The sequence below is a fragment of the Rhinatrema bivittatum genome, chromosome 1 (assembly GCF_901001135.1).
Source record: "Rhinatrema bivittatum chromosome 1, aRhiBiv1.1, whole genome shotgun sequence".
NCBI lineage: Eukaryota > Metazoa > Chordata > Amphibia > Gymnophiona > Rhinatrematidae > Rhinatrema > Rhinatrema bivittatum.
In genome coordinates this window covers 781,373,482-781,444,433 of record NC_042615.1, presented here as the reverse complement: position 1 = coordinate 781,444,433, position 70,952 = coordinate 781,373,482, and the positions used below count along the sequence as shown (strand labels likewise).

The window sequence follows — 70,952 nt, the reverse complement described above, 5'->3', positions numbered from 1 at the left end:
CAAAATGGTCCATCTAGTCTGCCCAGCAAGCTTCCCAAGGTAGTAACTGCTGCGCCATGCAGGTAATCAAGTTTGATTGGATTAAAGAAAATAAATTCTCCATTGCAAAGCTTGGTCCAGAATATTTTCCACTGAAAATGCTAAATATTTTATTGTTCAATCTAGATTAAAATTTTTGCATTGGATACCACCTGCATACCCCAAAACCACTCTGGGAAACACTTGAGCCACCGTAGCAAGGAGAGTCGTCATCACACTGGTTGCCTCTAGGTGGGGCGTTACAGTAGAAATAAAGACAACTGAGAGCTGCTAGTGAACAGATGCCATGTTGTATTATCCAGCAAGCAACACACAAGGTTAAAGTAACAACAGAGACAGGAAGTAGAAAAACAGTGAAATATAACAATCAGCCACAAGGTGGCAGCAGCCTACACGTTAACATCTGTAACAGCCTCCTGTAACAGGTCCTTTAGATAAGATGCACTATTGCTTTTTAAAGGTGAGGCACAACGTGTTGTGAGAATACAAACTGTTGTATGTATATAGGGAAAGATCTACATTTTTTTGTTTTTTACCCTGACTTCCCTTTGGACTGCTTTTGTTGGTAACATCCTGAAAATTCAACTAACTGGCTGTGAGGTCACCAGGACAAGTTTGGGAAGCCCTGATGTGGAAATCAAAATGGTGTCAGGCAGAGCCCATAGCCCTAGGGGACCAAACTTATTACATCCTCCAGTTGACAAGCAAAGTAATTTATCCTGACCCCTTTGTGTCCTTTCCTGGAGCCAGCCAGCACACCAGATAACAATTTTCCTCTTTATTCTTGCTTTATCTACTGCATTTTGTTCAGCAGTTTCCTGTGTGGCACAATATCAAATGCTTTACTGAACTCTAGATGGATGATATTCATTTCTTTCATGAGTCAGATAAAATTATTGATTTAGTTTGGCTTGGACTTTCTTCTCCGAAGCCATGTTGGCTTATCTCTGTTAGTTCAAACTGTTCTAGGCATCCTAACCTGTATTATGTTTTTCCACTGCCTTGCTGAATACATTGGTGAGACTTTACTGCTCTGTTTGAGTCCATAAAATCCTGGAGATTCTTTGTTTGATGGCATGTGCATTAGTTTATAGACTTTTGTTATTTTTTCTGCCCCTAAAGGTTTGTTAAAAGCTAATATATGACATTTTTCCAGTTCTGTCAGTTGCTCACTTTGTAGTCTTAGATGTAGCCTGTCTGGTCCCTGAGAATATGATTCGGTTAAGCTCATGAAGAGTTTTCTGAAATGCTTTCTTTATCTGCCATGTGGCCTGATCATTACAGTGATGCTCATTTTCCATTTCCGTCCGTTGCAAAGTGTAGAAATGTCCAATTTTCAGATGTCCAGAACCTAAAGATCAAACTAATTTCCTTCTCTTCTCTTCCTCTTCTTCAGCCTTTGATCTCCATTCCCTAAATATTATTTTCCACCATGCCTCTGAATCCACAGTGTCTGTTACTTGCCAATGTGGCTGCTTCCAGAAATAACTACAATCTCAGTTCATGTCATTTGTTCCTTTGTGAATCATCATTGCTGATTTTGCAGCAGCAGCTCCTCTCAGAAGCCCGTCAGTTCATTTCCTGACCCTATACCGTGAACCTGAGAATGAAGTCTCCAACTACTGGCGAGTCTCTGCTGCCATCCTTTCTGGCATTTGCAGGGGGTGCAATCTAAGGAATCTCAAATTCTAACAGGGCACAGTCTCAATGTCTCTGGCAGTCACCATGAGCAAACAATCTTATTTCGATTCAGTTTTGCCAACTTTGATACCTCGGAAAATGTGAAGGCCTCTTAGCTCAACCATCTAAAGTTCAAATGTTAAAACAAAAGTGGGAATAAAGGGCATCTCTGATATGTCCTTATTAAGCACACAATTTTGGGATAAATGTCATTGCCCAGAGGTCATTTCACAGTCATTTAATCCAAGTGATCATATTGTTCTTTATTCAATATTTGCTAAAATCCCGAAGCATTAAAAACCAAGGCTATACTATCAAATGTCTTTTACAGAAAGCCAGGCTAGCCCGAAAATCTCTATTTTTATCCCTCCCAAATGCCTGGACCACTCTATTTTCTAGTATTTAAAACAGAGTGCCTACCAGCTATGAACCCCGTTTCTGAACATGCATGTAAACGTCTAAATAAGTACAGCGGTAAAAGCTAAGGGCCGGACTTTAATTCACTTACACGCATGAAACACGGGGGTTTCTGCGCGTGGCTGGGCCTTAACGCGCGCCGGGCCGATTTCAAGGCGCGCACAACTTGCTCCTGCTCAGAAACAGGAGCAAAAGGTAAGATAAAGATTTTGGGGGGATTTAGGATAGGGGGAGGGGGAGTTCCCTCTCAGTCTGCTCCTTAATTGGAGTAGACTGGGAGAGAACTGGGGAAGGCCCCGATGTGTCGCAGCGTGTAACTGCATATATCTTCCCCCCCTTGCGTGCGCTGGCTTGGCAGTTTATAACATGCGCATGCCAGTGCACGCGTGTTATAAAATCACATGTCCATGTGTGCGCGCCAGGTAGCACGTGCACATGGACACGTGCGGACAATTTTTTAAAAATCTACCCCTAAACGTATGAGCCCATTCAGCTGAGATCTCTTCTGGATGAATATGTCTACTGGTGTAGTTTTAAAAAGATCATTGTAGTCTGACATAACAATTACTTGAGATATCTACATATGATAGGCAGGTCAGCTGTTACTTTTACCTTTATTGAAATGGCTCCTCCCATGTTTTTTTAACTCTTTATTTATAATTTAACAATTTTTAATGAGCATATACATCTTGCATAGATAAGAACATAAGAACATAAGAAGATGCCATACTGGGTCAGACCAAGGGTCCATAAAGTCTAGCATCCTGTTTCCAACAGTAGCCAATCCAGGCTAGAAGTACCCAAATACTAAGAAGATCCCATGCTACTGATAACAGTAATAGCAGAGGCCATTCCCTAAGTCAACTTGATTAATAGCAGTTAATGGACTTCTCATCCCAGAACTTATCCAAACCTTTTTTAAACCCAGCTGCACTAACTGCACTAACCACATCCTCTGGCAACAAATTCCAGAGTTTAATTGTGCGTTGAGTGAAAAAAAATTTTTCTCCGATTAGTCTTAAATGTGCTACTTGCTAACTTCATGGAGTGCCCCCTAGTCCTTCTATTATCCGAAAGTGTAAAAAACCGATTGACATCTATTCATTCAAGACCTCTCATGATTTTAAAGACCTCTATTATATCCCCCCTCAGCCGTCTCTTTTCCAAGCTGAAAAGTCCTAACCTCTTTAGTCTTTCCTCATAGGGGAGCTGTTCCATTCCCCTTATCATTTTGGTAGCCCTTCTCTGTACCTTCTCCATCGCAATTATATCTTTTTTGAGATGCGACCAAATTGTACACAGTTTTCAAGGTGCGGTCTCACCATGGAGGGATACAGAGGCATTATGAGATTTTCCCTTTTTATTAACCATTCCCTTTCTAATAATTCCTAACATTCTATTTGCTTTTTTGACTGCTGCAGCATACTGAGCTGACGATTTCAAAGTATTATCCACCTTGATGCCTAGATCTTTTTCCTGGGTGGTAGCTCCTAATATGGAACCTAACATGGTGTAACCACAACAAGGGTTATTTTTCCCTATATGCAACACCTTGAATTTGTCCAAATTTCATCTGCCATTTGTATGCCCAGACTTCCAGTCTCGCAAGGTCCTCCTGCAATTTATCACAATCCACTTGTGATTTAACTACACTGAATAATTTTGTATCATTTGCAAATTTGATTACCTCACTCGTCGTATTCCTTTCCAGATCATTTATAAATTTATTGAAAAGCACTGCTCCAAGTACAGATCCTTGAGGCACTCCACTGTTTACCCTTTTCCACTGAGAAAACTGACCATTTAATTCTACTCTCTGTTTCCTGTCTTTGTAATCCATGAGAGGACATCGTCTCCTATCCTATTCCTCTAGACAAAGCACTAATATCCTTTGATAAGGTTCTGTTGCTGGGAGAAAAACTAAGAGGTGTAGACATGCATTGGGGCCTAGATGTTTGGATAGATAGTGATAAAAAAGAAAACCCATATCACAACCCCAGCAAGCATCATGCTGAGAAAGATGTAATTTAACCTGAGACTTCTCAACTTCTGCTGCGACTATACATGATGAATTCTTCGTAGGTCCGGCGGCAACTGTGATACACAAACCATGTGCTAACAACTGGAAGAATTGACATAGAAAGATGCGTGTGAGCTGTACTGTGTATGTAAACTCTCTCTGCCTGTCTAAGAAACACACAATAAAATAAAATAAACCCCAGGCTCTCCAGAGCCGTGCTAATCTCTCCTCCAGGGCCAGTGGACTATAAAACGTAGCTGTTGCAATAAAGTGGAGTTTGTTCACTAACATGCGCCATTGGTACTGGTATGGAGTCCACACTGATTTCCACCGGAGGCGAAAACATCACTCTATCTTTTTTTTTTTTTTATTTATTTTTCCAGTGGCAGAGCTTCCTCTCCGATCTCTTTTCTAGTGGACTATATAAGAGAACTGGGCTTATGAATAATTTTCTCTGGATTTCTGCTGTGATAATTGTCTTTATTTCACTCTGCATGCTTCATTTTGGTTTTTGTTTTTTTTTAATTTCGAGTTATTGCAAAAAAAAAAAAGAAATGTTTGAAGAAAAAAACAGCAGCAGCAGCAGCAGCAGCAGTAGCTGCTGTTTCTGGCTGTGAAATTACAGCCCGGTATCAGCCTACCTTTCTGAAAACCAATGAGCCACCGAACGGAGATGAGCGAGGAAAGTCTTGGCTCTGACAGGACTTAGGAGCTGGAGGTGTATCTCACTCTTTCCAAGCTGCCCTCTGAGTCCAGAAGTGCAGCAGTGGCTCCAGAAACTTTTGTATCGGGAGGAGGGGAGGGCATACAGGGGCCACAGTGAATTTCAGGGGCCTTTCCCTCCAATCAATCAAAGTGGTCCAGCCAGATTGGGGGGGTGGGGGGGGCAAGCTCCTTGTCTGAGGGGGGCTCCCCCCCCTGCAGAAATACCATTAAGTTACTTTCCAAAATGAATTTATAAAGAAAGGTCAACGGATTAATTTTAGATGATTACAGGTATATGGAGGCAAAAAATATTATTTATAGTTGTCATAAAAAAGTTCAGCAATTTTTTAAATTATCTGTATTGATTTTTGTCTGCAATGTGTTAACGTGATTTATTATATGATGATGTCTGTTTAAAAAATTGTACCCAATTATTGGGTTTTTATGAATACTGTACACTGTTTTGACCAGATAAAGTATCTATATGTAACAGCGATGTATATGATTTTAAAGAGCAAGCCACTGGATTTTTCAGCTGGAGAACTCTTTTAAAACAAACACTGTCCTGCAGAGAGAGCCATCTGCTGGGAATTGACTAGCATTCACATGCAGGTTCAGGGGCTGCTGCTTTCTCCAAGGACAGCGTGGCTCGCTCTTCTGAAAAACCAGCAGGAGCAATAGTGAAAAGCAAGCATACCGCATCTCTTGTCTATTTTCTAGAAAACGAGAGAACATTGCTTTGAAAACAGTCATTCAATCCTCTGTACCCTTCAGATCCTGGATTTCTTCTACACAATCACGCATCCAGGGACGGATTGCAGGAAAATATCAGCCCGGGGGATTTTTTTTCAAAACTGGCCCATGGGGTACCTGAATCCCTTATAGACTTTCCTTGCAGCGCATACTTCAACAGCTGACCCTTTAGAAAGACATCATGTGACCTGGAGCCTGGCAGAACTGAGCCAAAAAATCTCCAAAATAAAATTTTACATTTTTCCTAAATAAGACGTAGAGGACACCCTTGAACAGGGATGAGCAAACAGAGCTCTACTCCCCCCTTCCATCCATTCAATTTGTTGGGTAAAAAGCAGGCTATCATTTAAGTGAACTGCAGCAGAGAAAAAAAGAGGACAATGCAGCTGTGTCACATGAGCCACCAGCCCAGGAAACCTAGAATAAGATTGAAAAGGTTGCCAGACCCCTTTCTGTGAAGGTGTTTAAATGACCATTGAATAGATGAATCAGAAACTCAGGTAGGGGATATGCATGTCACAGCCCCCTGGACTACTGTTGGTAACTTGCAGTGAAATATCACTTTTAATCAAAGGATCATAGCACATACCTAAATTACAGAACTATGACTGGAAAAGTCCCACATTGGAGAATTCTGAATTAGAGAGGGATTTATGAGAGAAATGTACTGAAAAAATAGTCTTAGGAAGAAAACAGATTTTCACCCTAACAAGGGGAGTCAGAACCTTGGGTACTTAGTTCTCAGATAACAGAAAAAAAAAAAAAAACCAGGCAAGATGGAAGGATGTACATATATTCTCTTCCCATGGTCCTGCCTGTGTCTTGGCCTTTTGACTAAGAGAAGGTGACCTATCCAGACTGAGTAACAGCGAATAACTGGCCATGAGCTTAGCAGAGTTAAAATCACTAAAAGCTGAGATTGCAGAGGGCCTAAATCACTGAACACTAAACAAGCCATATGCCTAGTGGAGCTGTAAACCCAAGCCAGGAAAAGTCCTCCTACCAAGGAAGAGGAACTGAAGCACAGCAGCAGATCCGGAGATCAAGTGGTCCCCCAGGAGGAAGGGGACCCTAGCAGCAGGCCGATCGGGAAGTGACTTCAGCAAGAGGATCCCAGTGGCAGATCAAGTGGTCCTCCAGTAAGGCATGAACCCCAGCGGCAGATTGAATAGTCCCCAAGGAGGGCATGGACCCCAGAGGTATATCGGGAGGTAAACCTGGGTCCCCCTTGAGCAAGGGGTCCCCAGTGGCAGATCAATCATTTCCTATGGAAGGTGTGGACCCCAGCGGCAAATCGAGTGGTCCTCCAGGAGGACGTGGTCCCCAGCATTAACACGGACCTTTCAGTAAAGTGGAAGCGGCACCGAGGAGATGGCAGTGGTTTAGATACAATGGACCCCCCATGCCAACAGTGCCCACCAGCCTAGTTGATTCTTTTCACATGGGTGAGAATTGGGAAAAAGCGGGAAATCAAGAGGTCCCTTCTATTCTATATGGTGGTATACTGTGGGGGCCAACAACCCCAAATTGCCAAATATTAAATGTTCTTGCTATCTTGTAGAAATGTATATAGTGTGTGGCCTGAGACTATTAACCACACGTATACAAGTGTGCTGTTTGACATCCTATTAGGAATGTATATAGTCATGTAGAAATGTATATACTTATGTAGTCTAATAAACCTATATATATTTGTACATACTGCCAGCCTTGTTCACTGTCCCATTTGTTTTCCTGGGGTGAAGGGAGGAAAATCCCACCCACTAACACCTTCTTCCCCAGGTGGAGGCACCAAGAACGTGAGGACATTCCATGAAGTTAGCAAGTAGCACATTTAAGACTAATCAGAGAAAATTATTTTTCACTCAACGCACAATAAAGCTCTGGAATTTGTTGCCAGAGGAAGTGGTTAGTGCAGTTAGTGTAGCTGGGTTCAAAAAAGGTTTGGATAAGTTCTTGGAGGAGAAGTCCATTAACGGCTATTAATCAAGTTTACTTGGGGAATAGCCACTGCTATTAATTGCATCAGTAGCATGGATCTTCTTAGTGTTTGGGTAATTGCCAGGTTCTTGTGGCCTGGTTTGGCCTCTGTTGGAAACAGGATGCTGGGCTTGATGGACCCTTGGTCTGACCCAGCATGGCAATTTCTTATGTTCTTATGACCGATGGAGTCTTCCCTAGGGGGGCTCCTGCCAGGTCGGTCCTGAATCCAGGAACCGAGGTAAGCGGTCAAGGGGGAGTTACACAAGTGATGATCCTTTTGTATTTCCACAGATATTAAACAGTAGTGAAATCAGCTACCAAAAGCCAAAATATTTCCTCACTTGGTGGAGGACACAATTGGCCCTCTTATGCAGCAGAACTGGAATAAGGGATGAATAGAGATCTTAGTTTTTCAGTTTTATTTTATTTTTTCCTGGGAATCTATCAGTCTTTATTACAACAAGAATAAAAAATATTTACCTGTAAAAAAAAAAGAAAGTAATTTCTTTCCACTGATTTCTCCTGTTTATGTACCTGTTGTAGAAAAGACTGATAAATTCCTGTGAAAAATAAAATAAAAATGAAAAAGGAAGTCCCCAGGACTTCCTAGTCTAGTCACAAAATTCCTTTGCGGAGGCAGAAAAATGTTTAACAGCTTCCCAGGAGATTTCATTGGTCATGAACTGTGATCATTCTAGAAAGGTTGGTTGATTTATTTATTTATGTATTTATTTATTTAAAGACTTTTCTATACCGGTATTAGTGGGAACATCATACCGGTTCACATTTGAACAGTAGGTTTGAAATTACATATTTAACAGGGAGAATGAAACTGGGGAGGAGATCACACAAGTGCAGAGTAGAAATATAGCGTAACAACAAGCGGAAAACAACTCCATAATATAGAAAACTGATGACGTCAATATAGGATACAATATAACATCATAGTAATATGTACATAGGTAACCAATTTTTGACTGATAAACATTTTGATTACATGGTCAGAAGTACATGGGGAGGAGACAGGTTAGTTAGCGGGAGTGAATAAGGTGAGGCAGACTAATCTGGATATGCTCGTTTAAACAGCCATGTTTTTAACTTCTTTTTAAATTTGATGGAGCATTGTTCGAGGCATAGGCTTGGGGGCAAGGAGTTCCATAGTGAAGGGCCAGCAATTGAGAGGGCACGGTCTCGTGTGGAGGAGAGGTGTGCTATTTTAAGCGAGGGTACTAGTAGGGTACCTTTGTTAGCAGTTCTAGTGGGCCGAGAAGATTGGTGGTCGCTAAAAGGAATATCAAGCCAATTGGAATTATGAGAGTGAGTCGATTTATGAACAATGGACAGTGTTTTGTAGAGAATTCATGAAGGGATAGGGAGCCAGTGCAGATCTCTGAGGATGGGGGTGATATGGTCTGATTTGCGGACATTTGAGATGATTCTAGCAGTGGCATTTTGTAGCATTTTTAGTGGTTTTATCGTGGCGTGGGGAGCCCTAAGAGGAGTGCATTACAGTAGTCTAATTTAGAGGAGATGGTGGCTTGGATCACTGTACGGAAGTCTTGGGTGTATAGTAGTGGTTTAAGTTTTTTTAGGACATTGAGTTTGTAGAATCCTTCTTTAAGTATGGAGCTAACATATTTCTTCATGCTTAGCTGCTGATCGATGAGAACTCCAAGGTCCTTTACAAAGGGTTGAGCTGTGGTGTGGTTAAAGTTGGGGTTGTTAGACAAAGAAGGGTATGGGGGGGAGTTTTGGGAAATGAGCAGGAGTTCGGTTTTGTTAGTATTGAGTGCGAGGTGGAGGTTGGTGAGTAGGGAGTTGATTGCTGCGAGGCAGTTTTCCCAATGTTTCAGGGCATCGGAAATAGAATTATGAATAGGTATGATGATCTGGACATCATCTGTGTATAGATAGAGCTTAAGGTTGAGATCAGAGAGAAGATGGCAAAGTGGAGTGAGGTAGACGTTGAAGAGGATGGAAGAGAGTGACGAGCCTTGTAGGACTCCTTGCTGTAGGGGGTGGGGGGCGGATATGGCATTACCTATTTTAACAGAGAACTTTCTGTTCAAGAGATAGGATTTGAACCAGGCGAGGGCTAGGCCTGATATACCAATGCCTTCTAGGCGGGCAAGGAGGTGATTATGGCAGATGGTGTCGAAAGCCGCAGAGATATCAAGGAGGGCAAGAAGGTAACTGTGACCCTGGCCCATTCCTCTGAGGATGTGGTCAGATAGGGTGAGAAGTAGCGATTCCATATTGAAGTGTTTCCGGAAGCCGAATTGTGAGGTATGGAGGATCTTGTGATTTTCGAGGTAGTCCATGAGTTGTAGGTTAACAACTCTTTCCATTATCTTGGCAATAAATGGGAGGTTGGAGATGGGGCGGAAATTGGCGGGGTCTTTCGGGTCTAAGTATGTTTAAGTATGTCTGGGACTGTCCCATGGGAGAGCGAGAAGTTGATGATATCTGCTATGGCTCTGGCTATAGAGTTAGGGACAGCCAGGAGAGCTTTTGGGGGATGGTGTCGTTGGGATGGGAGGCGGGTTTGAGTTTTTTGAGGATGGATTTGACTTCTTTGGTGGAGGTATAGTCAAGAGTAGACATTGTGGGCAGAGAGGGTGCAGAGGGGGTAGAGGGAACAGTAGGTGGGGAGCTTGGGGAGAGGGGGAATCTAGAGAGGAGGTTTGTTATTTTGCTCAGGAAGTAGAGAGCAAGTTCTTCACATTTGGAAGCTACGTCAGAGTCAGGTATACTGGGAGGGATAGCTTTGGTGAGGCTTGAGACATAGGAGAATAGAGCTTTGGGGTTGAATCTGTAATCGTGGATTTTCGTAGCATAGAAGTCCTGTTTGTTTTTCAGAGTTGTGGTTCTGTAGCAGTGTAGAGCAGTTTTGTAACTGGCGGAATGCTGAGCGGTTGGGACCTTGCGCCATTTTCTCTCTTTTTGTCTGAGTTTATTTTTCAATGTTTTTAGCTCGGGGGAGTACCATGGATTCGAATGTTTAGAGGCGGTGTTTATGACACATTTGGAAATAGGGCAGAGTTTATTGGCGATGTCCGCTGTCAGGTTGCTCCAGGACGCTAGCGCTGAGTCAGGGTCAGAACAAACTAAGTTGGGTAAGGCAGTCGATAATGCAGCAACTAGTTCATCACTGGGGAAGGACTTTCTGGAGATTATAGTGGTGCATTGGGCGTTGTTGCTAGGGGAGGAACCATTGATGGAGAAGAGGTTTTCTATTAGATAGTGGTCAGACCAGGGGACTGGTGTGCAGATAGGAGTGGTGGTGGTGAGGATGCTAGAATTGATGAACATCAGATCTAAAGTGTGCCCTGCTTTGTGGGTGGGAGATGCAATGATTTGTTGAAATCCCATAGCGTGGAGGGACTTGATGAAAGCGTCGCATGATGATGAGAGCGGTAGGGAGTCTACGTGGAGATTAAAGTCTCCGAGGATAATGGTGGGGATATCGGTGTTGAACCAGTCAGCGATGAATTCAATGAAAGGTAAGGGGTTGGATTCAAGGAAGGCAGGGGGGGAGTAAACTAGATAGACTTGTAGTTCGGCTGACCTGAAAAGGCCTATTTCCAGCTTAAGCGGGGTGACTATGTGGATGAATTTGAGGTTTAGAGCTTTCCTGGCTGCAAAGAGGAGGCCTCCTCCTCTTTTCTTGGGTCTAGGGATGGAAAAAATATCATAGGAGGAAGGGAGTTGGTTAATGAGAACAACATCTGTGTCTTTGAGCCACGTCTCTGTGACAGCCCAGATGTCCGGTTTGCAGTCGATTAGCAGGTCGTTGAGGATGGGTGTCTTTTTTGAGAGAGATTGTGCGTTGAATAATATTACAGAGAGGGTGGTGAGGCCTAAGAGTTCCGTCAATGGGGAGGTGAGGATAGGGATTAGGGATTTATGCAAGGGTGAGGGATATTGGGCAGGGGAGGGAGGGAGTCTGGAGAGGGGAAGGTGGATGCGAGGGATGGGATAGGTTGCCATTTCAGGATGCATGTAGTAAGAGCAAGGCAGACAAAGGAGGAGGTCTCTGAGGGGGGTGGCTGAGCAAGATTGTGGAGGTTACAGGGCAAGCTAAGCAGGGAGGCAGGAGGGGCCTTCGCTCTTACTTCAAGGTTGATCCAGGCCTAAACATTTAGGCCTAGATTAGCAGCAGAAGGAAATATCCATTGTGAACTGTATCATGCTCTCAGCCATCTTTTTCTTATTCCTGTTCATCTTCACAAAACCTGAAATGAGAAAAAAATTCTAAGGGAAAAAAAACTTTGGGATCTTTTGCCTGAATCACTCATGGGCTACATGTTGCCTGCTGTCATTTGCACCCCCACACTCTCACAGACTGTCTCACTAGAAACATATGATCTGGGGGGGCTCTAATGGTATTTTGTACATTTATTGTCCGTGGACAATGCCATTCTATAATTAACAGTAGGTTACAGAAGCAGTTTTGCACAGAGAAGAACTACCAAAATGGACCCAGACTTGGAAAGCAAACATTGCATAGTGAGCATTAAGGAACTCAAAATGCACTAAGAACACAGACAAGAAAGGGACAGAAACATTAACATTTCTAGTAGGCAAGTACAAGAAGATGAGGTTTACCATAAAAGAGAAATTCAAGGTCAAATCGATGGGAGGAAGGTTCAGAGGAAATATGAGGAAATACTTCCTAATGGGAATAGCATGCCAGCACTGCTGGTGGAAACCAAAACTGTGCCAGAATTCAAGTATGCTTGGTACAGATCCAGAGGCCAGGAGCAAGATGAGGTGGGGGTAGAATCAGTGCTCCTTGGGTCAGATCCAGAGGCTGGGGTAAGATGAGACATGGGCGGGAAAAGTGCTACCTTGGGACAGATCCAGAGGCCAGGAGTAAAATGAGGTGGGGGTAGAACCAGTGCTCCTTGGGACTGGTCCAGAGGCCGGGGTAAGATGAAGTGTGAGCAGGACCAGCGCTTCCAGTTTTGCCATCCTGTGCAAATGATTACTGCACTGTCCACTCTGGCAGTAAATGGTGGCCATCAGCAGAAGTCACAAGGCGCAGGGCCAGTGAGCCAGGATGCATTCTCAGTCTCCGCTGTAGCTTTTAGGGTAGCCACCGATGCAGCCCAGTAAAACAGGCCATCTCCTTGGTTAAAAGCCACACCAAACATCACCATGGTAGAAACTATCATAAAGAAAAAATTGCTGAACATATATATAAGCATAGCTTAATGGGACAAAGTCAACATGGATTTAGCTGAGGAAAGTCTTGCCTCACAAATTTCCTACATTTTTTTGAATGCATAAATAAACATGTGGATAAAGGTGAACCAGTTGATATAGTGCATCTAGATTTCCAGAAAGCGTTTGACAAAGATCCTCATGAGAGACTTTGTAGTAAATTAGAAAGTCATGGGATAGGTAGCAGTGTCCTATTGTGGATTGCCAACTGGATAAAAGATAGAAAACATAGAGTAGGACTAAATGGTAAATTTTCCCAATGGAAAAAGGTGAATAGTGGAGTGTCCCAGGGATCTGTTCTAGGACCGATGCTTTTTAATATATTTATAAATGATCTTGAAATGGGAATAACAAGTGCGGTGATCAAATTTTCAGATGACACAAAATTATTCAAAGTTGTTAAATCACAAGAGGATTGTGAGGAATTGCAAGAAGACATTGCAAAACTGGGAGTTTGGGCATGCAAATGAAAATTAATGTAGACAAGTGCAAAGTGATGCACTTAGGGAAGGATAACCCAAATTATAGCTCCAGAATACAAGGTTCCACATTAAGAGTCAACACTCAGGAAAGGATCTAGGTTTCATCGTTGAAAATATGTTGAAATTTTCTGCTCAATGTGTGGCAGCAGCCAAGAACTTAAATAGAATGCTAGTGATTATTAGAAAGGGAGAATAAAACAGAGAATATCATAATGCTTCTGTATCACTCCATGGTGCGACCTCATCTTCAGTATCATGTTCAGTTCTGATCACCACATCTCAAGAAAGATATAGCAGAATTAGGAAATGTACAGAGAAGGGCGACCAAGATGATAAAGGGGATGGAACAATTGCTGTATGAAGAAATGCTAAAGAAGTTAGGGCCCTTCAGCTAGGAGAAGAGACGGCTACGGGGAGATATGATAGAGGTCTATAAAATAATGAGTGGAATAGAACAAGTAAACCTTAATCAGCAGCAGCTGCAAAGGTTAAAAGTGTTGAACAGGCATGGACATTGTTTAAAAATACAATCCTAGACGCGCAGTCCAGGGTTATTCCATGCATTAAGAAAGGTGGAAAGAAGGCAAAACAATTACCGTCATGGCTAAAAGGTGAGGTGAAAGAAGCTATTTTAGCCAAAAAAACAACCTTCAAAAATTGGAAAAAGGATCCATCTGAAGAAAATAGGATAAAACATAAGCATTGTCAAGTTAAGTGTAAAACATTGATAAGACAGGCGAAGAGAGAATTTGAAATGAAGTTGGACATAGAGGCAAAAACTCATAATAAAAACTTTTTTAAATATATCCGAAGCAAGAAACCTGTGAGGGAGTCGGTTGGACCATTAGTTGATGGAGGGGTTAAAGGGGCTCTTAGGGAAGATAAGGCCATTGCAGAAAGACTAAATTAATTCTTTGCTTCTGTGTTTACTAATGAGGATTTTGGGGAGATACCAGTTCCGGAGATGGTTTTCAAGGGTGATGAGAGAGACGAACTGAACCAAATCACTGTGAACCTGGAAGATGTAGTAGGCCAGATTGACAAACTAAAGAGTAGCAAATCACCTTGACCAGATGGTATGCATCCTACAGGAACTAAAAAATGAAATTTCTGATCTATTAGTTAAAATTTGTAACTTCTCATTAAAATTATCTATTGTACCTGAAGACTGGAGAGTTGCCAATGTAACCCCAATATTTAAAAAGGGGAAATCCGGGAAACTATATATCAGTGAGCCTGACTTCGATGCCGGGAAAAATAGTGAAACTATTCTAAAGATCAAAATCACAGAACATATAGAAAGACAAGGTTTAATGGAACACAATCAACATGGATTTACTCAAGGGAAGTCTTGCCTAACAAATCTGCTTCATTTTTTTGAAGGGGTTAATAAACATGTGGATAAAGGTGAACCGATAGATGTAGTGTATTTGGATTTTCAGAAGGCGTTTGACAAAGTCCCTCATGAGAGGCTTCTAAGAAAACTAAAAAGTTATGGGATAGGAGGTGATGTCCTTTTGTGGATTACAAACTGGTTAAAAGACAGGAAACAGAGAGTAGGATTAAATGGTCAATTTTCTCAGTGGAAAAGGGTAAACAGTGGAATGCCTCAGGGATCTGTACTTGGACCGGTGCTTTTCAATATATTTATAAATGATCTGGAAAGGAATATGACGAGTGAGGTTATCAAACTTGCAGATGATACAAAATTATTCAGAGTAGTTAAATCACAAGAGAATTGTGATACATTACAGGAGGAACTTGCAAAGCTGGAAGATTGGGCATCCAAATGGCAGATTAAATTTAATGTGGACAAGTGCAAGGTGTTGCATATAGGGAAAAATAACCCTTGCTGTAGTTACATGATGTTAGGTTCCATACTAGAAGCTACCACCCAGGAGAAAGATCTAGGCGTCATAGTGGATAATAATTTGAAATCATCAGCTCAGTGTGCTGCAGCAGTCAAAAAAACAAACAGAATGTTAGGAATTATTAGGACGGGATGGTTAATAAAATGGAAAATGTCATAATGCCTCTGTATCACTCCATGGTGAGACCGCACCTTGAATACTGTGTACAACCTCAAAAAAGATATAGTTGAGACGGAGAAAGTATAGAGAAGGGCAACCAAAATGATAAAGGGAATGGAACAGCTCCCCTGAGAGGAAAGGCTGAAGAAGTTGGGGCTGTTCAGCTTGGAGAAGAGACAGCTGAGGGGGGATATGATAGAAGTTTTTAAGATCCTGAGAAGTCTTGAATGAGTAGATGTGAATCGGTTATTTATACTTTCAGATAATAGAAGGACCAGGGGGCATTCCATGAAATTAGCAAGTAGTACATTTAAGACTAATCGGAGAAAATTATTTTTTACTCAACGCACAATTAAGCTCTGGAATTTGTTGCCAGAGGACATGGTTAGTGCAGTTAGTGTAACTGGGTTAAAAAATGTTTTAGATAAGTTCTTGCAGGAGAAGTCCATTAACTGCTATTAATCAAGTTTACTTAGCTAATAGCCACTGCTATTAATTGCATCAGTAGCATGGGATCTTCTTGGTGTTTGGGTACTTGCCAGGTTCTTCTGACCTGGTTTGGCCTCTGTTGGAAACAGGATGCTGAGCTTGATGGACCCTTGGTCTGACCCAGCATGGCAATTTCTTATGTTCTTATGTTTACTCTTTCAAAAAGTTGGGGACACACAATGAAGTTACTAAGTAATACATTTAAAACTAATAAGAGAACATTTTTTTTACTCAACACATAATTAAGCTCTGGAATTTGTTGCGTTTAAAAAAGGTTTGGGCAAATTCCTGGAGGAGAAGTCCATTATTAAGAGAGAGTTGCAGAAATCCACTGCTTATTCATGGGATAAGCAGCTTGGAATCTGTCTGCCCCTTGGGATCCTGCCAGGTACTTGTGATCTGGCTTGGCCATTGTTGGAAACAGGATATTGGGCTTGATAGAACCTCGGGCTGACGCAGTATGAGAAGCCTTATGTTCTTATAGAGTCATTCATCAAAATGCATTATGGCGTTAACGTCATAATGCATGCAATTATAATGCTAGTGCAAATTTTGAGAAGGGGCGGGATTTATGAAAATGAAGGGCAATATCGCACTGAGCGATGGCATAACGCATGCTATCACACGGTTTTAATGCCAGAAATGACTACACCTTTTTTCCTGGTGTTAAGCTGTGTGATATGCCCAAAATGGCCGTAATGCAATTTTTTGAATTGCATTTGGCCATTTCTGGGCTTCGGAGGCAAGGGGGAGAAAGTGGAGTGAAGGAGAGGAGAGAGAGCCCTTGCGGAGGCCCTCACAGTATGCAACTATTTATATGCCCATAGGAAGGGCATCTAAAAGCTTGAGGTGAGGTGTTGGTGGTAGTTTAGGTTTTAGGGGCCAGTTTTTCATGCAGAGTGAGACGTACGAACAGCACAGTACACCTCAGTGAAGCTTTGACGTCATTTGGAGTGAGGAAAGTCTCGCAAAGATGACATTTTGAACTATGTTATCTTGCCCTAATGACGTCAAAGCTTCACCGAGGTGTTCTATGCTGTTCGTACGTCTCATTCTGCAGGAAAAGCTGGCCCCTAAACCCTAATCCACCACCAACACCTCACCTCGAGCTATTAGATGGCCCTCCTATAGAGAAATAAATACTTCACTACTATAAAGGCCTTATAGATAGTCTCTCATCACATTTTGATGAATCTCGGGGTTATTTTGCTGCATGCATCTCGTCTGACATGGCTCATAGAAGAATGATTGAAGGAGGATCTGAGTAGTTTGCTCTGGAACCAGGGATGGAGGAGGAAGATACAGCAGACAAAGGGATACATGGAGCAGGAACCATATGACCAATTTATCCTGCTAATTGTAAAAATGTAATAATTTGTCACAGTTCCTTGGTTTCTAGATCTAGGTCTTAAGTGGAGTTGCTTAAGGAATATACATGGCAGCAGGTTTAATAATAAAGCTACTGGAATTTGGCTATGGTTCTGCTCTGTGGTCTTACATAGCTATAATAAAGTGTTGAGGTCACATTTGGTTTCAACTCTCCCCACTTTTATTCAATCTATATGGAATGTATAATCTTGACCAATATTGGATATGGCAGTGGTGGCATCTAAGAAAGATGATCTACAAGAAATGATAGATTATGCATAATCTGTAAGGTCTATGCAATAAGCCTGAACACCAAGAAAATTAAAATTCTGATACTCATCAAAAAAAAAAAAAAAAGCATCATTTTTTCAGTCCCTCTCCTGCTGTTTATCATGGACTTGGATTTTGCTGTATTTTTATTTATTTTTCCTTCTTGGATGTGTTGTATCATTTTATCTAGAATTGCTCTGTTATATATCTTTATTTGAATAATTGTTGAAATATTAATACAAAATTAAAAAAAATAAAACCAAAAAAAGTTGCTGATGGAACAAAACCAGAGCACATTAACAAAAAATCCAATCTAGAGCCTGTGTGGATACAGCACAAAAATGTATTTTAAATTTATTTATGAATTGTTTATTAACTTTGTAAGCTAGTTTGAGGAATCCTTTAGTCTAAAATGGCAGGATATAAATGTAAAGATTATATCTGTATTTATCTATCTAGTTAGCTGGATAACAGAAAATGGAAGATAGCTAGTAAAAAAAACAAAACATTGGTAATGCAAACCATGACTTTTGGGACTGTGAATAGTTTCTTAGAAGGTTCTTAGATCTAAAGTTAAAAGACAAGGCTACCACTTCTATACATCTTCTCTGTAGTGAGATACAAAACGTAAAATATGGACTTACAGTAAAGGGATCATGACTGAATAGATTGAAATGTACCCTACTGAGATAAGAATCCAATTGGTGAAAACGTAAAACCCCTAACTGCCTTGAAAGATATAATTTCAACTTCACTCAGTACATAAATGCGGTGAATATGGCAAAGAAAAAGTATTTCACCCAATGTATTAGAGCATCTTGGAACAACCCCAGAGGCCCGAACTATTGTTTAACACAGTTAACTATCTCATTAAATCTTCTGCAACAAGCCTAGATACCCAAATCTTCCCCCAGTCTGTCAATATATGACTCCTTTGCAAGCTATCTGAACTGCAAAATAACGTTATCTGCCTTTTTCCCCACAGTTTACACCACCTTCAGCCCAAATCATGCAACCTTATCATCAATGGGACAATTCTGAATACTTATCCAGCACTGAAATTGTACAAATCATCTTCAAATTCAATCCATACTCCACACCACTCTTGAAAATAGCATGCAACAAAATTGCCCCTTCAATCATTAAATTGGTCAACTTCTCACTAGAGACTGGCCAGCTTCTATCTCATCCGTTCATCCAATCCTTAAAAAACAAAACAAAACAAAAAAAAAAAAAACAGTTCTGACTTTTCAAAATTATCACTCTATATTTTCTCTTCACTTTCTATCCAAAATTATTGAAGCAACTGAACTCAAGCAACTTACATATCATCTAGAAGGCAACACAATTTTGGACCACTGCCACTTTGGTTTCAGGCAAAACTACAGTATCAAGACACGGCTAATCTCAACTGCTACTATATTATTCACCATGGCTTTATTGCCGGCACATCTGCTATTTATATTTATGCAACTTGATATTTTGTTTTAGATTTAACTTTTTATAATTTATTTAAATTTTCCTCTTTTATGTAGTTTTTAGCTGTTATTATTTTTAACAAAACAATGTATTTCCTGTGTGTTTTAACTTGTAAACCGTTGCAAAGGCATGTCTGATGTAACGGTCTAGAAATGCTAATAAACTAAACATCTTACATACTCAACTTTACTAGATCTGACTGCTACCTTTGATACCATGACACCACCTATCCACAATAACAACTAGGAGAGGTTTACGTCCTCTCCTCGTTTAGATCATATTTGTAAGACAGAAGTCAACTCCAGATTGATAACAACATATCTACATGGGCCCCCATAGGGCTCAGTGCTTTCATCAGTCCTATTCAACATTTACCTGACTTTCCCCTGCTCCCTTCTCTAAACTCTGGGGGCCGGATTTTAAAAGGGTTACGTGCATAAGTTATGCGCGTAACCCTTAAAAAAGCCCCTTGCGTGCGCCGAGCCTATTTTGCATAGGCGGTGTGTGCAAGTCCCGGGGCTTCGCAAAGGGGGCGTGTCGGGTTGGCGGCACGAATTTCAGGGTGGGGCGGGAGGTGTGCCGGGGGCGTGACACCGGCCCGGGGGCATGGTCAAGGCCTCCGGACCAGCCCCCGGGTCGGGTGATGGCGCGCCAGCAGCCCGCAGGCAGGCGTAACTCTGCCGACAACGGTAGGGGTGGGGTTTAGATAGGGCCAGGGTGGTGGAAAGAAAGTTCTCTCCGAGGCCGCTCCAATTTCGGAGCGGCCTCGGAATGAACGGGCAGCGCACGTAGGGCTCGGCCCGCGCAAGGTGCACCCCCTTGCGCGTGCCGACCCCGCATTTTATAAGCTACACGCGTCTCTTATAAAATCCGGCGTACTTTTGTTTGCGCTTGGTGCGCGAACAAAAGTGCGTGCAAGTTTATAAAATCTACCCCTGGGTGTCTCATACTGACTCTATGGAGCCGATTTTCAATGTTTCTTGCCCCTGGCAAGGCACCTCATGTTTCATGTCAATATGCCTATCCACAATAAAAGCCTTGCTCTCACACAACAAACTCACTCTGAATCTTAACGAAACAAAGTCTTAGTCATTCTCTAGTGGAGGCTAGGGAGACAGCATTAAAAAAAGTTGAGATCTGGAACTATGGGTAAAACAAAGAGGAAAGCTGAGCACTGATGCACTACTATTAACCTTAGAATTGATAAGCTTAAGCAGGGAAGTGGGTGGTTGGAATGAGAAGAAGAAAGATCTATCCCAATTGAGCAGCACAATAGTTTCAAAAGAGTTTATATACAGGTAATAAAATTAAGCAATGACAACAGCTATATCTGGAAAGAGTGGGAAAGGGGACAGGGGATTATGTACCAGCCAGGTTCCTCTGCATGTCTGCACACTGATAGTGAGCTAGCCCAAGTTTTATTTTATTTTTAACGCAGGATACAAGGATTTTAATCACCAAACCTGAACCTGACTGAATTTAATCCCAGAGTGCTCACATTTTAAAATGTGATACTGAAAATGAAGTAATAGGAAAACTTTTATTCAACAGCAAACATGTTACACATTGTAAATCTCTATTTATCTCACCAGCCAAATATACCTAAAGATGTTTCTATTACTTTCTGAGAATTTACAAGTGAAGAAATAGAGAACATGGAATGGGAGAGAAATGCAGAATAAATAGATTTGTTAGGCATCCCTTTTTTCAACATTTTAAGCAGAAATATGCTAAACCCCTATCTTCAATTGGAGGGGAGCCTGTAAAATAATCACAACGTATTTTCACTCTCAGAGCAGCAATATTAGTCATGGAGGGAGCAGTCTTTCAATCTATTCTTGGAAGTGTGAGAAATCTGCTTAATTGGTCTTTTTGTCCAAAACTTCTGCAGGTCCATTTCTAGCACTTTCATGAGCTGGTTCAGTACTTTCAAGCTGAAAGAGAAACACACACATCAGTAAAACACCACTCTTTAAAGTAGCAGTATTAGCTAAGTTTCTCCGTATTGCCTTGCTCATTTCTTGGCTATATCATGTTGTCAGTGCTCTTTCACAAATTTGCTTTTTTTTTTTTTTTTTGCATTAAATTTCTTTTTACAGTCATGTCCCCATTTTAAAGACTCTCCTGGGTCACTTTTCAGCCATCTATGCTGTATTTTCACTTTATCTATAGCAACATAACATCTGCATGGGGCTCTGATGATGGTTTGCTCTTCAGCTATCGGTGCTGCATTCACACTTTGTAGCAGTTTAATACCTACCCTGGGCTCTGATCAAGGGCCTCACGAATGATCCCCAACCTAATTGGACTCATAAAAGCAGTAGTGACTTAGAGATGCTTTCAAAAGCTTTTATTTTGGCCCTGGCATTTTCCTCCTGCGTTTTTGGGCTTCCAGCTCAATTGGAACTGGACACTATCGGCGATATGATTAAATGAATAAATTTCTAACACTAAATTTCATAAGAGTTTTCTGCTTCTGTGGTTTTCAGTGCTTTATGATGTATTTTGTTTGTTTTATTGTTGTCCAATATTACTGATGTTACATTGTATCTCTCCAAGAGTACCTTTGGACAAAATATTAAATAAATAAATGATACATGGATTGTGGCACTAATCCTCAGTAACAATCAAGGCTGCTTCTTAGCTTCCATTGGAAAAATTTCTGGGCCCATCTTTCATGCCACACTCCTATGAACTATGGGAGAAAACTGCAAACCCCAGCTGCCAATCTGCATGTTTTGTCCATAATGTACTCCAAGCCTCTAGCATTCTATGTCCTTTGTGGAAAAGAGCATCTTTACCTTGTAAGTTCCATTACAATCCCCTTTGTCTTGGTTGTGATTCTGTTGAACATTTTGAACAGCTTTCCTGGGCCATATGCGGTTGATTAATGGACCAATGAAGGGGTAGAGATATGGTTCCAGGAATTTCTTATACACCCAGAGCACAATTGGAATGACGATGCAAGGAATGCACACCATGATGGCAAGATTAGAACTGATGAAGTCTGCATTCACAAAGAAACAAAATACTCCATGACAAAATGTGTTCAAACTACAGGAAAAAAAAATTGGCTTCTTGTGCATTAATACTTTTCAGGTATTTATTTATAACTTTTTTTTTTTTTATACCGAAGTTCAAGTGACAGGGTTACTTATCATTCCGGTTTACATTACAACAAGTAGAAAATAATGACAACAGTGTCTTACAATGAACAAGGAGATGAACAACTTGGAGAACATAACTAGGAAAAAGAACAATGTGTGCAGTTACAACGAATTGGAGTTAAAGGGTAACAAGCTAAAATAGGAGGGTAATTAACTAATGGAGGGAGGAAGGGGGGAGGGGAAGAAGTTACTGTAGCTAAGTAACCATAAACTTAGGTCATGGATAGCGATAGTCTGTGACAGTCTGTGGAGGCAATAGTCTGTGACAGTTTGTGGATGTTATGGGTGACTCAAGAAGTTATGGGAATGCTTGACCGAACAACCAAGTCTTGAGTCTTTTCTTGAACTGGTAGGGCAATGAATCAGTCTGAGCTCAGGAGGAAGCAAGTTCCATTGTTTGGGGCCTGCAGTGGGTAGAGCTCTTTTCCTTAAAGATGATTTAATGGGAGGAGCTTGCAGAGTGCCTTTTTGTGCTAATCTTAGCGGGCGGGATGAAGTGTGAAGTTGAAAATATAAAATAAGAGAAAAACAGACAAGCACATTAGATCATGAGAAAGCCATTTTGAAATATTAATTTTTCAATTTTTTATTAAAAAGATTATAATCTGTGATCTCCAGGATTTTCTGGTACTGTGAGAGGTATACTTCTGCAGTGAAGTTTTTCTTATGTTCAAAACATGGAAATGGTCTTGTGACAGGATATATTGATATATTTAAATATCTCTATCATCTCCCCCTCACCCCATCTTGCTTCTCTTTTGGGGAATACAAATATAGGTCCTGATTTCTTTTAATTTAGACCTCCTTAATTCAATAGTTAATTAACATGGTTCCTCACACTGAGGAACCATGTTAATGTTACCGTTATTTCTCTTCTACTTCTTGTTACCCTCCTCCCAGTTTGATTCCCCTATTAAAATGTAATTTCCAAGTTTAACCAGTTTTGCTGTAAACCGGCATGATGTCCACAACTAATGTCGGTATATAAAAATGTTTAAATAAATAAATAGAAGGGACGTTGAAGGACCACATATCAAGATATAAAGCTCCAAGGGGACAGATTCAAGAGTAACACGTATTATGGCTTTAATGTGTGCAAATCTAATCACATGCATATCCATTACAGGTATCCTGAAAACCAAATTGGTCAGGTGTCTCTCTCTAGTACTGGGCTAGGAACCCACTACCTAAAAAGATACAACTTCAACGAACATGACACCAAACTAATAAAACAAAACATGTCATTTCGGATGAAAAGTCCTCACATCTGCCGCTGGAGAAAGAACTTTGCATAAGAACAAGAAAAATTAGGTAAATTATTTTGGGTTACAGCTATCTATTTATTTACAAGGACGACGATACTCAGAAATGCCTTGTTGCCGTAGACCAAATTAAATGTTGCATCGAATTCAACGTTTGAAGTTACACGTACCACACTTGTTCAATTTCTAAAGTTAATTTTCTGATGGGTCTTGGAAGAAAGTGGGAACAGGGAGAAAGCGGGATGTCTCTCTTCACTAGATGTAACGAGGAAGACAGGATCTCTTCTTCTTCGCAACAGTGAAAAGGGGTATCCTGTCTCAAGATACCTTCTCTTGCTTATCACTTCGGACTCAAGGAAACGACAAACGAGGACTCCTCTCTCCTTCGATTATCTGACTATCCTGTTGTCCCGCAGCACTTCCTATTTAATGTTTTGTCAGAAAGCCGCTTCCGCCCATGTTACCGGAAGTCGGTTATTTCTTCCGGAACAATGGCTGCTCTCGCGCAGGTCGGTAGGAGCCGGGGCATCGCGAGAACTGCCGGCACTGATCCCGCTCCCAGAATGCTCTGGGGTCCCTCTTTCCTGCGCGGCCTGAGGTGAGTCTGGTATGGTGTCCTACGTCTGACACTCAATCCGAGGAATATTTCCGGCATCACGCAATTAAGAGGTTCAAACGAGGAAGAAGCAGCGGGACGGATGCCTTAAAACACCGCAAAGTGCAGATATGGAGTGGGATTCGGCATCGTTGCAGTCAATAAGGCAAAACGGGGCGGAGATTGAGCAGTGACTGTACTAGGTGGCCGCAGGGCCGGGGCTTTAGTGATCGGCGAGAGAGAGGAAACCCGGTGCTGGGTCGGACTGCGTTATCCGCCCTGGGAGGGGGCCGCGGTGGATAAATCCCGTCGGTCTGTGCCGGATTTAGGCAGAGATGGAGAGTCTGAGGTTGTGTAGGCCGTACCTGGAATCCGACTTTAATCCTCGCACTTTCCTCCACCAGTTGGGCTGTGGTTTCTTTTTGATCATTCTCACCATCGAGGCTTTACAAGCTCCGGGCTGGTCTGTAGATTTCTGTTGTTAAAGCTTTGCGGTGTTTCATAGAGATACAGGACAACGGTGATCGTGATAGATAAAATGGAATATCGTACTTTTTGCTGCTTGATTTTTTTGTGTGCAAGCTCTTTGCAAGTTGCATGCAGGCCAGATGGGCCTCGTTGTCGTCCTGTACCGTCGTATTTTACATCCTGAGCAGGTATTAGAGCTCGAGGTGGCAAGGCGATCTTGAGTGGTTCAGGGCATGTATACAGCAGCCATGGTCCCTTGTAGACTTGGCATGTCCGAAGAGCACATTTTGCATGACAGTTACTAGTTTTCTTCTTGTTTTAGAGGCTTGTACTTTTATTTGACTCATAAATATGTTTTGTTAGATGTTCTACACAGAATTAATATGGAAGCTTTTGAGAGAGTGTTTTGTGGCTGCAGTGATGACTTGCTTAGGACACCTTTGGATTAATCATGAAAACAAATTGAATTCTGAGCAGCTACTTCTTCATTGGAGGATGACTAGTAGAAGAAATGTATGGTTGTCTAGTTCAGTATTTTGAAAGGTCAGGGGTTGGGAAAAGTTTATTGAATATGAGAAGCTCTCATATTAAATTGTGCAAGTCAGATTTTTTTTTAATTTATCTGGTATTCTAATTGTTTTGTTCATTTTTGAATAGTTACATTTTTTACTTCCCACAGTTAATCTCCAAAAATGGTCCGCTACTCGCTTGACCCAGAGAACCCTACCAAATGTAAGTAGAGGCAACATTCCCAGTATGCTTCTATACTAATTTACAGTGAGTGTGAGAATTGGGGCAACCTAACCTTACTGTTGTTTATATTGACAGCATGCAAAGCAAGGGGTTCCAACCTTCGAGTCCACTTCAAGGTATGTCCTGTTTGGCTTTTTTTTTTTTTTTGTTCTAAAAATTGAAAAGCTTGTATCAGTAGATATTATTATATAGCATACAAGAAATCGGTCCTACCCACACCAATCTTCCATAGCATTTTTTCCCCCAACATTTCAGTTTGAAGATTTCAATAGTTTTATTGGCCTAGAATAAACTGGAGTCTTTGTAGGTTATACTTTTTTAAAGGGCCAAGAAAAACTGTTATCTGAAATTTCAAGACCTCCGGTAAGCACTATTTTTAGTGGTCTTTCAGTCCCTAGTCTAGGACTTCCCAAATCTTTCCTGGTGACCTCACAGCCAATCAGGTTTTCAGAACATCCACAGAGAATGCACATGACATGCATATTCATTGTGGATGACCTGAAAACCAGACTGGCTAATGGGCACTTCAGGGCCAGCTTAAGAAAGACTGGTTTAATTTATCTGAGGTCTTGAAACCTCAGGTAAATATAGCTTTTTTTTTTTGTTGGTTGGTCTTTTAAAAGATATCACATCTTACAAAGATGATAGTTTAGAGAGAGAAATTACTACTTAGAATGAATGGAGGTTTTTCTGATTCAACACACTTTTAAGATAGGAATTTAAAATAAGTAAAGGTTAAGTGCCCCAAAACCTTCCTGAGGAAAGTGGGTTTTCTTAAAATTTTAAGGTTTAAAAAGTGGCTCTGTAGGTGAAACAGCACTTTGTGGTTGCAATGATGACTTGCTTAGGACACCTTTGGATTAATAATGAAAATACTCTGAATTCTGAGCAACCACATCTCCAGCAGTGCCAAATATGTTTAGCAAATACAGATTGCCACTGAGATGAGTAGTGGAGCTTGATTGAACTCAAGGTAGATACTTCCCCCATCAGTTACTAAAGCAAGGTAGCATGGAAGGGAGGGGTGCTGTATGACTCAGATTAATTTGGAGTAGGAATGGAAGATGCAGAGGAGGCCTGAAATTTTGTGTTAGCCTTATAAAAGGGTCTGGTACACAATTGAGTTTCTTTTCATAATTATTATTGAATTTTAAATTAGTACTTTTATAGGTTTGTTTGTTTTTTTTACAGTGTATGTTGGCTTTCCAATTCTGTGCTGTAATTTTTTATTGTATTTTTTTCCCGAGGACAAGCAGGATGGTAGTCCTTACACATGGGCAGCTGTAGTTATCACCCTGCCCCCTAGGCAGAGTCCGTCAGTCTCTTTTTTTTTTTTTCCTGCGGAGCCATGTGTTTTACAGTATTGAGCTTTGCTCTCCTCACAGTCTTGAAACTGTTTTTTTTTTTCTAGAGCTGCAGCTGTTTTTCTCTTTTACCTTACCATAGTTTTCTTTCTTTTTTTTTTTCTTCCTCTTTCCACTGTCTGCCAGCCGCATGGCGGCCCTTAATTGCTTTGCAGCCTGGCAGCATCTAATACTATCTCTTATTAAATAAATACTCCACCTGCAGTTTAGTATCTGTACTCTCCTTGCTCTGTTTTTTTTTAACTTTTGTCAGGTGCTGGCAGGACTGACAGAATGCAGTCAGTGTGTGATCCATGTAGGCCACTGAGCTTGGGGACTTGCCTGAGTTCTACCCGGGCAGTTCCATGTTGTTTCACCGATCGATCGGCATCGATGGTGGTTTTGGACAGTGACGAGATTGAGGACCACGCCATTTGGGGGGGGGGGGGGGATGTGGAGAGGCCATCCTTCCCACATTCAAAGGAACTAGTCTGCCATTGAGCGCCGTGGTCCCCTCAATGCTATCAGAGCCGCCCTCAATGCCATCGACACTCTCGATCCCATTGAGGTGTGTGGCTGCCCTTGAGGCCAGTGATGCCATTTGTTGCCGCCCTTGACGATGGCAAGCACCATCGATGAGGCACTGGGAATGCCACTAAATGAGGCCATCGACCACTGGGGCTCCTGAGCCCTCGAGTGCCACTGAAGCCCTTGGGCAATGGGTTTCGGCGAACTTGGTGCTATCGAGCATTGGGGTTACCAGCGCCGAGGCATCCAGGTGCAGTGGTCTGGTGCCCTCAAGGCTCCTTTACATTGGTCCAGACAGGGCATTATGCTACCCCATCTTTGGCCTATGGTTATTTGGCACCATGGATGCTGATGATCTCGGGGGGGGGGGGGGGCCCTAAGCCACTGGGATCGGGGGCATCTGAGGCCCCACCTGGCTTAATGCACCATTGATGCTAATAAGCGCTAGGTTTGCTGTCAAAGCTATCGTTAGCCATAGTCTCTGGTGAGGGACACCATCGAGCTTGCAGCATCGATGCCCTCGAATGTATAGTTGAGCTGAGGGGAACTGTCAATGGTGCCAGCAGTCAGTGGTTTCTCTGGGCACTGGTGATGTGTGTTGGGGCTGCAGAGCCTCTGCCTGCAGGCGCCCCTGGCATTCTTAGCACCGTGGGTCCATCAATCCCTTTGCACACTAGGGTCTCTATTGGTGCTGCTGGGCTGTCGATATCCGCAGGTGCTTGAGGCGCCAGGGATGGCACTATATACCTTTGAACTGGGCAAGACATGGTCAAGCTCTGTCGAAGCCCTGGGTGCAGCATCATTTGGTGCTATTGATGCGTGCCATTATTGGTGAGCATGAGAGCACTATGGGTGCCGTCACCATGGTGGGCAGCAGTGGACATGGTTGGATGCCACAGGACACTGCCGCAGAGCACCATGGGCACCATCGGATGCCATGGATTTTGCTGCTGCCATTCCATGAGGGAAATGGTGGTGAGCAATTTCGAGTACTGTGTTCTGCCTCTTGGAGCGTTATCGAGTATGGGGGGTACCATAGGGCGACGCCATCCACCACCATGCTATAATCGGAGCTCCAGTGGTACTGGGGATGCCGTCATCACACTGTTCCTGTTCACTCCATTGGGATTTAGTGCGACAGTGGAACGCAGCATGTGTGGTCGGGTATGGCAGGGGTCATCTACTCCAAATGCATTGGGTGCTGGCAGGCAGCATTCTCTCTATCAGTGCAGTACACAGCTATGCCAGGGTTCTGCCATCTTCGTGTCAAGGTATCAGTCTCATCTGTTCTGGACCATGAGGTGCTAGGGAGCATTGGCGAGGAAGGCGCCATCACACACTCTTTGATTGCTTTTTGGCAGCCACAGACTCAACAGGTGGTGCTCTTTCCTTGCTGTGCCCTGGGAGTTTGTTTACAAGCACAGTGAGTAGGTTCGTAGATGTGCCGCCATCCGTAGGATGGGATACCAGTGTATGAGTACTGGTCGGTGTAATTTTACCGTGGAGGGCACTGTTCTTCCAGTTGCTTTCTTGTGTGTGTGGGGGGGGGGGGGGGGGGGGGGGTGTTTCCCTCAGGGCGAGCCACAGGGCTGACCTAAGACTGTGTTTCTAGTTGAACACCAATGGTGTGGATACCAGGAGGGTAGTTGTTATTTATTTATATACTGTCAATCTGGGATACAAACTTGGCAGTTTACAATAAAATTAAAATATAAATACATGGCATATAGTTTGTCATATATTAAAATCTAAATAAAGCCACATCAACAATATGATAAAATGTAATTGATAATCAGATTTCAAGCTATATTCCATCTTTATTGACCTATAACTGCTATCCTTTATCTGTGACCGAGAACGCGATGGCAGATAGCCTTTGTTAAAGAGCTTAGTGTCTGATTCCAGTCTCTGTTCTACTGGCATAGTATTCCAGAGTTTAGGTCCGGCCAAGCATGCCCCCTGAATAGTGGGAATTTGCAAAAGACCTTTATTAGCTGATCTTAAAGATCTGTTGGGGGTGTGGAGATGCATTTAGCCATTCTACGTTATTATAGAGAGAGTTATATATGATCGTCAGTGTTTTATATTGGGCTCTAAATCTGATCGGGACCCAGTGTAAAGATTTTAGGGTTGGCGTAATATGTTCATATTTCTTACCACCTGTAAGGACTCTTGCTGTCACATTCTGTAAAATTTGAAGTGGTAGTCCAAATAGAAGAGAGTTAACAGTAGTCGAATTCACTGAAAATCAGTGTTTGTAAGACTGTTCTAAAATCAATATGAGGTAGTAATGGTTTTAATCGTTTAATATATTTAATTTGTGATAACCATTCTTTATTTTTAGATTTATGTGTTTTTTTCATAGAGAGCTTACTATCGATTATAATACCCAAATCACGCCCGTGATCAGATAATTTGATTTTTGTTTGATCATTTAGGTGTTTGGTGTTGGGGATACGCATGGTATTTTCCTGTTCGAGAGTTTAATGCTTGAAAAGTAAATTTCCAGAATTTGTAAAGAGTGTTCAATTGATGTATCTATTGGGATACAGAATTGGATGTCATCAGCATAGATGAAATAGTTAATACTCAAGCCTGATAAGAAATGACAATGTGGGCACATATATATGTTAAATAACATAGCCGATAGTGCTGACCCTTGTGGTACTCCTATTTCTATTTGAAATATTTCAGATGTGCACCCTTCAATTCTTATTTTGAATGAAAGATCAGTTAGGATGAAAACCATTGTAGGACATTGCCCCCTATACCAGGTTATTTTAACCTAACCATCATGATATTATGATCTATTGTATCAAAGACGGCTGACAGATCTAGTAAAACTAGATTCCCTGTACGTACCCGGATAAGTCCAGAAAGTGGGTTGAGCCTCCTGTCCAGCAGAGGGAGACAGAGAAAAACTGAAAAGGTATCCTATATTAGGACAGTGTTCACCCTGCGTCCCTTCAGTATTTCTCTGTCTCCCAGCAGAGGCAGGCAGTTGAACCTGCAGTTCCCTAGCTTTCTTTGTTTCCACACTGTGGTGATTTCTTTCTTTCTCCTGATTGTTTCCAGGATCAAGCAAGTATTGATTAATTTCTATATGTAAAAAAGAATTTGAAGGAAATCAAACTTCTTGTCTATGTGAGACAGCTCTGTCTCACAGCTTTTGCAGGGTCCCAGGGGGGATTTTCCCCTTGAGTACTCGGCCTGGGACCCCTCTTCCCGGTGACCACTTGCCTGGCTTAAAGGGTTGATACTGGTGGTCCAGTTGAGCAGCCCCATCTGGGCTAGACCCCAATCCGGTGCGAGGGTCCACACACGTGGAGACCCTCCGGGGAGGGCGGGGGGGGGGGGGGGGCGCCCCCGCCACGTGGTCGTCGGCACCATTTCCCCTCCTTCGCCGCCGTATTGCCCACTCAACTGAGCCGTGTGCACAGCAGACTTGTGCGCACAGCGACGCGCATAACGGTGCCGGGTGCATAGCAGCCCACATAAATGGCCCGAGCGCACAAATTGTGCTGCGCGCACGTCTTTAGGCATTCCGCATGTACATCTTTGGTGCACCCGGAGCACTCAACCAAGCCTCCCGGTGCGCATTCCTACATGCACTACCCCCACCGGTCTGGATCTTGCTCACCACAGATGCGAGCCTGTGAGGGTGGGGAGCCCACTGTCAGGAACTGATGGCCCAGGGACAATGGGTCAAACAAATCCAACCACCATTAAAGTGACCGGTTCCTCTATGGAATCTCAGCAATTAGTGACTGTAACCCAACTCTTACCTGGAGAGTTGGAAGGTTTTTTTGGGATCAGGAGGCCTCAATTCCTGTTGCTTTTCTGTCCCTTCAGGAAGGGGAGATACAACTAGATTTGCAGGGCACCCCTTGCAGATCTCCCCACCCTGGACACCTGGTTGTCCACCCCTACAGTGGATGTCCTGTTCCTCCTCCCCCCCCCCCCCCCCCCCCCCGTTCTCCATTTCTTGGAGAAGGGATGTCACTGCTTCTGACTGGCAATCGCTCTCTGTTTGCTGCAGGATCCGAGAGCCGGTCGGCCAGTAGCGCTCTACTTAAGTCTATTTTGTGAGGCAGCCATTCCAGATTCGGTCTCCCCATCGTACTAGGTGTCTCCTCTTCGGGGTAGCTCCCTGGTGAAGATTAAGGGTTTCTACCATCCAGGGAGTCACCTTTGATACCTGCTGAGCTGAATGGGCGTTTTTCGTGGAGGACCACTATTGCCAGTCATTCTCACTTGTGGAGACCCTACCTCAGTGAGGAGGTTTCTAATCCATCTAATTGGCGAGTGTGCCTTTCAACCTATTGCCATATCCATGGCTGAGGGAGTTGGGGGACAAGGGACCCTGCAACAGAGGTGCTACTCTTTGGTTGCAGTGGCTTGCAAGCTATACTTCCCATTTTTTGTATAACCCTGTCTGTGAACAGGAAAGTCCTGGTTCATGCAACATTTGTTCCATTTACTGGATCGCATGCTTCCTTGAGGGAAGTATATGTAATGATGGCTAAGGCATTGATATCTAGGCCAGGATGGTGGACAGTCTGTTCCGAGATCGCACTGATCCTGCCCTAGTACCCTTAGGATTTCCAGGCCGGTGAAGAAATCATGTTCTATAGGGGTTTGCGGTATTTCTGCTTCCTGTCTCTTGGTGAGTGTTTCTGGATTTCTTCCCTGGGGGTGGGGTTCACTCTCTGTTTCAGCTGTTCAAAGCAGGCTGAGGGCGCTGTCTCTGTGAGTAACTCCCTACTGGAATTGGCAGTGAGTTATTTGCTTGGGGTTGAGATACACAATCTAAAGACTTGTTCTTACTCCTGCAGTCCAGCGGTTTGCCTCCTTGTGTTCTTTGTTCCTTTTGACTTCCATTGGAATGTCTAGGGGAGGGGAAGAAAAGCTAGGGCATTTGTGATATATCTTAGCATATACCTGCAAGGAAAGAGAGACACCACTTTTTCCCTATATTTTTACCAAGCCCTGGCCAGTACTGCCTTAGCTTTTCTCACTTCATTGGGTTGTCCAAAGTGCCTTCCTGCTCACCTGAACTATCCTGTAGACATCCATTGACAAGGGTGCAGGGTGGGTGAGCTTCAGGCCTAACTTATCTTCCTGCTCGGGGGTTTGGGGTAGTGATCCCATTCAGGGATTGCCTTTCATCCCCCTGAAATTCTTGATGTGGTCTTGCATGATTAGTTTTGTCTGGTACATTCGCAAGTAGGGTTTGTCACAGATCCTTCCGTTGTTGCTGATTATTCTTCCAAGCGTTGCTTGGGTTTTTCTGCCCGTTGTGCCTATCAGCACACTTCTGCAGATGTATTCTGTCCTTCAGATGCCAGTGGACCACAGTTTTTTGTTTTTTTTTTTTCTAGAAAACTCTCAAAGCCTCAGTTGCTTTTTTTTAGTTTCTTTTAACACCAAAGGAAGTTATGCTGTCATCTGTTTACATCTCTAAACTTTTTCCTGTATCCAGGAGGTTCCAGACCTACTGTCGTTGAGGTTTACTGATCTGAAACCCTGCTTGTAATGTTTTCTGTGATGCGGAGTATGTTTCTTGCTGGTATTTGCATCACTCCCTGCCTTAGGTGCCTCTGCTGCACATTGGGGTTTTCTGTCTGTCTTTTCTATGGTTTTCTCTTTGTAGAACCCAACTCTTTTCCCACCTAGACCCCTTTGTGGGTCAGCTGCCTCAAAGGCAAAAGGGAGAGAGATGGTGCTTTCACCACGGTGCAGTTTCCCACTTTGTCATGCCTGTCCTCGGAGAAAGCAGAGCTGCTTACCTGTAACTGGTGTTGTCTGAGGACAGCAGAATGTTAGTCCTCACAAAACCCACCTGCCTCCCCTGGGAGTTGGTTTCTTCATGTATTAGCTATATTATGGACCTAGGGACTCTACCTGGGGGGCAGAATGATGACTAACAGCTGCACATGCTCAGTCGGGCATGTTTGAAAGTTCTAGATTCTTTGAGATCAAAGTTCTGTACTGGGCTCCATCCGATGATGTCACCCGTGTGTGAGGACTACCATCTTGCTGTCCTCAGAGAACACCTGTTCCCTGTACGTACCTGGATCAGTCCAGACAGTGGGTTATGTCCCCAATCCAGCAGATGGAGTCAGCACAAGCTTTGAGGGGGCGTATCCATATATACTACTACCCCCTCTGCAGGAGTTCAGTATCTTCTGACTCCAGCAGATGTGAGTAGGGGAATCAGGCTTCCCCTCCTTTTCCTTTTTCTTCACTTTCTAGCTTGATTATGGCTTGTTGTTGTCTTTTTCTGTGGATCAAGTTTGTATCAAGTTTGTATTAAGTTTAAAAAAAAAAAAAAAAAAAAAAAAGGCAGAGTTCTTTCAACTTCTGGGGAGTGGCTTATCTTCCTTGTCTCTTCTCTGCGGCCTTGCTGTTTATTTCTCGTTGCAGCCAGGGGTAAGTTTGTTTTTTTTCCTTTGTAGTTTTTTCCTTCACAGCTCAGCCCCCGGTGCCCGCGAAAGCCGGTGGAGCCGGCCTCTTCGCTCTTTACTCCCTCACCCGCGGCCATTTTACAGCTCCTCATGGGCTGCTGAGCCATTTAGGGAAAGATGTCTGGGGCGGGACGTGTGGCCGGGAAGGCCCCCCCGCGGCACCCTCCTCTATTTTCGGACAGCGGGCAGTGCGGGCCGACCAGGCCCCCCCGCAGCGGCGTTTTTGTGCGCATGGCCCCCCCCGTGGCTTTTTCTTTTCTCCTACAGTGATCCCGATGCCGCGGCCGTCCCGCTGTGCGGCCTGCGGAGACCCGGGGTCCCGGATTTCCCGGGAGGGCATCTGTGCACGATGCCTCCCCGGGGGGGAAGGTACCTCACAGTCCCTGACTGATTCTCTTTTTTGCCCGGGGCGGCGCGGGCCGGCCACTCCGCCATTTTTGGCGGGAACGGCGGCCATTTTACATTCTGAGCGCCCTGAGGCGCAGGCCACGAGGGGGAACGGATCCCTGGAGGACTCTACCAGCGGGGGTGTTCCCCCGATTTTGGTGCAGGAACCAAGCACCCAGAGCCAGGGAGCAGGAACCACGCCGCCCCCGAAGCGCACCCGAGCAGGCCGGGGTTCTCTCCGGAGTTTATCCTGCTCATGCATACCGCTTATCTGCAGGGGCTGGAAGCACCTGTGGGACCCCTCCCTCCTAAGATCCCTCGGATGTCACCCTCGACGCCGGCCCCCCCCGACCCTCCGGGAGTGGGGGCCTCCCGCCTTCCTACCCGGGTCCGATCCACGCCCGCGGCAGTGGGGGCGGTGCCAGACCCAGCGGGACATGGACTTGACCTCTCGGACGGGGGACAAGGGGACGGCACGCAGGAGGGGGATGATCCGCGTACCCTACGCCTCTTCCAGAGGGAAGAGCTGGACGACCTCATCCCGCAGATCATCCAAGAATTAGATTTGGACCCGCCACCAGACCCGCCTGCCCCAGTAGCTCCCGCTGTCGTCACTTCTTCAAGGAAGGGAGATCCTGTCCTGGCGGCACTCCGGCTGAGGGCTCGGGCTTTTCCCATTCATGACTCGTTTTTACAACTTCTCACCAGGGAATGGGACACCCCGGAGGCCTCCCTGAAGAGCAGCCGGGCTATGGAAAAGCCGTACCCGCTCCCCGAAGATTTTCTGGACCTCATCAAGGTCCCAAAGGTGGACTCCGCAGTGTCGGCGGTCACGAAGAGGACGACTATCCCAGTGACGGGAGGTGCGGCGTTGCGGACACACAGGATCGTAAGTTGGAAGTTTTCCTTAAGCGGGTTTTCGAGGTCTCCGCTCTGGGTATGCGGGCGGTGATGTGCAGTTCGCTTGCCCAGCGGGCTAGTCTCCTTTGGGTGCAACAACTCCTCACGTCTCAGAACCTGCCGTCCAATGAGGCTGCCCAGGCAGATCGGCTAGAAGCCGCAGTGACGTATGGGGCGGACGCCTCGTACGACCTTTTTCGGGTCCTCGCAAGATCCATGGTTTCGGTAGTGGCAGCACGACGACTACTGTGGCTACGCAATTCGGCGGCTGATACGTCCTCTAAGTCGAGTCTGGGCTCTCTTCCCTTCAGGGGCAAGTTCCTCTTCGGGGAGGATTTGGACCAGATCATCAAGTCCCTGGGGGAGAACGCTGTTCATCGGCTGCCGGAGGATAGGTTTCGACCATCCAGAGCATTTTCTTCTTCTCAGACCAGAGCCAGAGCGCAACGGCGCTACAGGGGATACAGACAGGCGGGCTCCCGGTCATCCGCCCCCAGGTCTCAGCCCTGGTTGCGCTCCTTTCGCGGGCGTCTGCCCGCACGCACTACTCCCAGAACCGGGAACCCCTATACCAAGTCTTCACAATGATGCCAGTCTCGCCCACTCCCCTGTCCCCAAGATTGGGGACCGACTAACGTATTTCTACGCGGAGTGGGCACGGATCACCTCGGACCAGTGGGTCCTGGATACCATAAAACACGGCTACGCATTGGAATTTGTCCGCCCCCCGCAGGGAAGGTTCATCTTTTCCCCCTGTGGCTTGGACCTCAAGAGAGGAGCAGTGCAGCTGACTCTGGACAGACTCCGGGAGATAGGCGCTATTGCGCTCGTGCCCTTCGGAGAGGTGGGCTCGGGCCACTATTCCATCTATTTCGTCGTACCAAAGAAGGACGGTTCCTTCCGGCCTATCCTAGACCTCAAGGAAGTCAACAAATCCCTTCGAGTCGTTCGGTTCCGCATGGAAACGCTCCGGTCAGTGATTGCGGTGGTGCATTGGGGGGAGTTCCTCGCCTCCCTGGACTTAACAGAGGCCTACCTGCACATTCCCATCCGCCCGGACCACCACCGTTTCCTTCGTTTCAAAATTCTGGACCAGCATTTTCAGTTCACGGCTCTCCCGTTCGGATTGGCGACGGCGCCGCGCACCTTCACCAAGATCATGGTAGTCGTGGCGGCAGCTCTCCGGAAGGAGGGCATCCTGGTTCATCCTTATCTGGACGATTGGCTCCTCCGGGCGAAGTCATTCGATCATGGACGCTCAGCGGTGACTCGAGTAGTACAGTTTCTACATTCCCTGGGATGGGTAGTGAACTTCTCCAAGAGCTCCCTCATGCCCTCGCAACGCTTGGGTTTTTTTGGGGGGCGACCTTCGACACCCTACTGGGCAAAGTTTTTCTGCGCCAGAACAAAGCTCAATCCTTGCGGGATCACACACGACGGTTCTCTGCGTTACCAGAGCCCACCTCCTGGGACTACCTGCAACTCCTGGGAGTGATGGGGTCCACCATCGACCTTGTACCTTGGGCTTTCGCGCACCTCAGGACCTTACAGTGGGCGCTCCTCTCCCGTTGGAAACCAGTATCGCAGGACTACCAGATGATTCTCCCACTCCCGCAGAATGCCAGGGACAGTCTGGGCTGGTGGTTGGATCCGCCGAACCTGGCCCGTGGCGTGTCCCTCGATCTGCCAAATTGGGTGGTGGTGACCACCGATGCCAGTCTAGCAGGCTGGGGTGCAGTCTGCGATCGAAGCGCCACGCAGGGGACGTGGTCCACGGTGGAGGCGAAGTGGTCAATCAACCGTCTGGAAACCAGAGCGGTCCGGCTAGCTCTGCGACATTTCCTCCCGCTTCTTCGGAACCGGGAAGTCAGAATCCTATCGGACAACGCTACCACCGTGGCCTACATCAACCGACAAGGAGGCACGCGCAGCCCGCGCTCGAGGCGGCGCTGCTGATGCAATGGGCGGAGCGTCATCTCGTCCGGCTAGCGGCCTCGCACATCGCCGGTGTGGACAACGTCCAGGCGGACTTCCTCAGTTGTCAACTGCTGGACCCCGGAGAGTGGTCTCTCTCCGACAAAGCGATGCAACTTCTCGTCCATCGGTGGGGGGCCCTCCACTTGGATCTGATGGCGTCCGCTCTCAACGCCAAGGCTCCACGCTTCTTCAGTCGCCGGAGAGAGCGCAGCGCGGAGGGAGTGGATGCCCTGGTCCTCCCGTGACCGCCACATCTTCTGCTCTACGCTTTTCCACCATGGCCCCTGTTGGGCAGGATGCTCCGCAGAATAGAAAGCCATCAGGGGACCGTGGTTTTCATCGCCCCAGAATGGCCCAGGCGACCCAGGTTTGCGGACCTGCTACAGCTGGTGATCGACGGGCCAATCAGGCTGGGGCACCTCCCCCAGCTCCTACATCAGGGCCCGGTATTTTTCGAGCAGGCAGAACTCTTCTGTCTTGCGGCCTGGCTTTTGAGAGGCGCCGCCTCCGGCGTCGGGGCTACCCGGAGGCGGTAGTATCCACGCTATTGCGGGCACGAAAGACATCGACATCGGCGGCCTATGTTCGAGTCTGGAAGGTGTTCGAGCTGTGGTGTACCAGCCAGGCCACGAGACCCGCTAAGGCTTCTGTACCTCAGATCCTTCAGTTTCTACAGGCGGGGGTGGAAAAAGGGCTCACCTATAATTCACTACGGGTTCAGGTGGCCGCCCTTGGTTCGCTGTTGAGCGATGGGGGCTCTCTTCTACAGTATCCTGACATTGCTCGTTTTCTCAAGGGTGTCAAGCATATGCGTCCTCCGTTACGGAACCCTTGTCCCTCCTGGAGTCTTAACCTTGTGCTTCGCTCCCTGTCGGGACCACCGTTTCAGCCGCTGTGCAGCGCAACGATAAAGGATCTCACTCTCAAGACTGTATTTCTTGTGACCATCTGTTCTGCTCGACGCATCTCGGAGCTGCAGGCTCTGTCGTATAGAGAGCCCTATCTCCGTTTCTCCGACTCTGGAGTTTCGCTTCGCACCGTTCCCTCCTTCCTTCCGAAGGTGGTTTCTGCATTCCATGTGAACCAGACGGTGGAGTTGCCATCCTTCTCTTCCTCAGAGCCGAAGTCTCTCCGTCTCTTGAATGTCAAGCGCACTCTGCGCCTCTATCTGGAGGCTACAAATGAGTTCCGGACCTCTGACCATCTCTTCGTACTCTGGGCCGGTCCTAAGAAGGGGTCTCAGGCCTCGAAGACTACCATTGCCAGATGGCTGAAGGCCGGCATTGCTGCTTCCTACATTGGGGCGGGTCGGACTCCCCCACCCGGAATCGTAGCGCATTCTACACGTTCTCAGGCGGCACCTCGCCTCTTCAGTCTCTGGACACTTTGGCGAGCAGGTTCTCCGAGCAGGCCTCGCAGGACCCCACCCCGATTTAGGGAAGCTTGGGTACATCCCACTGTCTGGACTGATCCAGGTACGTACAGGGAAAAGAAAATTATTACTTACCTGCTAATTTTCGTTCCTGTAGTACCATGGATCAGTCCAGACGCCCACCGCGTTTGGGTTCTTGATCCTGCTCAGCTCTGCGCTACTTCTTGCTTGCAGTGTTCTGTGTCTTCACAGTCGTTTCTTTTCGCTGTTTTTCACAGCTCCCTACAAGTTGGTAGGATGTTTGCAGTTACTTGTTGCGGTTACAATTGTTTTCATTATCTGTTTCCACAAACTTGATCCTTCGGGGGTTTCTACTCTGGCTTTGATATACTCGATACTGAACTCCTGCAGAGGGGGTAGTAGTATATATGGATACGCCCCCTCAAAGCTTGTGCTGACTCCATCTGCTGGATTGGGGACATAACCCACTGTCTGGACTGATCCATGGTACTACAGGAACGAAAATTAGCAGGTAAGTAATAATTTTCTTTTACAGGTAAGCAAGCCTGCTTTATTTTTAAGTCTGCATCTCCCAAGACTGGTCTTCCTATTTATTTATTTTGTAGAACACTCGTGAGACTGCCCAAGCTATCAAGGGCATGCACATTCGTAAAGCTACGAAATACCTGAAGGATGTGACCTTAAAGAAACAGTGTGTTCCCTTCCGGCGTTACAATGGAGGAGTTGGCAGGTGTGCACAGGTAAAGTGTTAACTGTTCATTGCTTCATGTCAGCTGTTCTAGGTAATGTTTCCTTTCTATGGTTTTACGATTCTTTTTTTCTGACTGCATTGATGTTGCTGTATGAATGAGGGTTATGTAGGGGTTTAGTTCATTTCTACAAAGCAAAAGACTGGATTCAAGCCCCAAGCCTCCTTGGTGGACCTTGAAGTTTTGCAAAGGAGGGACTGACATTTCAAGAGAAGAGGGGCTTGGTATTCTAGGCATCATTTTGTGTTGGCTTGAAACAAGACTCTGAGTAATCCTTTTGTTTCCTGAGTCCATCTGTCTACACTAAGGAAAACAAAATTATCAGGTAAGTAATTTCTCCATTACAGACTTTTGATATTGCTTCTCTTCCAAATTAGTCTCAGCAGATTATAGAGACGTTTGATTTCAGTGCAGGGGTGGCCAACTCCAGTCCTTGAGAGCCATAAACAGGCCAGGTTTTCAGGATATCTATAATGAAAATGCATTTGATATATTTGCATGCACTGCTCCATTCTGTGCAAATCTAGCTCATGCATATTCATTGTGAATATCCTGTAAACCAAAGTTGTCCATCCCTGCCATAGGGGATCAGTCTGCCGGAAATGCTGTTTTACTATCTTGCTGTTTAGGGTGCTTTTGAATTATTCATCTTTAAAAGAAAGAGAGAACCAGTGCCTTAATGACTGTTATGTTAGCATGCTTTAGCTATAATCCCAGCTAAATAGGACTTTAATTGTCAGTTATCATATGGGTCAATCCATATCAAGTGGACCAGAGGTCCATGTTCAACCTCCTCCAAATCAAACAAAATTTTGCATGGTTGGAGAACTAGAAGCAGTTGAATGGAGGTCACTTCTGATTATCATGCTCCATGCAACCTAAAATGACCAGTGTAAAATTTGGATCATAATGTGAGCTTGCTTCCCTTATGATGGGCCAGCAAAGTATGTGAAAAATGTTACAAAAGAAATATAAGGCCTACTTTGACTCTTTATTGCTCCTGACCTGTACTTTGATTCATGCCCCGATTGGACCAGTAGTCAAGGCCCATGGCATATACGTATATGATTTGCAGTAAGAGGCTTTACAGGTAACTGGAAGCAAAGATATAATTACATAAAGACATAATGTCACTTTTTTTTTTGTTAATAATATCTTTATTCATTTTAACACCAAACAGTACAATACATAAAAACCAGACATAAACTAAAGGTAGTAGCATCGTAGCATAATGAAACAGAAGCATATGGCCCAGTAACAGATAAAAACTAAATATTCAAACATATCCCATTCAGGACTGTCTCTCCCCCCCCCCCCCCCCCCCCCCCCCCCAATACAAATGTAAAGCCACCCAACAAAATCCCAGGAGGTAAGTTTTAAGATGATCCATCACTTTTGGGCATGCCTTGTGCATGAGTCAGGGTGAACCGGTCCCTAAAAGATAAAGGCAACTATGCTATAAATCCTCCCCAAATGCTGGGAAAATGCTTGTTCCTTTTACCCCCAGTTCCCTGGCACCAAGATTTAAAGTCCATTAATAAAAAGTCTAACATCTCTGCATGCTGGAAGGAGAGCATGGGAGGATGCACCATCGCACGACACAAAGCCCTTTTATCAACAGCACACCTTCACAGTCGTCGTAAGTAATGTCATCAGACAGTACTCTCAAAACGACAACCAGGAAGTACATTTCCAAGGAAGCAATAGCAATTTTCACAAGGATCGCCACCCATGCTGCATATTTTGGATAAAAATATTATTAGTTAGATGACTGGGAATATCTCTAAACCCCGCATGTAGTAAAAAAAACTTAAACTATACGGATGAATAGAGCAGGTTTCCTCGGTAAAGTCTGCAAAAGAAAAACTGCCAAATAACCAATCATCTAGAGCGCGCGGTGAACAGGCCAAGTTATAATAGCAAATATTAGGAAACCCCCCATCCTCCCTCCAAACTGGGGACCATCAGCTTCCCTATAAACACTCTAGCCTTACGATCTTTCAAACAAATTTTGTACAAATTTGCAATACAGTCTTAAGATCTGTTTTGGATAATTTGATTATTGGCAGCCAATTGCAATGGATACAATATCTTAGGGAGAAGAGACATTTTAAGCAATGCTATCCTCCCCATTAAGGACAGTGGGAAGTTCATCCAACTGAGTACAGTGGCAAAATTCTCGATTTATGAAAGGGATATTGGTCTGATACTGCTCATTTGGATCCTTATGTAAATAAACCCCTAAATATTTAATATGAGAAAATGGTCCCCATTTCCCATGTAACTGGCCCATAATGTCTAAAACCTCAAATCTATCTGAATTCAGCTTCAGACCAGAGAACAATTCGTAATCCCAGAAGACATCTAATACCCTCGGGAGCAAACATTTAGCTTGAGGAATGAACAAAAGAATATCTGCGAATAAAAATGAAGGCAGTAAAGGAACGCCATGAAAAACAATGTGTCAAACCAGTGGCTCCAAAGTTAAAATTAACAATAAAGGGGATAATGGACATCCCTGTGTGGTCCCCCTGGACAGTGGGAACTGCTCAGAAAGAGTACCATTAACCAAAATTTTGGCCATCTGGTTACTGTAAAGAATCCCAATCGCTTGAGTGATGAAACCAGTGAAGCCGAATAACCCTAGGACACACTTTAAGAAATCCCACAAGACCCTGCCAAAGGCCTTTTCAGCATCAAATCCCACCAATACAGGATCCACATATCTGTGTAAGCCTCACCTACACAGATCCAGCAATAAAAGAATACATCGTACATTTATACTAGACCAGCACCCATTGACATAGCCCACTTGGCTTTGGGAGACCAAGCTAAGCATTATAACCAACAATCTAATAGCAAATAATTTAGCATAAATTTTGATATCCACATTCAATAGAGATATAGGGCAATATGAAGAAGGCTGTTGTGGATCCCGCCCCTGTTTGGGAAGAACAGCACTTGTGTGCCAACTTTAAAGTACCTGGCATTGCGCCAGTCTGAATCATCTCATCAAACAAATTCTTCAGACTTGTACACACTGAGGAGTCAGTACCTTGTAAAAGTGGTTGGATAAGCCATCAGGGCCCAGTGCTTTAAAAGGCAGGTAAAGCTGTGATCACTGAAAGAATTTCCAACTCTGAAATCGGAGCACTAAGTCGTTCCAATTGTAAGGGAGTTAAGGAAGGAACAATAGCTTTTTTCCAGAAACTTGGTCTCGTCTGCTGTATATAAAGCTTCATAGTACTCCCGAAAGATCGCACTAATTCCCTGACTAGTAGTAGCAAGGTCCCTCTTTTTGGAACGCAACCTGGAAACAAAGGTTGATTGCCGGTCCCCTCCTCACCCCCCCCCCCCCCCCAATCAAATTCGCAAGGATTTTGCCCAAGTGGTTACCATACAGAAACAGCTTATGCTTCAAAGATAACAAGGAACTGGTAGACTTCTTGTGCATTCAGCAATTTTCGAATCGAAAAAAACTAAAGTCTAACCGACTCAGAAGGTTGAGCTAGCAATTACTGTTTTAACTCATTTAACTATTTAGTAAGGTTCAGAATGTCCCTATTCAACTCGCATCTCTTAGCGATGACCTAACTAATTATATCCCCTTGAAGAACCACTTTCGTGGTTTCCCAGACAAAGTAGATGCCTCTTTATGCGGAGCATTATGTCTCTCAAATTCTTGCACCAAGAGAGCAAAAATTCCCTAAAAGCTTTATCTTGCACAAACCAATGAGGCATTTTCCAATTAGAAATGTCACATCCCATGCTCGGCCCCCTTAAAAATACAGGAAACTGGACAATGATCCTAGATCACCATGGGTTCGATCTCTGTCCCACACAGTTGAGAAAATAAAGATTCGGAGACCAACATATGGTCTAGTTAGGATTTGGAGTCACAGGTACGAGCAAAGTGAGTAAAGTCTCTAGAGCAGGGATATAATACCCTCCAAGCATCAATAAGCCCCAGAGTATGGCATACAAAAGGGATACCCTTGGGGTTGGACAGTGGATGACTCTCTCCCTCTGTGCCTGTCTGTTCAAATGCGAGTCTGCAAAAAAAGGTCCCCACTGAGGACTGCAGGAGGTCTCTAAAGCAAGAGCATGGGAAACAAGCGCCGTAAAAAAAACAACGTATGATCATATTGATTAGGGTCATAGATTGAGCTTCCCAAAAAGCAAACCCCTTAAAATTACATAGTGACCGTTAGGATCACTGATTGAGGATTGCATTTGAAAGGAAACCGATTTATGAATCATATTGACCGGCCCTTGACTGTGGGATGTACCCAAAGCAGCAAATACTTGATTGATACCTCGCTTCTTTAGTTGCTCTGCAGGGACATCCAGGTTATAGTGGCGTCCGGTTTAGATGTGTGACTATCCTGTGTGCACAGATTGGGTGTACACTTGTGTGCGTTTAAATTGAGATGCCTAGGCTTGGAACACCTATCTCTCGGATGCCTCACCCTTGGACACCTAAATTTTGAATACGATATAAAAAAAAATAAAATAAATGGTGTCTATAGCTAAGAAACCTAAGCGCCTTGCCCTGTGTGCCACCTGTCATATTTGGGCGTCTCAGCTTGGCGTGCCCGCTAACTTGTGCCAGCGCTGTTTAGAGGCTCAGGGAGAATTATCTTCCACTTATTTTACTAAGGCTGGTTCTTCCCAGTCTGATGAGGTTCTAGGTAAAGATGTGTCAGGAGGAACGCCTGTTATTGGAACTCCCTTAACTGGTTCCTCAGCAGGGGACGGCAACTCGGTGGGCGCTGCACAAGTGCCTTCTGGTTTTGACATGGATCCTTTTACCTTTTTCTTGGGTAGAATTTTTTTCAGAGATTGCAATCCTTACTTCAGGCACAGTCCTCGGCCCCGTCCAGTCCTGTCAGGTTGGTTCCTTAGGCGGTGGCCTCTCCCTCTTCTGGTACTTCGTTTAAGGGCCGAAGTACACCTCGAGCTGCAGGTGTTCTGACAGGAATCCAGAGGGCACTGATGATGAGGCAGATCCTAACTCTCTGGAGGATGGAGAAATTCCTCCAGGATTGCAACCATATAGGATTATGCTGTGGTTCTTTCATAGAGATAAACTGTCGGCTCTGATTTCCCAGACATTAAAGATGCTTGGAGTGCCTGGGACAGATTCCATGTCTGAGCCAAAGAAAAATCCCATTTTGGTTTCTTTGCATAAAGCTTCTTGTTTTTTCCCATTTGGGGAGGCCATTCAAGAATTGATTGATCTTGAGTGGGACGCCCAGGAGGCAAATTTTAAAGGGATTTGGACCTTGGTAAAGCCGCTGCCTGCTCAGGCAGTATCATGTGTGGAGATTAGATTGTTGTCTCCCGACGACATTTGCCGAGCTACGATGTGGTCGTCCTTACACATCTTTTCTAGGTGTTATTATCTGGATGTGTAGGCCTGGGAAGATCAGCCTTTTCACGTGAGGTGAGCCTCCCACTCTATTTGGGAGTAGCGTGGATACATCCCACTGGTCCTGAATCCATCTGTTGACATGCTAGGAAATGAGAAATTACTGCTTACCTGATAATTTCCTTTTCCGTAAGGTAGATAGATGGATTCATCTTCCCGCCCTTGGCTGCCACATGATTGTGTTATGGTCCTCCTACATATTCCAGGGCATTACTGGTAAGTGTTCTTGCAATCCCTAGATTGGTATTCATACGTTCTCACCTGAGTTCAGTGTTTCTGGTTGGTTGAATACAGAAATGATTGTCTGTTTTTGATCAGATTTTTGCTAGTCTATCCACAGTTGCTTTTGAAGAGAATACTGGCAAGCCGATGTCACTGCAGGAGTATATATACACACCGTGTCATCAGTTTGCTCCGTCTCCCATCTGCTGGCAGAGGTACATGACCCACAGGTCCTGAATCCATCTAGCTACCTAAGGAAAAGGAAATTATCAGGTAAGTAGTAATTTCTCATTTGGTAGCAAAAAAAGGTGCTCTTTCAAATGACAGAAAAAAAATTAAAAACTACACAGATATTTGCACCCAAAAAATGGTGAAAATTTGCAAAAAAGGTGACTTGTCTTTATGTAACTATGCTTTCAGTTGACTGCAAAGCCTCCTAGTGAAAATCCTAGATTTATGTTAAAGGCCATGACTGCTGATCCAGTTATGGCCTGAATCGAAGCATACATCAGGAACAATGAGGAGTCAAAGTAGGCCTTAAATTTTTATTGTAAAATTTTTCACGTACTTTGCAAGCCCATAAAAAGGGTTCCAAACTTTGCATAGGAACTTAGCACCAGAGGTTGTAATAATCCACAAAATGTCAGGCCCCTAACAGGGGCTGTTTGGCTGCAGTGCCTGGACAAAGTGGCCTTTTTCTGTTGCACAGAGCACAAGTCTCTAAGAGCGGCCTTCATTCAGCTGCCTCTAGTTCTTGAACCAATTGAGATCCAGCCAAAAAAATGTTGCATCGTTTTGTTTGAGGCCCTAGTGAACATCCACACACAATTTTATTCAATTTGAAGGAGGTCGAGCGTGGATGATTTTCTGATTGGTCCACTTGATATGGAATGTCCCATATATGAGATGTCAGGTATTCTGTGGGGTTTGTTTTTTAGCTTTGCAGGAAGCTATTGTTGCAGCCTAGTGATTTCTGGTTGCTATGATGACTGTCTTAGGATACCTTTTGTAGTAACAATGAAAACAATTTTATTTTTTTCTGTGAGCAACCTTTGTAGCCAAAGAAAGAGAATTTTTCTTTTTATATTATTTTCAGGGAGACCTCTACTGAACCAATTTCTCTTGCAGGCTAAACAGTGGGGCTGGACACAGGGACGTTGGCCTAAAAAGAGCGCAGACTTCCTACTGCACATGCTTAAAAATGCTGAGAGCAACGCTGAGCTCAAGGTACGCTGCAAGAAGTTACTGCTTTGTTTCCTTTTTGTCGCGGCACGCACAGAAACAGAGAATATGCTGGTAGAAGAGGCTTTTCAATTGTTGTAGAGCACTTATTAATTGTGGAGATTATAACACCTTAAACTGGAGCCACTAGCACACACACTTCTGAAATCCAGTACTTTCATTCTGACTACAGCATGTCATGGTTCCAAACGTTTTTTTGCTTATTATCCAGGGCAGAATAGCTCGTAGTTACTGTTTACATTGATTTATTGCTGTAAAATAAATTAGAAGCAAGAGCATCATATTACATCATTAGGGTGTAAAACATCCATGGTGACTGAGATTTCACTTCTAGTGCCTTCTGGCAGAGTCCCGCCCTACCCGAATGTGTATGGCAGAGATGGGGGTGGGGTTATATGAAAAGGGGAGCAGTCTGTAGTCCATGCAAGGAACTAGAGAGAAAGGAGAGGAAGGGTTTGTGAGTGGGAAGGAAGCAAAGTGCATTAAATAAAATAAACCCAAGCCCTTCCACCAAAGGACGGACAAAAAAAGGAAAACCATGAACCAAAAATTAAAGAGAGAGACAATAGTACATTGTAAGGAAAACAAATTGCAGTGTGACTCCTTAAATTTGATTAATATTTTTCCACCCCTGTTCATCATGGGCAGGTCACTTTACTTTCCATTGCCTCAGGTACAAAATTAGATTGTAAGCCCTCTGGGGATAGGGAAATGTACCTGAATGTAATCCATTTGAAGTGCTGAAAAGCAGAATATAAAATAAAACCTAAAAAAAACCCCTAAATATTGTTTTCATATGATTTTAGTGTGAGGTCAGGTTTTACTCTGATTACATAAAGTGCCACCCTGCACAGGGTGTGAGCCTTCATTATCTTATATATACACACACAGATTATAAGTACAGTTGGATATAGGTACTGTGTACTAGAGATTTGTTTAGTTTTTACATGTCTGCTCGGGCAACCTGTGGAAAACTTCATTTTCCAACGGGTCGTTTTTTTTTTTTTTGTGTTCAGCGATTTTTCATTAAAAAAACAAAAAACCCATCCCCAACCCTTAAAAATGTAGTTTATTTCAGCCTCCCCCCCCCCCCCCCAACTTGCCTAAAATCCATGGTGGTACAGTGGGGATCCTGGGAGCGATTTCCCGTGCTCGGGCCGTCGGCTGCCAGGAAACAAAATGGCGCCGGTGGCCCTTTGCCCTTACCATGTGACAGGGGCTACCGGTGTCATTGGTCAGCCCCTGTCACATGGGAGGAGCAATGGACGGCCGGCGCTGGACCACCACGGATTTTAGGCAAGTTTTGGGGGGGTCCGGAGGGTGGGGGTGGGGGGTTGTAATAAACTAAATTTTAAGTGTTGGGGTGGGGTTTGTTTTTTAAATAAAGGTGCCCTCCCCCCCGCGCTAACCCGAACAACGAATTTTCCTCGAAGTTCGGGGAAAATCCATCTTGGGATTCGGGTCGTGCTATCCATGCCGAATTGGACAGTTTCTTTGAAATTTTCCATTTCGGCAAAAATGAATGCACATCTCTACTGTGTACTGATCTGGTATTAATCAAACTTGTGTTTCAGCCTTGAGGGGGCCTCCTTTAATTTACTTGGAGGCCGAAGTTTCTATTTGTAAGGCTTTGGAGATTTCTCGTCCTCTCATAAGATTTTCAAGAGGCCTCAGCACTTGCACAGAATCCCCTACCATCCCTATAGTTGGAATTAAGACTGCCAGGTGCTTGTGACCCAGACTGGCCACTGTCCGAGACTGAATGATGGACTGGATGAACCTTGGTCTGACCCAGCCCGGCATTTGGTCTTAAAATCCCTAGGCACTTCACATTAGGCTCCTGCTGCCAGCCTGGGCCAGTGCTGAGGAGAGACTGGAGGGGGAAACACTGGGGGGTGGGGGTGGTAGCAGCTAAAGGAAGGGGAAGCGGGAGAGAGCAGCTGGAGGAAGGGAAGAAAAGCAAAATATAAACCAGAAGAAGGGGCAGAGTAAAGAGGAAAAAATAAGAAAAATGAGCAAAATAAGCACACAGTCCCCCAAAACAATAGACACACAAGCACTGAAAAGCCAAAAAAATAGTTAAGGAACATAAATATCCCTGCTCTTAAAATCTGTCTGGCACCAAAGCTATCCCTAGGTGGGGGTAAAGGGGGATGAACCGGGACAAGTGCCCCAGACCACACTCCCATTCCACTGCTGCTGCTTTTCTCCTCTTATATCCAGTGCCAGGCAAAGAACTGCTTGATGCACCCCACTGGAGCCAAGGAGGGACGAGGCCACCTCCATCCCCCTCTGTGGCCCAGCCAGCAGCTGAGCCAGGCCGGCAAATCCAGCTCTTCTAACCTGCTCCTGCTGCTGCTACCTGGTCCTTCCCCCATGGTCAGTCGGCTGATCTGACTGGTATGGAAGGGCGAGGAGTCGGCAGGGGCATTTAAAGTGCCAGAGCCATAATCCCACTATCCCGCTGCCGGGGGGGGGGGCAATGGAGGTGAGGGAGAAGCCCCAAGAAGACACAGAACAACAGCCTCCAAGCTGAGGACACAGGGATTAGGTGTGTGTGGGAAGGGGGATAATTAGGACTTGGTGGGATGGGGAATTTGGGGATAGAGCTGTCTGGAGGGGGTTGTTTGGAGAGAGTAGCAAATCTTGGCCACCCCCGCCATCACTTCTGGCAGGTCAGCAGGCACTGAAGATACGGTGAGGGCACTCCCCTCAACTCTCCAGTTCCCCTCCCCTACTCTTCAACCTCATAGTGAGCTACCCAAATCTTCTAGATATTTCTCCTTCCCACAGGCACTTGACACCATTAGATATTGTACCTTCTTAAAAGTACTTTTGTTTTAAGGATTCTTTTGATTTTGTGTCGGGGCTTTCATATACTGCAAAACTGAATAGTCTTGATATGTGAAAATAAGTTGAATTTAAGGTCTTTATGTCTTTCTTGTGTGTCAAGATGTTAAATGCATTTTATACTCTGAAAGTTTGTTAGTTGTGTGACCTGTCTTATGATGTAAAATCTACATGGAGGAATTAATCTAGTTAGGGGTGGGGATAATGGACTTTAGGATACTGCTTGCTTTAAATTTTATTTTTGTGCACTGAACTATCCTTAAAAGAAAAGTCGAGAGCGGTGACGTCACCCGCCAAGATGGCTGCGTAGGCACTCAGCTCCCCGCTCCTTCAGCACGGATCTCCCTCCCTCGGGGCGATTTTTGGACCAAACACTTACTAGATTGCTCATCTAGAGTCTTGAAATGACGGCGCCGGTCACACCGCGCACAAAACTGGATTTAAATAGATTTTCATATGCGGCGGCGGCGGCCGCCGAGATACCGGAGGACGGAGGCAAAATGGCGCCGGGCAGCGCGATGGCTGAGGATCCGGGGCCGGAGGTGCAGCACGGAGAGGCGGGGGTGCCTTCGCGACAGGAGTTTCAGAGGTGGTTCCAGGACCTCAGGGGGGACATGGCCCAAATGAGAGAAGAGCTGGGCGCCCTGCGTGAAGAAATGAAAATGGATATTCGTGAGTTGGAGAGACGAGCGGATGAAAATGAGGCGGGCCTGGAGGACTTACACACGGCGCTAGATGGGGTTCGTGACGAGCAAGGTAAATACCAGGAGGCACAGGAGGAGATACAATTGCATATTGAAGATTTAGAGAACAGAGCACGAAGGGTGAATCTCCGGTTTCGAGGAGTGCCAGAAGGTGAAGATTTTAGGGATTGCTCTCAGGTAGTGCAGGACATCTGCTCTTCCATTTTGGAGTCGGCTGGAACTGCTGGCAGGCCACGTGAGGTGGTTTTGGAAAGGGCACACAGAGCTTATGGTAACCCGAGGAATAACATGCCCCGCGACATTATTGCGTGCTTTCATAGTTTCCAGGTTAAGGAAAAGGTGGCCCACGCAGCTCGGACCCAGGGATCTGTAAAATGGAAAGACTTTCAAATAGAAGTTTTTCAGGATCTGGCAATATCCACCATCAGGAAAAGGAGGGAATTTCGTGATATCATCAGCATTTTGAAATCGCACAACCTGAAATACCGTTGGCTCTTTCCCTTCGGCCTCCAATTTACCATCAGCGGTACTGCTTCTAGGGTCCACAAGGTTTCCGAGGCGGAAGATATCCTGCGAGTGGCGGGCATGATCACATCAGCAACTTCCCAAACCACGAATGCTAACACCTCCAGCACTGCCAAGCCGTTGGAGAGACCGAGATGGAAAAGAGTGGACAAAGGCAGGAGACGTCTTTGCAGAAGATCAATCGGATCAGCGGACTTGGAAGAACCGGGATAAGCGGACAGAGTCGTAGCTTGGGCACGCAGGTTTTTCATCGACGGATCAGGGACTGTGTCTTATAGACTCAGGACTCCTAAGTCTCCGGATGTGTTATTACTTGGGAAACGATAGCAAGTTTGGTTTAAATGGTTAATTTGAGGTTGATTAATGGAGGGGGATCCTTTCTCGCCCTTTTATATAGCCTGTTTCCATGCTCTAATGTTTTATGTTTTAGGGTGAGTTGCTGGAGAGGGGGGGGGGGTAGTACACTCTGGTTGTGATGGCGTCCAGTCTCTCCAGACGGAGGACCACTCAGGGTGAAGAGTGGCTGGAGGAGGTGTGGGAGGGGGTGGGGTGGGAGACGGGGGAGGGAAAGGAGGGGGTTGGCGGGATATGGGACAAGGGGAGAGTTGGGGTGGTAACAGCCATTGATGACAGGATATGTGAAAGAGGGGATTCTAGGAGATTACTTAAGGGACTCCAGGTACTTCTTTCTAGATCACCAGGAGTGGTGATAACACTCACGCATTTTCATGGGGACCTTTAAAATTACATCTATCAATGTAAAGGGGTTGAACTCTTATAACAAACGTCAATTATTCTTCCGAGAAATTTCTCATCTGAAGGCAGATATTATCTATAGCCAAGAAACTCATATAAGGAAGAAATATGAGCGGCTATTAACCATCAAGGGATATCAACCAGTATTGCACGCAGCTGCCTCTGTTCACCATAAGTACACGGGTGTAGGCATTTTTCTAGCTAACTCTCTAGCGGCTGATGTAGTATCGGTTGTCCGGGATGTGGAAGGCAGGTTTATACTAATTAAAGCTAAAATCAATGAGCGCCTATATACCTTGATGAATATCTATGCACCTAATACTGATCAGATTTCGTTCTATGAAAAAATTTCGTCTGTAATTAGTGAATGGGCGGAAGGCTATCTTATAGTGGGTGGTGATTTTAATTTAACCCGATACCCATATTTAGATAACTCGCAGGGAGGCGGAACTGGTAGTAAAGCGCCTAGAAGAGTGCTGAAGCGTCTCACTCAGGATAGAGGGCTCATAGATATCTGGAGATTACAAAATCCTACAGCTCGGGATTATACATTCTATTCCCATCCGCATCAGACTTACTCTAGGATTGACTATTTCTTAATAGACAAGGACCTAGTTGGATCGGTTAGAGATGTGGGTCTGGGTAACATTACGTGGTCGGACCATTCTCCCATTTGGCTCACGCTGATGGCAGGTGGGTGTCGAGCGGGCACCAAATTTTGGCGATTGAATGATAGACTATTAGATAACAAGGAGTTTGTAGACCATTTGAAGAAAGAGATAGTCGCATATCTCGACATTAATGATGACGGGGACATATCTCCAGGTGTTCTTTGGGATAGCCTTAAAGCTTATCTTCGTGGGTTATGTATTGCACGGGCGGCCTATGTAAAGAAGGAAAAAGATAGAAAACGGCTGTCCCTTATGGGTACTATTGCCAAACTAGAGTTGAGCCATAAGCGCTCTCCCGATCCTGATACTCTCCAGCACTTATCTACTGCGAGGCGTGAATTACACACTTTGGAATTGGATGGTATAGCTTACCAATTGGAGCGGTTAAAACAGCATCATTTTGAATGGGGGAACAAGGCTGGCCGCTGCCTAGCTAGGAAATTGAAAGAAAGGGTTGCTCAATCTCAAATTACTAAAATTAAGGGCCTTAATGGGCAGTTTGTCTACACCCAAAAAGAAATTGGGGATAGCTTCAATCACTTTTACAAAACGTTGTATGACGCTGAGCCCTCATGTACTCTACAGGAGATTGAGCTCTACTTACAGGACTTGTCCTTACCAACACTCACCACTGAGAGACGAGAGCAACTTAATGGGGAAATTAGGGAGGGGGAGGTCTCCCTTATCATTAAGGATCTCAAAACGGGAAAGGCGCCAGGCCTTGATGGCTTCACAGGAAAATTCTACAAAGTGTTTTGTGCTGAATTGCTGTCTCCATTGGTGGCTATGTATAATGATTTGAGGGAGGAGGGATCTTTATCCAAGGAGTCCAACACAGCTGGCATCACAATATTAGCAAAGCCGGGTAGAGATCATACCTTGTGTGGCTCTTACAGACCCATATCCTTGATTAACATAGATCTAAAAATTCTAGCCAGGGCTCTCGCTCTTCGCCTTGGGCGCGTAGCTCCGTCCCTGGTGATGAACGACCAGTCGGGTTTTATCCCCAATCGACTAGCGTCAGATAATGTCCGCAGAGTGGTGGACTTAATGTGGTGGGCGCAAACACAGCATACTCCAGCGGTCATGCTCACGGTGGATGCTGAAAAAGCTTTTGACCGTGTGCATTGGCCCTTCTTATTTAAAGTCATGGAGGTTCAAGGGCTGGGGGATTTTTTCATCAATTGGGTTAAGAAACTGTATGGTTCTCCACATGCTCGCATAAAGATTAATGGGGCTTATTCGGACCCCTTTGAGGTTAAGCGGGGCACGCGCCAGGGGTGTCCGCTTTCCCCTCTGCTGTTTGCCCTTTCCTTAGAGCCATTTGCTGAGATGGTCCGTAGACACCAGGACATAGGGGGCATTAGGGTTGGGGACGCAGAATATAAGATCTCCTTATTTGCGGATGACCTGCTATTTACAGTGACGAACCCGGAGACTTCTCTGAAAGTGTTACTGGATGAGATGAATAAGTTTGGGAAGTTGTCTGGCTTCAAAATCAATGCTGATAAATCAGAATTGCTGAATATTTCCATGACAGATACAGTATATAAGGCGGTGGGGAGTACATTGCCCTTCCGTTTTGCTAATAAGTATGTTAAGTACTTAGGGGTGCGATTGGGGACAAATCTGGATGAGTTATATGTCTCAAACTATGATACACTGATTTCCCAGATTCAACAAGATTTAGACAAATGGGACCGACTAGACCTTTCTTGGTTTGGCAGAGTGGCTGCTATAAAGATGAATATCTTGCCCCGATTCTGCTATTTGTTTCAAACACTACCAGTGGCGGTCCCTGAAGGTGCCATGCGAATCTGGCAAAGGAAACTTTTTCGATTCATTTGGAAACGTAAGCCACCGAGGGTCTCCCGTAATATTTTATACCGAGATAAAGCCAGGGGGGGACTGAACATACCCAATCTTAGTTGGTATTATACTGCGATAGTGCTAGGGGTAATAGTCAATTGGCACTGTTCCGGGGCATTAAAGCCATGGATACGGATAGAGCAGCATGTCGCCGGGGCTATGACACTAACAGATAGGGTCTGGAGTAAAGATGTTAGACAGGCGATCAAGGGCTCCCTTACACCTTTTACGCAGGGGGTCCTTAAACTGTGGTTTAAGTGGCGGAGTCGGCTTGCAGGTAATAGGGGAATTTATTCCCTTTCGTCAATCCTCTCCCATCCAGAGTTTGGTCCAGGGAAAGACACCATCTTTGCTCAGAGGTGGAGTCAGTTGAATCTTACGAAAGTTGGGCAATTTGTGTTAGGGACACAACTGATTCCCTTTACGGAACTGCAAGTGTCTCACGGTGTATTACAGGGGGATTGGTACCAATATCTACAGATTAATCACTTCCTTCGGGCTGAGGGAGCTCTTGCGGATTTGGGTAGCGGTAGATCTATTTTTGAATCAATTTGTGCGCAGGCACAGGCTCCGAAAAGACCAATATCCCGTCTATACATGCTTCTTAATAGTGGTCCCAAAATTAAAGTGTCATACCAGAAACAGTGGGAGATAGATCTTGGGGAAGTGCTGTCCGATGACGAATGGGAAAAATGTCACATGGTTATGGGAAGGAGCTCCATCTCGGCAGCTATAAAAGAGAATGGGTATAAATTGCTCTACCGATGGTATATGGCTCCTGACAGGTTACACCGCATGAATGCCAAATATAGTGCATTGTGCTGGAGGGGATGTGGACTGAAAGGGTCTTTTTACCATATGTGGTGGACTTGCCCTAAGATTCTGAGTCTCTGGGCACAAGTATCCAATTTTGTCTCCAATATCGTGGGTGTGTCCCTATATACCTCATCCAAGGGTTGTCTACTCAGCTTAGTTGAGGGGCAACTCCAGGATAAACAACGACAGTTAGTGCTGCAGGTATTTATAGCCACTAGATGTGAAATCGCGTATCGCTGAAAGAATGATGTTGCTCCTTCATTAGCAAATGTCCTCACACGGCTGGATAGGGTATATCAAATGGGTTATCTTACAGCGGTGAGGCATGATCGTGTTTTTAAATTTCACGAGGTCTGGAATCCTTATTGTACATGGAAAGGCAAATAGAGCCTTGTTTAACTTGAAAAGGTTGACATACTTTCCTTTGTCCTGGGGGGGGAAGTGGGAAGGGGGGATGAGGGTGTTGTTGGGGGGGGGTGGGGTGGGGGAAAATGTTATAAATACTGATTGCATTTCTTTCTCTTTGTGTTCCGCGCTCCATTACAGAGGTTTCATGCGATGGACAATTTTAAAAAAGTTAAAATGGTCTCGATAACTTGAAGTACACTCTTAAAGCTATGTTCCCCAAGAGTCTATGTTGGTACCTTCGTATATGTACATGAGGGACACGTTTTTCACTCTGTGGTATGGCGTGTGTTATACACAGTTGTTCGTTTTATCTGTTTGATATGAATGCATAAATAAAAACTTTCAAAAAAAAAAAAAAAAGAAAAGTCACGCTAAACAGTAGTCATTTTTAGAAAAGCTCTAAAATTAGAGAACATAGTTTGAGTTTTGTGTGTGCAGCATATCTCTGTGTTAGAAGTATATCTTTTTATTCCGTCTTCAGATGATGGTTGGTGGCAGTGATGACTATCTTAGGACACCTTTGGAATAACCATGAAAATACTCGTGTATCTGAGCTACCGCCATTTTTTTTTTTTTTTAGTATCTCCCTGGTCTGTGTTGACTCATTTTGGGATGCATAACTTTCTTCAGAAGAGTTTAGAAACGCGCACCTGAGCTGAAATCTTCTCTTGTGCTTATTTAAGGGTCTGGATGTTGACTCTCTGGTCATTGAGCACATCCAGGTAAACAAGGCCCCGAAGATGCGCAGACGGACCTACCGTGCTCATGGCCGCATCAACCCGTACATGAGCTCCCCTTGCCACATCGAGATGATCCTCACTGAGAAAGAGCAGATTGTTCCTAAGCCGGAAGAGGAAGTTGCTCAGAAGAAAAAGGTCAGTTAAACCTGAGACTGGAGTGCCTTTTAGAATTAGACTCGCCCCTTGACCGCTGTAATTTTATAAAGCAAGGATTTGTGGTTGCTGTGATGACAATCTTAGGACACCTTTGGAAAAACCATGAAAAGAAACTTAGTCTGAGCAACCACAGCATTGGATATTTAAGTGCAAACTTATATCAAACAGTTGCAAGTAGTCAATTTGCAGAGTAAAACTGAAGGTCAGCAAACAAGTTATAGCTGATAACCTTTTTATTTGACTAACCTAATACATCAGTGACTAGGTTTTGAGAGTTCTCTCCTCCATCACATCAGAGAAGAAACAGTGCAGTTACACTGGCTTTAAGTAATACAGAGTCCTCTAGATCTTAGGCTGCGTGTATGTGCATTACCATTCCAAGCAAACTCTGATCTTTTTGTTCATAGGTGGTTGGGGGCAGGTAAATTTAACTGTGAGGAAAACTTAGGGCAGAATTTGCTTGCATACATTTTATTTTAGGAAATAAGCCATTTTTATTACTATCTATATACCTAAAAAATAGTTTTTGTATAAATTTGCTTGGCTTATCTTAAAATATAAAGAACAAAGTGACATTTTCTTTATTCCTGTAAGCCCAAATCTGTTCTTATGAAAAATAAGTGCAGTGCAGTAAAGTGTTGTAGAAATGACTAGTGCCACTAGTAGTGATTTCTGATCTAATGCAAAGAGAAGACCAGCAACACAGAATATATTAGGTAAGGTCGGAGTCCTGTTTATGCCAGCAGTGGTGTGGAACCTAGTATTTTCACCTGGGGCTGTCTCTGTAAATGCAGTAGAGCACATCCTACCTGATCTGTTACCCAGAAAAAATCATGCTCACTGAGCCCAAACCCCTGCATCTCCTGTCTTGTGCTCTTCGGCTTTGAACAGCAGAGCCGTGCTCTGTCTTCCTTGCTTGCCCCGTCTCACTCTCTGAGTGTGCCTGCCAGGGCACTTCTGTGGTTCTTCCCGATCTGCTGCAGGGTTGGGCCCAGATTACTGACGTCCAGTGTATAATAGTCCGTTTCAAAGCTTTAGTAAGATGCTGATGCAACAGCTGGTATAGTGGTTTGTCCCTTCTGGCACCTGCTGAGTTGTACAGGCCTGCAGTCGGAGGGATAAAAAGATAGCAGTCATTTCTGTGTTGGCCAGTCAGGAGCAGCGAGTGGGGGCGTTCCTATGCAGCTTAGCGAGCCTGGAATTGACAATAGTAGTAGCATTTAAAAAGTCTGAGGGATGAGGAAGAAAGCTCTCCCTTTCTGGACCTTCAGGCACTTTCTTTGCCTTTTCTTTCAAAGACGAAAGGGACTTTATTACTGCAGGTAAGCTACCCTTTCCCTGTACGTACCAGGATCAGTCCAGGACACCTGGGTTGTGACCCCGCACCAGTAGATGGAGACAGATTAAAACTTGTGGGCGGAGCCATATATGCTCATGTGCCAGTCACAGCCCCTCACAGTCTTACTCTGTCTCCAGTAGGTGGTGCAGGTGTAGTCACAGCCTCTGGGTGCCCTGAGGACTGATACTTAGTTTTTAGTCAGGGTTATTTTACTTATTTTGGTTATTTTAAGCTCAGTTGGTAGTTTTTGATTCTACTTCTGCTTAGAGTAGTTTAAAGAAGCTGTCCGTCCTGCCTCCCAGGGGGGTGGGAAAGTTCTGAGAGGACCATCCCCCCCTGGTTGAGGCCGCTGCTGAGGGTCGAGGACCCGAACTACTAAAGCAGCAGCGTCGGGGGTGACACCGGGGAGCCCGGTTCACTCACCCCCAACAGGAGCAGGAACCCCAGGACCTTGGACAGCGGCAGGTTTGATTTAAAAAAAAAAAAAAAAAAGTGTTTTTAAATTCTTTTGTTTGTGCCGGCTCTCCGTTTCTTCTTCGCCGGGGGGGGGAGAAAAGGTCCTCGGTTCGGCAAGGGGAGGGGAGTTCTTTTTTTCGGCATTCAATCTTTAATTTTATTTTTCATTTTTTCCTCACGTTTTTCCCGCCGCGGCCGCGAGAATGCCTAGAGGCACAACTTGCCGCGCTTGCGGCTCTGCGCGCGCGCGGCTCTCTCGTGAGGGAATTTGTTCTGCATGCGTCCCGGGCGGGGAGGGACCCTCTAAGTCAGGTAGGGGGGTCCGTTCCCAGTCGGTGCGGTCGCCGTCGTGCACTCTCGCCGCTTCTATCGCGCCAGCTGACTCCTTCCCGCTTAGTGCAGGAGCGGCGGCCATCTTGGCATCAGTTCACGAAGTTGTGCAGGAACCTGCAGGGGTTTCTGCTGCGCCTCCCGAGTTATCTCCTCAACAACGGCCTTCGGGGGGGGCTTCCGCTGGGGGGGCTGAGTCCCCGGATGAGGCTGGCGAGGAATCGGACTCCTCAGATTCGGGGTCGTCTTTTTCGGCGGATTTTGCCCTCCTGCTGCGAAAAGTTTTAAAATATAAGGGCCGCAGGCGCAAGGAACTTCATGGACACTCTAAAAAGGATACTCCAAGGAAGAAAAAATCTCGGGATGACCCTGCGACAGGATCTCGGACACCAAGAGGTATCCCGCAGGATACAGAATCAGAGTCCACCTCACAAGATGAGGTAGATCCGCCCGACGAGCCCCTGATGGGGGCCGATGGCGCGTCAGGGGACAATTCTGCCCAAACAGGGCTGAGCAAACCTTCGCAAGCCGGTGATGGGGACGACCCAAAGGTGGTACGCCTTTTCCGAAGGGACGAGCTGTCCCCGCTTATCCCGGCAATCCTCAGCGAGTTAGGGGTTGAAGCCCCACCGACAGTCTCGCGCCCCGGAGCAACTATGGACCCGGTCCTGCTAGGACTCACTGGTCCAGCGGTAGCCTTCCCATTCCATTTCTCGGCGTCTGACATTTTGTTTCGGGAGTGGGATACTCCTGAACTAGGTCTGAAGGTATCTAAGGCAATGGATAAGCTCTACCCTTTGCCAGAAGACGCACTGGAACTTCTTCGGCTTCCAAAGGTGGATTCAGCGGTGTCGGCGGTAACTAAACGTTCCACGATTCCAGTCACTGGGGCCACAGCCCTTAGAGACATACAGGACAGGAAGCTTGAGGTGCAGCTCAAAAAGATCTTCGAGGTCTCAGCGTTGGGAGTCCGGGCTGCCATTTGTAGCAACTATGCCATGCGGGCTAGTTTGCGCTGGGCCCAAGTTCTACAGGCGAATGCAGGTCTTTCTCCTGAAGAGGCCACGCAAGCGGATCGCCTAGAGGCTGCCATTGCTTATAGTGCGGATGCTCTCTATGACCTACTACGTACTTCAGCAAGATCCATGGTCTCTGCAGTCTCGGCGCGTCGCTTACTTTGGCTTCGCAATTGGTCGGCGGATGGATCCTCCAAGGCTCACCTTGGAGCCCTGCCCTTCAAGGGGAAGTTGTTATTCGGCAAAGAGTTGGATGATCTCATGCTTTCTCTTGGAGAGAACAGAGCTTTTAAACTCCCAGAAGACAGGTCCAGAGCCCGATCCTCCTATCCGTCCAGGTCCCGGTTTCGAGGTAACAAGAGATCTCGTCCTCAGAGGTCCTCGGCTCCTTCTTATCGCTCGACTTCTTCCCGGGCCTCTTCGTGGCCACAGTCCTTTCGTGGGAAACGTTACGGCAGACAGGGAGGCACCCCGTCCGGCACGGGTCCCAAAGCCTCTCAATGAGATACGGCGGGTCCATTCCTTAAGGCAACCAAGAACCTCCGTTCCAAGCGTAGGGGCGAGGTTGACTTCATTTTTCGAGGAATGGACCAAAATAACATCCGATCAGTGGGTCCTCAATGTAATAAGGCACGGTTACGCGTTAGATTTTGTACGGACTCCAACGGACAAGTTCCTGATGTCGCCCTGCAAGTGCCCAAAAAAGACCATAGCAGTGCTCAGCACTCTCAGGCGTCTGGAGGACTTAGGAGCAATCGTCCCCGTACCTCCCGATCAGCAAGACGCAGGTCGTTATTCCATCTACTTCATCGTGCCAAAGAAGGACGGCACGTTCCGGCCAATTTTGGATCTCAAAGGGGTAAACAAATGTCTGCGCATTCCACACTTCAAGATGGAAACAATTCGGTCAGTAATTGCCTCAGTTCGTCCAGGCGAATTCATGGCCTCTTTAGATCTCACGGAGGCGTACCTCCACGTCGGAATTCAGCCGTCTTTCCAGAGGTTCCTCAGATTTTGCATCTTGGGCAGACACTACCAATTTCGGGCTCTTCCCTTCGGCCTCGCCACAGCTCCGCGAACATTTACAAAGGTAATGGTAGTAGTGGCAGCTCATCTTCGACGAGAGGGGTTCCTGGTACACCCCTATTTGGACGATTGGCTGATTCGGGCCAAGTCCGAGACCCGTTGCCGTCAGGCGGTGGCCAGAGTCCTCCAGTTGTTGCAGACCTTAGGTTGGGTTGTCAATCTCAACAAGAGTCAGCTTGTTCCTACCCAGTCCTTGGAATACCTGGGAGCTCTTTTCGACACGAAGCAGGGCAAGGTTTTTCTGTCCACGGATCGTGCACGCAAGCTTCAGTGTCAAGTACGTCGATTATTAAGTCTTCAGCTGCCGCTGGTTCGCGATTATCTGACGGTTCTGGGATCTATGGCGTCCACACTGGCGTTGGTTCCTTGGGCTTTTGCTCATCTGCGACCATTACAATTTGCGTTGCTCTCCCGATGGAAGCCGGTATCAGAAGAGTTCCACCTACCACTTCCACTCACGACTCAGGCGCGGGAGAGTCTTCACTGGTGGCTCGATCCGGGCCATCTCTCTTGCGGAGTGTCTCTGTTGGTCCCCGACTGGACAGTGGTGACGACGGATGCCAGTCTCTCCGGTTGGGGAGCGGTCTGCCTAGACAAGTCGGTACAGGGCCGATGGTCCTCCGTCCAGTCGCAGTGGTCCATCAACCGTCTGGAAACCAGAGCGGTGCGCCTGGCTCTGCAGGCCTTCCTCCCGTTGGTACAAGGGAAGGCGGTCCGTGTGTTGTCGGACAATGCAACAACAGTATCATACATCAATCGCCAAGGAGGGACAAGAAGTCCACTTGTGGCGGAAGAGGCAAAGCTTCTGATGAGTTGGGCAGAGTGCCATCTCAACTCCATAGCAGCATCTCACATAGCCGGGGTCGACAATGTTCAGGCGGACTTCCTCAGTCGACACCACCTCGACCCCGGAGAATGGGAGCTGACGGAAGATGCCTTTCATCTCATTTGCGATCGGTGGGGGCTGCCCCACATGGACCTGATGGCCACGTGGCACAACGCGAAGGCTCCTCGGTTTTACAGTCGACGTCGGGAGCGAGGTGCCGAGGGCGTCGATGCACTGGTTCTTCCTTGGCCAAACAACGTGTTGTTGTACGTATTCCCTCCGTGGCCAATGATAGGCAAGATCTTAAGGCGCATAGAGTTGCACCCATCCAACGTGATCATGATAGCGCCGGAGTGGCCACGGCGCCCTTGGTTTGCGGATCTCGTTCAGCTGTCGGTGGATGCTCCCCTTCGGCTACAGGGGTTTCCGGGGCTTCTTCGTCAGGGCCCCGTTTGTTTGGAGGATGCGGATCACTTCTGTCTCGCGGCATGGCTTTTGAGAGGCAACGTCTAAAGAAAAAAGGCTATTCAGATGCGGTGGTAGCCACGTTACTGCGGTCCAGAAAGCAGTCTACGTCCTTGGCTTATGTACGTGTCTGGGTAGTTTTTGAGGAGTGGTGTATCAGCCGAGGGCTAGATCCCATTTCCGCTTCCGTCTCTGATATTCTGGCTTTTCTTCAGGCCGGTCTAGCCAAAGGGCTTTCTTGTAGTACCCTTCGTGTACAAGTGGCGGCGATTGGTTGTCTGCGGGGTAAGGTTCGCGGTTCCTTTCTGGCCCTGCATCCTGATGTCTCTCGTTTTCTTCGGGGGGCTAAACATCTTCATCCACCACTACATCATCCATGTTCCTCCTGGAATCTTAATTGGGTCCTTTCTTCTTTGTCTACGGCTCCGTTCGAACCCTTAAAACGGTCTACTATTAAGGATCTTACTTTAAAGACCGTTTTCCTGGTTGCGATTACCTCGGCTCGGAGAGTCTCGGAATTACAGGCTTTGTCTTGTCGGGAGCCATTCCTGCGGATTTCAGATACGGGAGTTTCCCTGCGGACGGTTCCGTCTTTTTTGCCAAAAGTGGTGTCACCGTTTCATTTGAACCAGTCTATTGAGCTTCCTGCTTTCGCAGGTGCTGAATATTCGGACCCGCAATGGAAAGAATTGCGGAAGTTGGATGTGCGGAGGGTTCTCCTCCGTTATCTAGAAGTCACTAACCCTTTCCGGGTGTCGGATCATCTCTTTGTTCTATTCTCGGGCCCAAAGAAAGGAGGTCCGGCTTCCAGGACGACAATCGCACGGTGGCTTAAAGAGGCCATCGGCTCAGCGTACGTGTTACGAGGAAAGCCTATTCCGAACGGTCTTAAGGCTCATTCGACAAGAGCTCATGCTGCGTCTTGGGCGGAATCTTCTCAGGTTTCGCCTCAAGAGATTTGTAGGGCAGCTACCTGGAAGTCCTTACATACCTTCATTAGACACTATCGGTTGGATGTTCAGGCTACGGATTCCGGGGGTTTTGGAGAGAGGGTACTCCGAGCGGGACTCTCTGCTTCCCACCCTCGGTAATTTAGCTCTGGTACATCCCAGGTGTCCTGGACTGATCCTGGTACGTACAGGGAAAGGAAAATTAGTTTCTTACCTGATAATTTTCGTTCCTGTAGTACCAAGGATCAGTCCAGGATCCCGCCCGTGCTGTTGTGAAGAATCGGAGAGTCCGCTCATCTCTTTTGTTAACTATTCCGGTTATTGCTTTGCTCCCTCGTTTTGGGGTTCTGTTCCGGTTTGGGGTCCTTGAATGGCTCCCTGTTAAGGTTAGTTATTTAGTTTAGTTGTTCTGTTTTTTGTCTACTTTGACATTACGTATGACTGAGGGGCTGTGACTGGCACATGAGCATATATGGCTCCGCCCACAAGTTTTAATCTGTCTCCATCTACTGGTGCGGGGTCACAACCCAGGTGTCCTGGACTGATCCTTGGTACTACAGGAACGAAAATTATCAGGTAAGAAACTAATTTTCCTTTCTCTCTGAGACTGAATGTTGTCCATGCTGTGTTAAAATGCTGCTACCCAGGTTACATTCGGGTGGGACATTGACTGCTTGCTTTCCTTCCATGTGTCATCACAGTGTAGTGGAAGAGTCTTTTTAAAAGAAATTGTAATACTTGTTATAACTTCTGTTTGCTTCTTCGGGGCAGATAATACATTTCATACTGTTCCCCCCTCTTCTTTTTTTTTTTTAGATATCTCAGAAGAAGCTGAAAAAGCAGAAGCTTATGGCCCGGGAGTAAATCCAGTGTATATAAATAAAAAAAACAAACCTAGTTTCAGAACTCGGCTATGTATTCTTTAATTTTATCTCTGACTAGTAGTATCAATTCATTAACTCAGGGAGTCCAGATCTGCGCTTGGCTCCTCTCCCACACCTCCACAAAGACAACAACTTTTGGCGTTGTAAAAGGTTGCAGTTTATTAACCGGAGCCTGTACAATACATTATCCATTTAACATATATATATATATATATAACATTCCCCCCCCCCCTTGATCCATATCTTCATCCTTATCCTCCTCTACCACCTCCCAGCCTCCCCGCCTCCACCACCTCCCAGCAGTAAGGCATAAGGAATAATTTCTCCCCCCTTGCTTATCCCGCCTCATCCCAGCGAGAGTAAGCTCTGGCCTTGCTTAGCCCCTTGCTAGTTGGCCGCCCCGTGTAGTAGACAACCCCCCCCCCCCCCCCCCGTGTCCTTATAACAATGCCTTATAAACAAACACAGTTTGGGCTCTGGTTTCCGCCCCCAACTGCAACATTACCCTGTAACCCCCACCCTCCGCACACACTCGCATTTATAAAGGGTGGGTGGACAGGACGACGAGCCGACACAGCCTTCACCTCGGCCTGCTTGGACCTTTTGGCTGGAATCGCCATGTCACCGGCAGGCTGAGAGAACCCGACCAATAGGGACGCAGCGATTCAAATCGCTGTGCCCCTTAGCTTCCCGCGCTCGATCCCACCCCCTCCCCCAAGTGTACGTCCGCCGCCGCGCACCTTTCCACTGGTTACACTCGGCGGCATGGGACAAGCCCGTGCCTGTCATTTATAGAGACCTTTGTTTTCCAAGGATCTTATCAGTATATATTGCAATGAACAAAAATGGAAGAAAACCAGGGTACTTCTTAGTTTATTATTTTTATCTGCTGCAGTTCCAATAGTGGCTAGAAGGTGTCAGTGTTGTCTGTTAAAACAATAACTGAGAGAAACATTGCAACTGGCTATTAAGATTCAAAAACTCAACAAACTAAAGTACATTAAGTTCATAGCTTTACATTTCAGCCAGCCAGGAAGTTTTGTGTTAAACTGCATTGAAATTCACCACTATGCTTTACTGATAGGATGGCATTAGGGGTATAATGGGCCTAGATAAAGGCCAATTCTATCTATTGGCTCTACTTGACATCTCAGCAGCATTCGACACCGTGAACCACTCAATTCTCATCAACAGACTTTCTGACATTGGCATCTCTAGCACCGCCCTCAGCTGGTTTAAATCTTTCCTCAATAACAGGATCTACAAGGTCAGAATAAACAACAAAGAATCTCACCCCGTTTCTGCCACTCATGGAGTACCTCAGGGCTCGTCTCTTTCCCCTACACTGTTTAACATTTATCTGCTTCCCCTTTGCCAGCTTCTATCAACTCTTAAACTGACCCACTTCATCTACAGTGACGACGTGCAGATCTTGATCCCCATCTCGGATCCCATCGCCGAAACTCTAAATTTCTGGAACAGTTGTCTTCACTCCATCAACAGTCTCCTCTCCAACATCAACCTTGTCTTCAACACTTCTAAAACTGAGCTCTTTTTCATCTTTCCCAATGACTGCAACCCCCTTGTCAGCAACCCCATCATCCCATCAGTGAACCACGTGAGAGACCTAGGATCTATTCTAGACACCCGAATGAATTAAAAAAATTTATAAACACCACCACAAAAGAATGCTTCTATAAGCTACATGTGCTAAAACAGCTCAGACCCCTCTTACACCATCATGATTACCGCTCAGTCCTCCAGGCCATACTGTTTTCAAAAATTGACTACTGTAATGCCTTACTCCTCTGCCTCCACAACTAAACCATTACAGATGATACAGAATGATCCTAACCAATTCAAGGCGAAGAGACCATATCACCCCTATCCTCAAACTTACACTGGCTTCCCATCAACTATAGAATCCTGTTTAAGACCATGACCATTTGTGGATAATGTGGACCATCTACCTTCAATCTACACTCCAACTCAAAATTCCGCTCAACCTTCACTCCTCTGCAAGACCGATCAGAGCGGCATATAAAGGATCTCAACATGAACCCCCTACGAAATCCTCACTTCACCCCACCATTAGGAAACGTGCACTGTCTACTGCCGGACCCTCCCAATGGAACTCATTACCACCAGAGCTTCGACAGGAACAATGCCCTTTCACCTTCAGAAAGAAACTGAAAACATGGCTTTTTAAACTAGCCTTCCCCTAACCAATTCATATTCCCTGTCAGTTCTACTCTGTTCCATTATAACCTCAGTAACTCTGGCTGCCTTCTGGCTCCAACCTATTATTAGGCAAGCCACCCAGATAGATTCGTAGCCCCTCCCCCTCCCCCCCCTTCACACACTGCCTTGTCTTTCTCCCTCCCCCCTCTGCCCTGATCTTGTCATTTCCCTTCCAACCCTTTACACCACTTGCGTCAACCCTGTATAGATTTACGCACCCCTGAAGAACTGACTGTTGTTTGATCTCCTACGTGGTTACTCGTTAAGTTTATAAAATACTTATTGTTTTCACTATGTTTAGCCAATTCTTCCTTGCTCTCTTGTCACGAATTGCAACACCCTGTTTTTTGTAACTTCCTCCTATTCGTTTGGTTGTGCTGTAAACCGGTACGATAAGATATTTATCTTGAGCATCGGTATATTAAAAGATTCTAAATAAATAAATAAAATAAATAAGATGGGAGAGTACCTCAAGGAATCATTAACTGGATGTGATAAGCTGGGATAAGGAGGTAAGCAGAGGGCAAAATTAAAGAATTTGAAGGCAACAAACCTGTTTTCTGGGAAAGTAAATATAAGTACATTGCTTTGTAAAAGGCTTCACATCTTTATACAGTTTTTTTTCATAGGCAAGAGAGCACCTTGCTGACAGCATTAAATTGTGGGGATGCTTTAAAACATAAGAACATGTCATACTGGGTCAGACTAAGGGTCGATCAAGCCCAGCATCCTGTTTCCAACAGTGGCCAATCCAGGCTATAAGTACCTGGCAAGTACCCAAAAACTAAGTTTCTCACAGGTCAAGCAGGATGGTAGTCCTCACATATGGATGTCATCACAGGATGGAGCCCAATCATGGAACACATTTGTCAAAATTTCTAGAACTTTGGCACCTACTGGGCATGCCCAGGATGGCACTAATCCTGCAACCAGCAGGGGTCCCCCTTCAGTTTTCTTTTTTCCGCGCAGCAGTAGCTACACGGCTTAAAGAGCTCCACAGAGATTCCTGACAGGAAATTTCCTCATGGAATTACTATTCAACTTTCTACCCCACAGAGGTCCCCCTCTTTCATTTTTACATCTGCGGTGGTCCAGTAAGTTTTTTACCCGATTCCCGTCGAGTTTGGCCCTCACGGCCTACTGGCCGTTGACTGCACTGTGGCTAAATTTTTTGATAGGCCATGGTGGGGTTCCGTCGATGCCCGGACTGCACCCGCACAATGTCCATTACTGACCCTCATCAGGTGTGTGTAATGTGTCTGGGTAGCAAGCATGATGTCTTTACTTGCACCAAATATGCCCTCATGACACCTAAAGGTTGCAAGGCTAGAATAGAGAAAATGGAACTTCTCTTTCCGTCAAAAACCCCAACGCTGTCCATAGCATCGACGTCGTCTGAACCAACACAGTCTGTCGCACCATCATCGGGCACCAGCCAGTTTCCGACCAGCATCGACGACTCCACGGCCATCGACACTCTCTGTTCCCCCTCATGAAAATGACAGAGGTGACTGTCGAGAAAAGCATCGACATCGCAGTTCTCAGACCATCGACGCAGGCAAGGCCTCAACGTCGTCATCGTCTGAACCGCCATTGAAGAAAGCCCGTCCAGAAAAGGCACCGTCCCTATCTGGTTCAGGGTCACCGAGGCAACCTTCACCAGGACTGGTGATAGGAGCTGCGATTCCACCTCCAATGGTGGTTCCTCCAGCTACGCCTCCGCCTCCTCCTCCGGCATCGGGGCTCCATGCTCCAGGTTTCCGGGAGGAACTGGATCAGATGATTCAGGAGGCCATCGGCAGAGCGATGCAAGGCTTCAAGGTTCCATTGAGGCTGGTACCGATGCCTGAATCGATAGCCGATCCCATTCCAGCAGCGCTAGCACACACGAGAATGGAAGCGCTGATCGCACATATTGCACATATTGTGCACTCCGGTTGCGCACATTGTTGGCGCAACCGGAGTGCACAACTAAGCCTCCCAGCGCGCACACCAACGCACACAGACGAGTTTTGGGTTACTCCACGCGCACAAATCATGGCATTGCCAGCCAAAAAGGCCAAGGGACAAGCCCTCTGCCCAGCCTGCCACCTGAGAGCTGCACAACCTGAAGTGGCCTCTGCCCCATGCCAACAATGCAAAGAGGCTCAGGGGGAACCAAAGCAAGGCCCCCCACAGCCAGTAGAGGGATCCGGATCCACTAATGATAGTACCCCGGACCTCTGTATCTCTGACTCGGCGCCTACACAGGAAGGCACCGTCGCCCGTATGACATAGTGAGGGCAAAGGTGGCGCCGGCGCCATTTTGAATATTGGCAATACGGCCCGTGTGCAGGAGGTTGCTCCCGGACCCCCGCTGGACTTTTGGCAAGACTTGTGGGGGTCAGGAGGCCCCCCCAAGCTGGCCAAAAGTCGCTGGGGGTCCAGCGGGGGTCCGGGAGCGATCTGCACGCGTGACGTCGGGAGCCAGGAACCAAAATGGCGCCAGCGCTACCTTTGCCCTGTCACATAAGGGCAAAGGGCCACCGGTGCCATTTCTCTTAACGCAGCCGTGGCCAGAGAGCGGGAGATCGTGCCGGGACCCCCCCACTGGACCCCAGGTAATTTAAAACATTTTGGGGGGTTCGGGAGGGTGGGGGATTTGTTTTAAAGGGTCGGGGTGGGTTTTAGGGTTGTTTTGGTGTGCCGGTTTTCCCGTGCCCTATTTAACGATACAATACAAATGCCCCTGACGATAAATCGGGGGCATTTGTATTGTATCGTGCACTCTTAACGATTTTGAACGATTTTAAAATTATCTGACGATAATTTTAATCGTTCAAAAACGATTCACATCCCTAGTCAGTTGGACTGTTAGATGATCGAGGGGTTAAAGGGGTACTTAGAGAAGATAAGACCATCGCGGAAAGATTAAATGATTTCTTTGTTTCGGTGTTTACTAAAGAGTATGATGGGGAGATAACCTTCTCCGGAATGGGTTTCATGGGTAATGATTCAGATGGACTGAACCAAATCAAGGTGAACCTAGAAGATGTAGTAGGCCTGATTGATAAACTGGAGTAGTAAATCACCTGGACCGGATGGTATACACCCCAGGGTTCTGAAGGAACTCAAAAATGAAATTTCAGACCTATTAGTAAAAATTTGTAACCTTTCATTAAAAATCATTCATTGTACTTGAAGACTGGAGGTTACCTAATGTAACCCCAATATTTAGAAAGGGCTCCAGGGGCAATCCGGGAAACTACAGACCGGTTAGCCTGACTTCAGTGCCAGGAAAAATAGTGGAAAGAGTTCTAAGCATCAAAATCACAGAACATATAGAAAGACATGGTTTAATGGAACAAAGTCAGCATGGTTTTACCCAAGGCAAGTCTTGCCTCACAAATCTGCTTCACTTTTTTGAAGGAGGTGAACCGGTAGATGTAGTGTACTTGGATTTTCAGAAGGCGTTTGATGAACATAAGAACATGCCATACTGGGTCAGACCAAGGGTCCATCAAGCCCTGCATCCTGTTTCCAAAAGTGGCCAATCCAGGCCATAAGAACCTGGCAAGTACCCAAAAACTAAGTCTATTTCATGTTACCGTTGTTAGTAATAGCAGTGGCTATTTTCTAAGTCAACTTAATTAATAGCAGGTAATGGACTTCTCCTCCAAGAACTTATCCAATCCTTTTTTAAACACAGCTATACTAACTGCACTAACCACATCCTCTGGCAACAAATTCCAGAGTTTAATTGTGCGTTGAGTAAAAAAAGAACTTTCTCCAATTAGTTTTAAATGTGCCACATGCTAACTTCATGGAGTGCCCCCTAGTCTTTCTATTATCCAAAAGAGTAAATAACCGATTCACATCTACCCGTTCTAGACCTCTCATGATTTTAAACACCTCTATCATATCCCCCCTCAGCCGTCTCTTCTCCAAGCTGAAAAGTCCTAACCTCTTTAGTCTTTCCTCATAGGGGAGCTGTTCCTTTCCCCTTATCATTTTGGTAGCCCTTCTCTGTACTTTCTCCATCGCAATGAGAGGCTTCTAGGAAAAGTAAAAGGTAATGGCGATGTCCTTTCGTGGATTACAAACTGGCTAAAAGACAAGAAACAGAGAGTAGGATTAAATGGACAATTTTCTCAGTGGAAGGGAGTGGGCAGTGGAGTGCCTCATGGATCTCTACTTGGACCGGTGCTTTTCAATATATATATAAATGATCTGGAAAGAAATCGATGAGGGAGGTAATTAGATTTGCAGATGATACAAAATTGTTCGGAGTAGTTAAATCACAAGCAGATTGTGATAAATTGCAGGAATCAGGTGCTTCGGCTGCTGCGATTGTCAGTTCCCAGGGTCTGGGATTATTTACAGATTCTGGGTACCATTGCTTCTACACTGGAATTATTTCCATGGGCCTTTCCTCACATGCATCCTCTGCAGAGGGCTCTGTTGTCCCTTTGGAATCTACTGTCGGAGGAATTTCAGCTTCCTTTGCTGTTGCCGGAAGAGCCCAGGTCCAGTCTCTTGTGGTGGCTGTCTCGGTACAATTTGGAGAAAGGAATGGACCTCGAAGTTCCACGACTGGGTAGTGATGATCACGGATGCCATTCTCTCTGGCTGGGGGGAGATTTGTCAAGGGAAATCGGCCCAGGGTCAGTGGTTGTCAGAGGAGCCGATCTGGTCCATCAATCGGCTGAAACCAGGGCAGTACAAGAAGCCTTACTGGTGTTTCTACCGTTCATTCAGGGCAAGTCAGTCCGAGTGTTCTTGGACAAACTGATGACAGTATATCAACCATCAGGGCGAAACGAAGAGTTGTCTAGTAGTGCTGGCGACACAAGAACTGTTTGGGCAGAGAAACATTTAGTAAGGATAGCAGCTTCCCATGTGACTGGAGTGGACAACGTGCAGGCAGAATTCCTCAGCAGACAGCATCTGGATCCGGGGGAGTGGGAGTTATTGGCAGAGGCCTTTGTCTTGATTCAGGCCAGGTGGGCAGACCAGCGGTAGACCTAATGGAGACTCCAGGAAATGTGAAGACGGCTCGGTTTTTCAGTCACAGAAGAGAGGTTGGATCAGAGGGCATTGACGCTTTCATTCAACTGTGGCCGACACACCTGTTACTTTGTGTTTTCACCTTGGCATCTTATAGGTCGAGTGTTGCGGCGCATCGAGCTTCATCCGGGCAAGGTGATTCTGGTGGTACCCGAGTGGCTGCGCCAGCCGTGGTTTGTGCACTTTCTTCATCTAGCGGTAGACGATCCTGTTCTCTTGGCCCATCTGGCAGAATTGTTGTGGCAAGGACCCTTATTTTCAGACTGGGAGGATCGCTTCTGTCTAGCAGCTTGACTTTTGAGAGGCGACAGCTCCATTTGAAAGGTTATTCGGAGCCTGTGATTGTGATTTTACTTCAGGCAAGGAGGCCTTCTGTGACTTTGGCTTATGTCCAAGTGTGGAGAGTCCTTGAATCCTGGTATTTGTAGAACAAGCTGCAGCCTTTGAAGGTGGGTGTTGTGCAGATTCTAGCCTTTTTGTAAAGTGGTTTGGCCTATAATTCCCTTTGGGTTCAGGTGGCAGCCTTAGGCTCCCTTCCAATTAGGATTCAAGGAAGACCATTGGCATCTCATCTGGATGTGGTTCGTTTCCTCAAGGAGGCAAAACATCTGCATCCTCCAGTTCGAAAGATTTGTCCAGCATGGAACCTGAACTTAGTTCTTTGGGTGCTGTGAGGTCCTCCCTTTGAACTGGTTAGAGGGCTTCTCTAAAAGACTTAACCCTGAAGGCTGTTTTCCTGGTGGCTATCTGTTCAGCTATAAGGATTTCCGAGCTGCAAGCTTTGTCATGTAGGGACCCTTTTCTGCATTGTGTTTTTTTTTTTTAATTAGCAATTTTATTGAATTTTCCAAACATTACAAATAGGTGTCAATAACAAGTACCTGCTTGTCCAAAAAGGAAGAGGACAGCAAACAGGATGTAAAATATAATAAGCAGTAACACCCTCTACTACCTCCCCTACTCCTCCCTCCCCCCCCCCCCCCCCCGAGGAGT

At 45.6% G+C, this 70,952-nt stretch overlaps 2 protein-coding genes and 5 non-coding genes across 8 annotated transcripts; 6 read left to right on the top strand and 1 right to left on the bottom strand.

Annotated features, from left to right (window-relative positions):
• Window positions 1-20,094: 20,094 nt before the first annotated feature.
• Window positions 20,095-23,847, bottom strand: C1H18orf32 (chromosome 1 C18orf32 homolog). Of its 2 annotated transcripts, none has more exons than XM_029580246.1 (3): window positions 23,541-23,847; window positions 21,743-21,948; window positions 20,095-20,875 (listed from the first exon to the last, which is right to left on the bottom strand). In XM_029580246.1, exons 2-3 carry the CDS (start codon window positions 21,920-21,922, stop codon window positions 20,801-20,803), a joined length of 255 nt encoding a protein of 84 aa, XP_029436106.1. In that variant the 5' UTR covers window positions 21,923-21,948; window positions 23,541-23,847; the 3' UTR covers window positions 20,095-20,800. The 2 variants fall into 2 exon arrangements, with proteins under 2 accessions (XP_029436106.1, XP_029436117.1); XM_029580257.1 differs by having other exon boundaries at window positions 23,698-23,846.
• A 67-nt stretch (window positions 23,848-23,914) lies between these two features.
• On the top strand, window positions 23,915-62,694 carry LOC115077865 (60S ribosomal protein L17). The gene is made up of 7 exons (XM_029580232.1): window positions 23,915-23,968; window positions 25,113-25,165; window positions 25,262-25,302; window positions 38,787-38,921; window positions 45,712-45,810; window positions 55,108-55,299; window positions 62,605-62,694. Exons 2-7 carry the CDS (start codon window positions 25,126-25,128, stop codon window positions 62,650-62,652), a joined length of 555 nt encoding a protein of 184 aa, XP_029436092.1. The 5' UTR covers window positions 23,915-23,968; window positions 25,113-25,125; the 3' UTR covers window positions 62,653-62,694.
• On the top strand, window positions 24,846-24,911 carry LOC115082785. The gene has a single exon (XR_003854274.1). It is a non-coding gene; the product is annotated as a small nucleolar RNA SNORD58 (small nucleolar RNA).
• Window positions 26,014-26,079, top strand: LOC115082788. The gene has a single exon (XR_003854277.1). It is a non-coding gene; the product is annotated as a small nucleolar RNA SNORD58 (small nucleolar RNA).
• On the top strand, window positions 45,561-45,633 carry LOC115082790. The gene has a single exon (XR_003854279.1). It is a non-coding gene; the product is annotated as a small nucleolar RNA SNORD58 (small nucleolar RNA).
• Window positions 54,917-54,982, top strand: LOC115082787. The gene has a single exon (XR_003854276.1). It is a non-coding gene; the product is annotated as a small nucleolar RNA SNORD58 (small nucleolar RNA).
• LOC115082784 lies at window positions 55,384-55,448 on the top strand. Its single transcript, XR_003854273.1, has one exon. It is a non-coding gene; the product is annotated as a small nucleolar RNA SNORD58 (small nucleolar RNA).
• Window positions 62,695-70,952: the final 8,258 nt, after the last annotated feature.

What these genes read in the sequence shown, in the direction of transcription:
- C1H18orf32 (XM_029580246.1), bottom strand. Translation starts at nt 21,922, where the DNA reads ATGGTGTGCATTCCTTGCATCGTCATTCCAATTGTGCTCTGGGTGTAT. An exon ending in ATTGTAATGGAACTTACAAG is followed by an intron (nt 20,876 to 21,742) that starts GTAAAGATGCTC and finishes TTTCTCTTTCAG; the next exon opens with CTTGAAAGTACTGAACCAGC.
- LOC115077865 (XM_029580232.1), top strand. Translation starts at nt 25,126, where the DNA reads ATGGTCCGCTACTCGCTTGACCCAGAGAACCCTACCAAAT. An exon ending in GAGTTGGCAGGTGTGCACAG is followed by an intron (nt 38,922 to 45,711) that starts GTAAAGTGTTAA and finishes TTTCTCTTGCAG; the next exon opens with GCTAAACAGTGGGGCTGGAC. An exon ending in AGAGCAACGCTGAGCTCAAG is followed by an intron (nt 45,811 to 55,107) that starts GTACGCTGCAAG and finishes TGCTTATTTAAG; the next exon opens with GGTCTGGATGTTGACTCTCT.